The 70,855-nt window shown below is 36.0% G+C and overlaps 2 protein-coding genes across 2 annotated transcripts; one reads left to right on the plus strand and one right to left on the minus strand.

Annotated features, from left to right (window-relative positions):
* Positions 1-14,168: 14,168 nt before the first annotated feature.
* Positions 14,169-44,012, minus strand: in (protein inturned). The gene is made up of 21 exons (XM_071585502.1): positions 43,613-44,012; positions 43,383-43,528; positions 42,389-42,838; positions 40,517-40,602; positions 39,059-39,130; positions 36,322-36,599; positions 34,965-35,054; positions 34,805-34,882; positions 31,753-31,960; positions 30,085-30,138; positions 29,926-29,988; positions 27,966-28,196; positions 25,687-25,736; positions 24,185-24,286; positions 23,897-24,060; positions 20,264-20,359; positions 19,516-19,886; positions 19,170-19,255; positions 15,972-16,158; positions 15,218-15,369; positions 14,169-14,280 (listed from the first exon to the last, which is right to left on the minus strand). The coding sequence occupies exons 1-21, from the start codon at positions 43,807-43,809 to the stop codon at positions 14,169-14,171; spliced, it is 3,273 nt and encodes a 1,090-aa protein (XP_071441603.1). The 5' UTR covers positions 43,810-44,012.
* A 92-nt stretch (positions 44,013-44,104) lies between these two features.
* On the plus strand, positions 44,105-60,378 carry LOC139687828 (26S proteasome regulatory subunit 6B). The gene is made up of 8 exons (XM_071585141.1): positions 44,105-44,153; positions 44,323-44,415; positions 44,490-44,676; positions 47,390-47,536; positions 47,860-48,063; positions 52,036-52,280; positions 52,451-52,675; positions 59,953-60,378. The coding sequence occupies exons 1-8, from the start codon at positions 44,121-44,123 to the stop codon at positions 60,064-60,066; spliced, it is 1,248 nt and encodes a 415-aa protein (XP_071441242.1). The 5' UTR covers positions 44,105-44,120; the 3' UTR covers positions 60,067-60,378.
* Positions 60,379-70,855: the final 10,477 nt, after the last annotated feature.

Raw genomic sequence — 70,855 nt, forward strand, 5'->3', positions numbered from 1 at the left:
GAATCAGTTAATATGTGTGGATTCTCAAGTTTTAGTGTCCAGTCAGCCAAGGAGTTACAATTATTGCTGAGCGCATTAAATAATTAGTAGCAGTAATTTAGGGCAGGAGACCGACAGCTAAGGTCATTTGCGCATTAGAAAATCCGTGGGATAGGTATTGGATGAGAATTAATGGAAACAAGACAAAAGTTAATACGCTTTCGTGAAAGAGGAAACTTAAATTAAACATCAAAATCATCATTAGTATTTGAATTCTAAGATCGGTTTACTGTATCCCTCCATTCTTCTCCATTCAGTATTGAACATTAAAATAGGAGGGTAAATACTAGAGCAGGCGGAAGTTTATTAATCTTGGCAGTGTTTTGGACCAAGATGGTCAAAGTAATAGGGATATAAGATGAAGGATTGCGTTTGGCAAATAAGCTTTCAACAGGAGGAGGGAATTGACGACAGTGACGTTGAGTGAGGATGTTAAAGAAATACTCATTAAAACTTTGAGCTGGAGCGTGGTTTTGCACGGCGCGCAGGAGTGGTCATTGAAGCAAGATGATGGACATAGATAGAAGGATTTTGAGAGGAGGGTGTGACGAAGGATGGAAAAGATAAAAATGGATGGAAAGGAAAACAGACGTACTAAGTATGGAGGCGAACTGGGATGAGTTTTGGCAGAAATCCAAATGAGGCAGATAAGGTGGATGCAAAACATTTTGATTGACGATGGAAAATTGAAGACAGATAGAGAGGGGCGGTTAGGCAAACAAGTACAGGGTAAGAATAGGATTGACATGTTGGGCAGTAAAGGGACGTAGAATGTATGCACAATTGTAAAAAACAGTTTATTGCAGGTCTTGTCTTGTTCGGCAGAAAAATACCATTGTTGAATACCCATCCAAAACCTACCTTAAACGGTACACTACCAATAATTAATTTAAAACATATGCATTAAATACATTTTATAATTGTATAAGGATTCGATTTCGAGAACTTCGACTCGGGCAAATATGTTACAAAGCAATTTACCTACGATCTCCCGATATAGTAACAAATTTAAGAGAGCTGAATTCACCCACTCACACCGACTAATGTGAAAACGACACCGTTGACATGAGAAATTCTGGTTTCCGAAATAGCTGATACGTCAGTATATAGTATATAAGCTATACCATGTATTTCATATATTACTGTAGGACGCGCAAAATTCCGAGATATTTGTCTAGCTATTTAATAGAGTCCATAGGAGCTTCATTGACTTTTCATAAGCTCACTAGGGACATTTTTTCAAAATAATATTTGTAATCAGGTAATTGGGAATAAAATCATGGAACAGATAAATTTCCAAAAAATCAAAAAAATATATATATGCATGTTTGTGTATGTATATATGTATATATTGTATATATATATATATATATATATATATATATATATAATGTATAACACTTAGCACTAGTGGACACAGACAAAAACACAGAAACACACAAAAAAAGAGACTCACTATTTTTCGAATTTTCGGTGGTCGTTGCCACCTTTATCAAGGAGGAGAGGGACAGAACTCTGGGCCTCTCCTCCTTGATAAAGGTGGCAACGACCACCGAAAATTCGAAAAATAGTGAGTCTCTTTTTTTGTGTGTTTCTGTGTTTTTGTCTGTGTCCACTAGTGCTAAGTGTTATACATTATTATTCACGTCCGTGAGTCTTTCAAAAAGTGTTATATATATATATATATATATATATATATATATATATATATATATATATATATATATTGCATGCACATTTCCTTAGCGTTATCATGGAGATAAATTCGTAACCATAAACAGTCAATGCATGAGAATACTTGGAATTTTCTGATGTGTACACGACCACGCAACTAATAGACCATAAACCCACACGTAAATGGAAAGGATGGAAATTTCTCGTTGGCGACGAGGATTAGCGGTTGATTTGTATAATATTGCTTTCTCACAGAACTTGGATTACCTGTGTCTAATGCAACGCTATCAAATCGGAAGTAATTATGAAGGGGTGAGTCTCGAGGATTAGATTCAAGGGAGACTGAATGCTTTGCCCTGCGAATCCAATCACGGGTGTTAACTCCTTTAAACTTCTATGTGCTCTTTCTACGAAACTATCTCATTGGTTGCCCTTTTCAATAGTCGTAGATTATCTAAGCACAGGGACAAACGCCGTCATTTTCCTTCTCGAGTACACTACATCTCCGAAATTCGAGTTGTTAGTGTAACAACAATCATGTTTTTAATCAAATCATTGTACTGTAGATACCTACTATTCAACAGTAATAAATGTCGAGCCTTCTTATCCGCTTCATTTTCCATAAAATTCCACCTGAATAATATAACGATAAGAGGGTATGCAACTCAGAGTAGGTAATTCGGGGGAGAAGATTAATATGCACTACGGAGATTTGCCTCAGTAACTTGATCATCTTGAATTTACATTTGCACAAATCATGTGAATCATGATGACCCTCACTTTTTACAGGGGTTAATTACCACCCATAAGCTCCACAGGAATTTTACCTTTTGCTACTTCACGATGACGTAGTAAATACTGTCGGCTACAAAAGTCGATCATTGCTTTAGTCGTTTTCGATGGAATTTTCCCGTTCACGCGACCCTCAAATGATGACAAGCTCAGTTAACACATTGCCAGTATTTCTTGTAATTGGATAAAATATGTAGAATGTTAATTGCGCTTCCGAAAGTTCTCGAGGGTGAGTGATAGTGTATTGTGCATAAGTACATCCTTATATTTCCGCATTAATTCATTCCGGTGAATTACTAGAAAAGTTAAGTTGATGAGGTTGAGAATATTTACTTCTGAGGAATTAAACCAAAGACTGGATTCTTTTGGTTCATTTTATTGGCCTGCCAATTGCTAATGTCTCAAAATAAGCCTTTTTTGACTCATTAAGGTGAAACTGATATTTTAAAAGTTTAAGATTGGAAAAAACTTTTCGGGGCTTTCCAGAGAAATTGATAGAGTTCAAATAAATTCAAAGCATCAAACCAATTTTGAAGACCAGTTTCCAAACGCTCAACCATAAATTCAAGCAAGTATTGAGGAATTGAAACATCGGAAATATATTGATTTGTGCCTTTAAGTTCCGAGCACAGTTGTATGGCATTCAAATATTTTAATGAAGATTGCAGTAATTACCCCTCTGATTCGAATCAGGGGGGTTATTCCATCATTAAGTGTGCTTTGAATTGACATAGCAAATGAAATTTGCTGCCTCCTTCATGCGATGCCATCATTGCCTTTTGGCTTCCAACCAATTCGAGATAAATTGGTCAGGAACTGAGCAAGCATATTCAACAATGTTCACAATCTTCGTCTTATCATCTCAAAACTTAAAGAAAGAACAATATTTAAGATTAATTTGATTTCAGCTCACCTAGTACAATTTTCAAACACCAAAATTACCATTTGCACATTGAGGGAATTATATGTTTTAAAGTTGAAAAATTTTCCTGGCATAGGCCTCAAAATTACAATGTGGGTTCAGTCAATAGCCCCAATCATTCCATGACCGAACCTATTTTTTAGAGTTTATTACATCTTTTCATTTCTTAATAATTTCAACAATGTTTGACAAGAGAATGCAAAGACATAGGAAAGTCTTTCTGAAAATATTTACTTCTGATAGCATTAACATTTAAAAGAGTTAAAATGGTCATTATAATTTCAATCTATCACAAATAATAGATTGTATTTCATTTCCCCTGAAATACAGGCTGTAATTGTAAGTACAAGAGACAATTTGAGTGAGAATTGAATCCCTAAAGCCTACATCACTGCCTTTGAGGAATACTGGAGTATAAGTTCATTTTCATGGCAGGGAAAAGTAATAATTAAAATATTGGTGACTTAGGCACATAATAATAAAAAATCAGCAAATTGAAGCTTAAAATAATGGCATGATAGATAGATAGATAGATAGATAGTTTTATTCGCCATAGAACAATACATAATTGTATGGGCTTCGTCAAAAATTCAATTACATCAATTGTATACAGGTTCTTAGGAATAATAATGTACATGACATATATGAGTATTAAAGATTTAAAAAAGTTGAATTTCCTACATTGGCTCTTTCTGTGTACTCTTGGACGCTATAAAAAACATTATTTAAAAATAAATAAATGAAAGGACTAACTTTGTAGTTCCACACGAAAACGATTTATTCACACGACCCAGGTTTCGAAGTAAAACTTCATCATCAGGTGAGCTCTCTACATTTGCAGCCCTTCTTATATATACAGCCAGGGCGGGGGTGGGGTGGAGATAATCAGGAAGGTTTGGGAGGGGTAAAGTCAGGATTGGTTTGCGTGCCGGAGGGGAGGGCAGTTTGGCGTCCCCTCCGCGATGTTGGTGGAATGTGGAGCGGGAGGGAGAAGTCTACATTGTAGAGCTCTCGTGAGTCAGCGGATTAGAGAGGGTTAGATGAAGGGGAGGGGGGGTGTCATCGGCCACCGTGAGGATTGGGACCAAGTTTCAACAAGAGTGCAAAAATTCGTTAAAATCATGTTCAATATTATTTAAGTGGCATGATGTAGAAAAGCTAACCCAAATGAATCCTTCAGCACCCCGGTTCTTTGGGTTACCCAAGATTCACAAACCGGGATTTCCGATTAGACCCGTGATTTCTAACGTAACAGCCCCCAACCACCTGTTAGCGAGAAGAGTAAACGACATATTTAGAGAGCATTCAAAATTTGAAGCAAAATACGGTGTGCGTAATTACATTGACTTCATCAACCGTGTTTCCAAAGTGACTATCCCCAACAAGTGCTTCCTAGTGTCCTTCGATGTATCCAACCTCTTCACCAGTGTGCCGCCTAAAGAAGCTATAGACATTGCAGAAACCAAACTTATCCAGAATTCTGTGCCTTACCCAGTTATCTGTGAACTAATCCAACTGCTACAGACATGTGCTTCGCAAAATTATTTTAAATTCAACGGAAAATATTTCAACCAGCCCAATGGCCTAGCTATGGGTTGCCCTCTATCACCGATTCTGGCCGACATTTACATGAACCATTTCGAAAAGAACTTGTTCTCCTCGTGTAACGAACTAACAAATAATGTGTTGTGTTGGTATCGATATGTGGACGATGTGTTTTGTGTGTGGAGAGGCTCCAAAAGGCAAATTCAGCTATTTCTTACACATTTAAATTCTTTGAACGAAAACCTAAAATTCACCTGTGAAGTATAAGAAAATAATACACTGAATTTTCTTGATTTAAAAATTTCAAAATTAAACAACCGGCTTGATTTCTCTATCTTTCGGAAAAACTCATACACAGATCAAGTTATCCATTTCAAGTCAAGATATTGCTTCTCGCAAAAACTCTCCGCCTTCCATTCAATGATACACCGGTTGGTGAACGTCCCAATGTCGCAAAACAACGTCAAAAAAGAACTTAACACGATTAAATTGATTGCAAGAAACAACGGCTACGATGAGGAGCTAGTAGAGAAACTATACCGCAAAAAACTTAATAAAATGGCATTGAAAGATATTTACAGTACTGAACCGCCACAGGACCCCGCAGCCAAGTGGCGCAGAATCCTTTATTTAGACGATTTTTCACAAAAAGTATGTCAGAAACTTCCAAAATGTAGAATTAAGATAGCCCATTATAACAAATCAAGCCTCAGGGGCCTGCTCTCCCACACAAAGGACAGAATCCCATATAAGGAAAAGAGTGGAGTATATAAGCTAAAGTGCGATTGCGGGGCAATATACGAGGGTCATCCGGAAAGTAGTACCCGTTCGTGCCGCATGAAGTGCTGACGACGCGAGTAGCCGCTGGACGAGGTCAGATAGCTTCAGTGGCTTGTCTGCCTTCTCTGAGCCAAGTTGCGTGACGCTAGCATTGCCTGTGTTGTTTCTGTGATTGTTTACAATGTTTAAAAAAATTGAGAACGCCGCCAGTTGTGAAGTGAGGGCAGTGATTAAATTCCTCAATGCAAGAAACGTTCGCCCATGTGATATTCATCGCCAATTAAAGGAGGTGTATGGAGACAATGTAATGGACGAGTCGTCTGTTCGGCGGTGGTGTCGCAACTTCAACATGGGGAGGGGGAACACACACGACGATGAGCGTTCGGGGAGACCGTCTGTCATTACAGACCAACTGGTGAGCTCAGTTGACGAATTCGTGAGGAACGATCGGCCATCCACCGTATAGCCCGGACTTGGCCCCTTCAGATTTTCATCTCTTTACAAAGCTTAAAGACTTTTTGGCAGGAAAAAGATTTGACAGCGATGAAGAACTTAAAGAAGGAGTGACCCTGTATCTCAATGAGCTGGCGGCGAAGGACTATGCAGCAGGAATACAGAAACTTGTCACACGTTATGACAAATGCCTTAATTTGCTTGGAGATTATGTTGAGAAGTAGTTTAAAGTATCCTCTTTCAAATAAAATTTTTTATGTTTGTTAATATTTACTTTTGTGTCTTTATTTCACGAACGGGTACTACTTTCCGGATGACCCTCGTACATCGGACAGACAGGGAGGAAATTCCAAGAACGAGTGAAGGAGCATCAAGCATGTGCAAGAAATAAAAAGATGAACTCTCAATTCGCAAAGCATTTGATTGATAATAACCATAAAAGTGATTTTGATTTCGAAATTTTACATGTTGAAAGCAAAGGCTATAGATTAGACGCCTTAGAACATTTAGAAATTTTAAATAGTGTTTGTTTAAATGAAAATATTGTTAACGAATTTCTGTATGCCTCCCACTCTCCCCTCCTTAAAGTCCCAATCCTCACGGTGGCCGATGACACCCCCCCTCTCCTTCATCTAACCCTCTCTAATCCGCTGACTCACGAGAGCTCTACAATGTAGACTTCTCCCTCCCGCTCCACATTCCACCAACATCGTGGAGGGGACGCCAAACTGCCCTCCCCTCCGGCACGCAAACCAATCCTGACTTTACCCCTCCCAAACCTTCCTGATTATCTCCACCCCACCCCCGCCCTGGCTGTATATATAAGAAGGGCTGCAAATGTAGAGAGCTCACCTGATGATGAAGTTTTACTTCGAAACCTGGGTCGTGTGAATAAATCGTTTTCGTGTGGAACTACAAAGTTAGTCCTTTCATTTATTTATAATGAATCGGTTCCATAAAGTTACGCCAGAAACCATTAATTATTTAAAAAGAAATGTTTTAACATTTTTTTGAATTTATTTTCTTGGGGGAGTATTCGTTTTAACTCTTCAGGAAGCCGATTAAACAGTAGTCTTCCTGAAACTTCTGGGGTTTTTTTTAGTACTGCTACTCTGCAATGGCCATTATGAAGATTTTCCTTGCCCCTGGTGTCGTACTTGTGAACGTCCCTATTTCTGATCAGTGAAGGTGTTTTCGTGCAGGCATACAATATCACATTATACATATATATACTGGGAATGGTCATGATTTTGTGACATTTGAAATACTCCCTGCAGGATTTTCTTGCATTTAGTTTAAATATAACCCTTAACGCACGTTTTTGAAGTGTGAGTATTCTATTGATGTTTCCATGTGCTGAACTCCCCCAGCAGACAATGCCATATCGAGCTATGGACTCAAATATACCATGATATACTGGGATTAATACTTCTGTATTACAATAGTTGGCAAGATTTTTTAAAAGGAATAGGGCTGAACATAATTTTTTACTACATTTTTCCATTTGAAACCTCCAGCTTAACTTGTTGTCTATTTCTAAACCCAATAAAGTGGTATGTTCTAACTCAGAAATCAATTGGTTTTCTATTTCTACAGAAATATTTGACTGAAGGTCTCTATTACTAAATACCAAGTAAACTGTTTTTCTTGCATTTAGTTGTAAATTATTTACATGCAGCCATTGAGCGACTGAATTCGCCATAGCATACATGTCTATTTCTAATTGAGATGATTTAGTATGACCTGCTATTAGACTTATGTCATCTGCATAGAGCACCACGTTATTATTCTCTGGAGAGATTATAGCTTTTTCAATGTCGTTCACATACACCAGGAAAAGTAAAGGCCCTAATACAGAACCTTGTGGAACACCATATTTAATAGTTTTCATTTTTGATTTGTAGGTAGCACCATTTTTTCCGACAATTTCTACATACTGTTTCCTATTTTCCAAAAAAGATGTAAGCCAATGATGAGCTACTCCCCTGATACCATAATGTTCTAGTTTAGTTAAAAGAATGCTAGATTTTACAGAATCAAAGGCTTTTGATAGATCCATGTTAACCCCTATAACATGCTTTTTATCACTTAAAGCTTGGGCAATTTTAGTGACATAATCACTGCATGCAGTTTCTACACTTTTATTTTTTGTGAAGCCATGCTGTGACTGAGAAAGAACTTTATTTTTTATGAGGAATTTTAATAGTCTTTCTTCCATCAATTTTTCAAGTATTTTTGAAATACATGAAATTAGTGAGATTGGCCTGTAATTATTCAGTTGGTCTTTGGCTCCCTTTTTGTGTAGTGGAATAACTTTGGTTATTTTTAATTCTTCAGGAAATTGCCCAGTTAGAAACGATTCATTGGCTATATTGGTAATAGGTAAAGTGAAGGATTCTTGACAAAGTTTTATTAGATAATTTGATATGCCATCATGCCCACTGGATTTTTTGTTTTTTAGTTTCTTGATTACATTTCTGACTTCATTTTCTGTGGTGGGATTTAAGTAAATTGATTCACTAATGTACATTAATTTTTCTATGCTATCATTTAGAATGTTTTTCTGCGCTGTTGTTTCGCCAATGATATCTACGAAGAAATTATTGAATTCATTTGCCACATTTTGAGGATCTCTAATTTCTTTTCCATCAATTGTTATTGAGAAGCATTTATTTTTCGCGGGCTCTGATATTTTACTGGAATTTTCATTATTTACTACAGACCACAACGCTTTTGTTTGATTATGGCTAATACTCAAAGGGAGATTAGAGAGATATTTGCCATAGCTGAAATCTACAGTCTAAATTAAAAATGAAAAAATATGTTAGTACCAATACTGAGAAAATTAGTTTGGAAATAATTAAGAAAAAAATATCAATAGAAATATGCAATTCAGAAAGTATTGATAAGATGCCAGGCAATGATGCTCATATCATACAGTACTTTAAAAGAGCACCATGAAACAGGATTGTTAATTCCAACATTGTTAAATATCAATATAAAATGTCAAGCATGTATGAGAAGTATTTTTTTCAGATGTAAAAGTAGGTTTTATACATGTGTTCAAATTTAAATGAATGGAAATACAATTACAAATTTGAATCACATAATAATATTAACATTTGACATACAGAAATTAACCAGCATTGAGAGTTAATTAAGAAATAAAAATCCAATGGAAATATTGTAAACATTTTAATATAATGGTTAGGAATTCTATAACTAAATATATGTACATAAACACAGTCACTCAATCTTTAACAAAAATTTTAGAAAAAGTACGGAAAAAACCCTTTATAAAAAGTTGAACAGCAATAGACTGTCCTTAAGACAATGAATTTCTGATTTTAAGTTTATCTAGAAAACTGTTCATATAAAAATGAGGTAAAATATACATAAAAACTCCATTAAAGATCAATTCATATTTGAGATGGATTGCTCAAATATAAGAACTTTACACATTGAAATTCAGCTGGTATTCAGAAACCATGGTCGATAAATGGCACTTGTACTTACTTAATGACAATTTCATTAAACTGCCATTTTCCTAATTTTACAGAAGGCATACTGCTTGCTTTCACTACAAAATACAGTCTCAAATAGTTATTAAAGGCATCAAAATGTTAAAATAATTAACGAAAAGGGGGACATAGCATATACATTTCAGAAAATATGTAATATCAAATTCATTTCCATCGACAATAATCAAAAACAAAATAACAGGAATATAAAACCAATCCATACGTAAAGAAACATTTTTACACAATAAATATACAAAAATTTTGCATTTATAAGGAACATATTTTTACAAAAAACTCACTAACAGTTCATATTCATTGGAAATAAGTGAACCAGGACATACACCCCATAATAAAATAAGAAAATGTTTCAACTCAATTCAATAAATTGAACAAAATTCAACTCAAGGCAGTAATCCTCAACCAGGTAAGGCATAACAAAAATAGAATATGGCATTCTAACATAAAATTTATGTATAAAAATAAATAATATTAAGGTAATACCTCCAATAAAAATATTTATTAGTGGTGGTAAACCTTTTCTAGCTAGTATGCTTTGACATGGAACAAATGGTTCAGCATGCAACAATATTCTTCATCTTAGAGTAAAAACTTTTTTATGGGACTTGGGCATGGCAAATGTCACTTTGAAATAAATTTTAAGCTGTCTCATTAGCATATAAAAATATCACCCATACTTCAAAATGTCATGCAAGTATTTCATCCAAATTCTTTCATATAGTCATATTCCACATAAAAGCATTCTTATACTTTACTACTTCCAATGAAGAAATATAAATTTCACACTGCAGGAGTAGAACTGCAGAAAATAATTAAAAGATATGATCTGAATAAATAAATGCGACAAGAAAGAATTCAATGCCAATACATGAGACAGATAAAGAGAGACAAAAATCCAAAGAACTATACAGGTAAATATTAGCAGATATGAAACTGCATTAAAGATCTGCATTGCACTTCCTCCGATTTACAACTATCAAAGATGACAAAAAAAAATACATATAAATATTTGTCAACATGTTGTTGAACCTCTTCAAACAAGAGCCATAAAAGGTCACATTACTAATCTTTATATTAGATTCACTTTCTCCATTCTTTAAAATGATAATGCACCATCAAATATTGCTGTTAGTGGTATTTCACTGTTCTCACAACCGAATATCCCAGCACAGAGGATAATTAGAAACAAGACAAACTAGATAATTAAGAAGTACTTAGGCTTCAGCCACAGTTTGCTTATGCCTTACAAGCACCGAACACTTATGCACAGTCTTAATTTACATCAGCTAAAACATTAAAAGGAAGTAATAAATAACTTAATTCTTAATGGCATCCCTGAATAATAGGAAAATATATTTTACACACTGAAACTTTACAAAATCAATGATTCTATGATCCATTTTGCTGCGGATCAATAAAAACTTCTCCAATGGAAGTTACTTAAGAATGAAATGCATTCTCGTAGAATATTTTTTTGAAAAAAGTTAAGCCAATTGGAAGACAGAAATACACATGACACATTTAAAAATATTCAAGTAAACTCTATATCCAATTAAAATCTCAAATTAAATGCAGTTATTCTCATTACCTGTGGTAAGAGATGATATGGTTCAATTCCCATTGTAGCCAATGGAACCAATGGGAAACAAATGTTATAACTAGGGACATGCAAAATGTGGTTTTATTTTGTAGTAGAATGTTTTGCTTTTGCTAAAAGTGCCTTTTTTTAAAGTTAATTTTTCCGTAAACTGGCATTGCTTTTTCAACACCATATTTCATTTAAGTTAATAAAGTCTGATAGTGTGGGACCTTCTTTTGGCATTTCCAGGCATTCAAAGTCTTTCTCCCCAATCTTCCCCTTGCATTCCTTGGGATACCTTTGTTGCACCAGTCCTACTTCCCCATAATTATCTTTCATTTTCAAGCATAGCATTTATAAATTTTCCCAAAAACTTTATGAGATACAACTGAAGAAAGGATTTGAATGACAAAGACAAAATAATTATATTAACTACTAATAAATAGGTAATTATTATGAATGTCAACAAGCTCAGTTTAATGGATATTCCAAGCTGCTTCCAGGAATTTCCATCATGTTGAATGACTTGTTTCACCCCCAGTCCTGGAGGCATCTTTGGGTCAAAGTGATCTTCATTGCAATTAGGTTGTTATACGCATATAGAATTAGCTGGCTGGCCTGGAGCACTGTGATTTGCTGTGTCATGAGTTCAAAAAGCTCAAGAAATGGACTTCATTCACATAATTCAGAACACATAAAGTCAAGGAAGGAGACTTTGATGTAGCTTCTCTGTTCACAAATATACCCATTGATGACTCTATTTTATACTTTGATGAGTAGCATGATGACATGCTACTCATCAAAGAATGCACCTCGGAGGGAGGAACAGGTAAAGGAGCACCAAAGGGCTATGGAAAAGAAACAGTTCTGACTCTCGGCAATTGCTGAACATGTGTGGTCGGAACCACGACACAAAATGGAGCTTGGCCAAAAAAAAGTGCTAGTGAGGGAAAATCACTATTTCTCGAGACTCATAAGGGAAACGGTAGAAGTAATGATGAATCCAAAGAATTTTAACCATGAGGGTGGTAACACACATATTTTGACATGGAAAGGGTATTGCTACCTTACCAGCCAGCCAGCCAGCAATTCATATACATAGCAGCCAAATTGCAACAAAGATCACTTGACCTGAAGACACCTCCAGGACTAGGGACAAAACTGTTGTTCAATAAGCCATCCTATGCGATGGAAATCCCAGAAGCAGCATGGAACATCCATCAAACAGACATTGCAGAAGCCTTGAGATTAAACTCAGCTTAAATTAGGTGTGGAAAAATTCACAACTTAATGAAGTATTTCTTTAGGGATATACCCAGAAATGGAATGTCTTTTTTTTTTAACTTTGCACACATTGTGACCCAAGGATTTAGAAAAGATAAGAGTACACATCCAATCCTCCAGTATTACCAACAAAATCACTGGCATTTATATATTTTGCTAGTAGTTCAAAAAGCAATTTAAAAATGAATCATTACTCATTGTCTAACAAGTGACATCAATAAAAAGATCAAAAAGCAATTTGAAACTGAATTATTATATATGATTAAACAAACTACACGTATATTCAGAAGAAAACTAGAGCATTCTTAATGTATTACATGCTCCATGCAATAAATGCGCAAACTGGTGCTATCTGGTGGCCATGACATGGACTATAGACCCGCCCACTAGCAGCGCTAGTTACCTGAGACCCAATGAGCCATCTGTGCTTAGCAGATCATCGAGTGTATGGTGCCAGTTATGTTAGTTTCTGTTGTCCTTGTTTTCACTGTTTGTGGGAAATGGAAATGAACGAAATCACAGAGCAACAAATCAACATCAAGTTTTTTGGTGAAGTGCAGTAAAAGTTATCAAGAAATTACTGAAATGTTGACAGCTAATTAAGGTGATAATACTCTGAAGAAAACATCCATTTTCAAGTTAATTAAGCATTTTACAAATGGCCGACAAGACACCACAGATGATGCAAGGCCGGGACGACCTTCAACCACCTGTGTTGACGATAACATTGATCGTGTGCGGTCCCTTGTCCTTACCGATCGTCGAAAAATCATCTGAATGACAGCTGATGAACTGAATTTAGGAAAATCAACAGTTCACACCATTTTAACCGAATGCGATGGATGGATCCTTCAACATATTAATGCACCCGTACATTTGGTATTGATTGTTTGCCACTTTCTGGCAAAAAATTCAATCACTATCCTTGATCATCCTCCTTATTCACCAGATCTCACCCCCTGTAACTTTTTCTTATTCCCAAAATGGAAAAATGTGATGAGGGGACATCACTGAGAAGATGTGGACACAATAAAGCAAGAAACAACGAGAAAACTAAAAAGCCTAATTGCCGAGGACTTCCAAGGGTGCTTTAAACAGTGGAAAAGAAGATGGAATAAGTGCATAGCAACTAATGGAGAGTACTTTGAAGGGGACAAAATCGATGTAGACTAAATTTTGCAAAATTAAGTTTTTATGGCCTCAGTGTGCATATTTATTGGACAGAGTCGTATGTACACATATTTGCGAAATTTTTAAACACCTTCCCTACTTTGCAATGCCTGAAAATATTGAAATTTAAGCATTTTACCATCGAGTCAACAGAACTGCACAAGGAGCCTCCAAAAAAGGCTAAAACAGTACACATTGGGAGATTGTAGTTTTAAGACAAAAATGGCAAAAATTCACATTATTCAATACAAGAGTCATGAGACTTGTAAGAACTGTGCTACCACATTTACAAGTTTTGCATGTCCTTACTTATAATTTCCATAATAGACATTATTTTAAAAAAGGAGAAAAATTGTAATAATTGGCAGAAGAAAACCCATTCCTTTTTTCACTAACCAGTAACACTAAGCCCTAAGCGAAAGGCTATTTCCACCATATTCTGTGGAGCTGAATCAAAATAGCAGACATAGACTTCTTTTGGCTGAGGTGAAAAAAATAGACGCCTGCAAAGAAATAAATTAGATTTAAGCTTCAAAATACTGTATAACTGAAGAAGAATCATTATATGGCACTACATTTTTGGTGACAGTGCTGATCCAACTTTGGTTTTATGGTAATTTCAAGAGATGACTAACTGTTTATACTTTATGTTTATGTTACACTTGATTATAACTAATGTTATCACTAATAGCACATGAAAAATTTAGAATTTTCTCATGGAATCATTAATGAAATAGTCTGTCAACTCTCACCTATACACATTTCTCATCAAGCCTTAAAAATGTTTTCAATGGAAGAATAATTTTTAGGGTATGCATTTATTTCTCATATGGAAAAATCTTATTAAAAAACCTACATAGCTTCTTTTTAATTTCTGAACAATCATTCCTCTATCAAAAAGTCGAATTATCATCATTCCCTTGCCCATTTAAACACCTTTTAAGCCATACTTCCGACCAAAAACAACAGTTGACAATTTAAGTACTGTTGTCAGCTCCTTTAAAAAATTGTTTTACACTGTTAAGTTTGAATGTAACAATGAGGAAAGCCACTGACATTTAACCTTTGACTAAAGTTCGGTATGCATAAATGAGGTAGAAAATAATAAATTTTATCTTCAAAGATACTTTTTATTGTCAACTATTTAAAATGGTAGCATTAGCATTTAATATATTAATGCAAAGTTATCATTATATCAACTAATGTTGGTAAATAAAATTCTTCCATTATTTCTGGTGTGCATCTCCTAGTAATAATATTTGACTTAATAGAACAACTTTGCTTGGCATTACTAGAATGTCCATTATTCTACAGGCAATACACAGTTTGTTGCAAATCCCAGTGGAATTACTACAATTGTTTTTACTTGGCTGGCATCATTCAAATAAAAAGGAATACAGAATGATTCATAGGCAATATTAATCACATAGTTTCACTCACCCAACCACCCAGTATGCAAGGGAATTCGATGACTTCTTGAAGCTGTCGGATGAAGAAGGCACATCAGGGCACTCAAAAAGAACACCATGTTCTTTAACAGCAACTAAAGATTTATTAATCCAGGATGCTGAAGCATCTGGGCCCTTAACATCCTATACATAAATTTCACAGAAATTAAGCCACAAAATTTAATGTTAACACTTAAGAACACAAAAAGTATAACCAAAACAATGTTTATCATCATTTTAACTTCCCAAACTTGCCTATTCAAGAAATAGCTGAAAGAGGCAATGACACAGACTGTATTTTTTATTAAGTATATCTAGATATTTACTGTTACAGAGTGTTATTCGTTCATTACTTTAGATTCACACTAATTTATAAATTTGCGCAAAAATATTATGAATCAATTATAAATAATAATACCAGAAAAGTTCTGAAATATAATTACATTTTATGTTCATGTTAGAAAGTATATTAATCTTTCTCAATTGGCTGTACTTTTCAAATTTGATAATTAAGAGATAAGAATATAGAAATCACAATTGGTACCATAATTTTCGCTACTTTAAAAATATAAGATCCAATTCTTATCACATTTCTTAAATTAATTAAAGCAATATATGAGATTATCCTCATGTAACATTTCAACCTTGAGTTCTAACCATTAGTATATACAAGTACAAGGTCTCTTCCAAGGATACTTCAAAAAGACATAGTTTAAGTCACACAAATTAGTAAATTATACGAGTACCTTAAAGGCAATAGAATGCTGAAGAAGGTTGTGTATGTGCATGCAGCTACGACGGAAGTTTTCAATCACATACTGCATAGATGATGAGCAGTCACCAGTTGGAAAGTTAGGTGGACATACAAAAACTCCTTCTGATTCATCTACACTTAAGTAGAAAAGCAAAACATTCTTCTCTCCTGAAGTCAACCTTAAAGAGTACGGAAAACAACTTAGATTTCTACTTAAATAAAGTTCTAATATCGCACTCTATAATGTGCATGAACATTTACAATTCATGTTTTGGATACATCTTGCAATGCATGATGCATGCAAAAGGTGAATGCATCATGCATTTTAGGTAGTACTTTTGAGAAAATATTAAATGTCTGTATTGCTTACTACTCGCTAAAATCAGTGATATCATTGAAATTTGCAAAAAAGGCAACTATTATCTATATCTCGTGTGGGAAAAAATACTTCAGCATTTATTACTGCGAATTGGCTTGAATAGGTCAAAGTTATACCAGTATACCATATAGTTATAGTTATTGTCTATACCGTTAGACAATAAGATGAAGGCAAATTTTAGAGCATATTTTGGAGCGGCACCGCCCTAAAGAAACTCGGCTTCAAATAAACAGGAGGTGGAAAAACGTAATGCGATATTTACAGAGAGGTGTCATTTTCTTTTGGTGGCCCGATTTTGAATAGACCGCAAGTATTTGGGATCGTTGGGAGAAAGCATTCATAAAATAATTAGATCAATTTAAGAAAAAATGCGCCATACTACCTTGATCAAAAAGTTCCCGGAATAACCACCGTGTGCCGCTCCCATCGTTCCGATTTGAGTTCTGTTTTTTTTTGTTAAATTGGTACATCTGTTGTTGATATTCCCTTTAAATCTTAGTGTCATAACTTGACATTTGCAAAAGTTACGTAGCCAAGAGTACATCTATCTCTGTGTGTTGGCGATTTTTTACAATTTCAGAAATGGATTTAAATTTGCAACAACGAACTTGTATTAAATTTTGCGTAAAAAACGGATTTAGTGGCGCACGGACGTTGGAAATGTTGGAAAAGTGTTTCGGCAACGATTCTCTAAAAAAAACGGTCGTTTACCAGTGGCACGAGCGGTTCAGAAGCGGTCGTGAGTCAATCGAAGATGATGAACGCAGTGGCAGACCATCGACATCGAAAGTCGGTGAAAAAATTGATAAAGTAAAAGAAATGTTGGTCAATAACCGCAAATTAACCATCAGAGAAATAGCGGAGGACTTGAACATTGCCTATGGATCCGCCCAAGACATTGTGGTTAATGATTTGGGTTTCCGTCGTGTAGCATGCCAAAAGACCTCAATTTCATGCAAAAAAGAGACCGTGTTGACGTCGCAAAAGACATGATTTGCGAGGCTGAATCCGATCCCACATTCATCAAAAGGATCATTACTGGAGACGAGACGTGGGTTTATGAGTACGACACGCAATCCAGACATCAGGCAAGTGAATGGCGTTCACCAAATGAGCCGAGACCAAAAAAACCACGTCGTTTTCAGTCAAAAAAGAAGGCAATGCTGACGGTTTTCATGGATTACAACGGTGTAGTGCATCATGAATTTTTGCCAGAAGGCCAGACAGTAAACAAAGAGTATTATTTGGGCGTTATGAGACGTTTGCGTGAAGCAATTCGCCGAAAGAGACCAGAAATGTGGGCAGAAAACTCGTGGATTTTGCACCATGATAACGCACCGTCGCACAGTGCTATCATTATTCGTAATTTTTTGACGAAAAATGCAACAAATACCATCCAACAGTCACCGAATTCACCTGATTTGGCTCCTTTCTGTTCAATCGAGTTAAAAAACCATTACGGGGAACGCGTTTTAGCAGCCGAGAGGAAGTCATGGAAAAATCGCAGGAAGCACTGATGGACATACCGAAAACCGACCGTAACTTTTGCAAATGTCAAGTTATGACACTAAGATTTAAAGGGAATATCAACAACAGATGTACCAATTTAACAAAAAAAACAGAACTCAAATCGGAACGATGGGAGCGCCACACGGTGGTTATTCCGGGAACTTTTTGATCAAGGTAGTATTCATCAAAATTTGTTACAATAAGATGAGTGTGACAAGCCTTTTACAGGAATTAGGCTGGGAGCCACTTGAGATGCGAAGAGAACTTTTGAGACAGAATTTTACAAGGCGGTTCAATAGGTGCCCATGTTTGATGACAAAGGGTGTTCCTGAGGGAAGTTTATGTTATCATCGTGTACTGCCATCCATCGAACGACGGTGAAACAAATTTCAGACTGATTTAAAGGTTAGTTTGGATTTGGCAGTCATTCGAGTAAGACGTGTTTTGTGATTTTTGCTAAGATGGAAAAAGAGCAGTATCGTTCGGCAATTCGCTTTTTGTTTCTGGATGGGAAGAAATGCAAGGAGATAAAAGCAAAGTTGGATGCTGTTTATGGGGACACTTCGCCATATATGACCACAGTTAGATATTGGTTCAATGAATTTAAACGTGGGCAAACATCTGTTTTTGATGAGGAGTGACCAGGACGCCCGGCAGACGTGGTTTCCGAGGAAATCATTAAAAAAGTCCACACCATGATTCTTGCTGATCGACGAACGAAAGTGCGCGAAGTAGCAGAGACTGTGGGTGTGTCAATCAGAACGGCAATTAATGTTTTACATGATAAGTTGGCGATGAAAAAATTGTCGGCCCGATGGGTTCCGCAATTGTGATAACGCACCAGCACATTCATCCGGAGTTGTCGCCACGAAACTGCATGAACTACGTTATGAATTGCTGCCGCACCCCCTGTATTCACCCGATCTGGCTCCCTGCAACTTTTTCTTATTCCCTTACACGAAGAAATGGCTCCCGGGAAAAAATTTAGTTCAAACGAGGAAGTTATCGCCGAGACAAGTGTATTTTGGAGTTTGACAAATCCTATTCTTTGGACGGGTTAAAAAAATGGCTGGAACGTTGGGAAAAGTGTATCTTTCTTAAAGGGGACTATGTTGAAAAATAAAAAAAAATATTTTTGAAAAATGGTTTCTTCATTTCTAACACAGGTACTTATTGAACCGCCCTCTTACATACATCCCCTACATACCTCACTGTAATAAGTAGTTCCAGAAGAAAAAATTAAATTTTAGCAAACTCTTTCACTATACAATAATCCAAAACAATAAACTTTAAGATACTCACTTGACTGGATTCAAATCAGTGACACCATTCAACATACTGTTCTTTAAATCATCCAGATCAAATGATTGCCTACTCCTACTATGGCCCTAAATTAAGAATGAAATGTATGATATAGAACACATAAATAAACAAACAAATGCTACACATACATTAAACCTAAGTAATACTCTTTGTTTTATATCATTCAACGTTATGAGCAAATGTGTGGTATTATAATCACTATTCAACATTAAGTGCAACAATAAAAGTTCATAATAATTTGATGAGTTCAGAGATTAAGAGGGATTGTGAGTAATTCAGTTGCAAAAAAATCTCCTCACAAAATGATAATGCATAATATGCTCACCCTGTAAAGTTCCCAGTCAGAACATCCTGAGCTTTCATCATCATCTTCGCAATCTGACACCGAGGATCTTGAAGAAATTGATATTCCGAGTGGGGACGAAGCTGAAGGAAATACAGCAAGGGATGCACCAAGTGAAGCACCAAGGGATGAAGTGGAAGAGCTTTGCCGCATGCTGCCAACGCTCTCCCGTTGAGCCCTCCGTCCAACCACACTACTCGAAGGCATCCCACCAATCGAGGATGAGTCATCACTGCCAAAACCATAAGATATGGATCCCTCCTTACCAGTGCCTCCTGCACTGGTACCACCAATGCTGACCGAATCTTCTGAAGCTGTGGTGTCTCCACCAACACCACCAGAATTTCCACCACCTTCCAGGGATGCAAGAAATAATCCACTTGAAGACCTTGGACTTTATGACAGCGTTATATTCCAAATTTTGGAAATAACACTATTGCATTTTTAAGTACTCATTAGGGAGAGCAAATGGCACTTCACAGTACTATCATTTTAATAAGTCACTACTGAAATGTAAATGAGGCTCAGGAGTATTCATATGCTACAGGATGCACAACCAGTTTAGAACAATCAACCAGTACCTAGCTCAATATAAACATGTCTTCTTTTTTAGTGAACTGATGAAATAGCATTCAAAATTATTGATAACAAAATAAAAAGATAAATAGTCATGGGACACAAACTTAGCACGTATTTACAAGGATTATAACTTTGAAAAAATAGTTCATACTTTGAGGTGAAAGAAGTGCAGGACTGTCCCTCCTCTTCAAAATAGAAGTAACTTCTGCTCTTCTATTAGATGAGTGAGGTGAAGTGGTTGAATTACCTGAATGGACATATGGAATAAAAATAAGAGGGTTAGGAAAAACAAAGCAATGAGAAAATAAAAGATTGCATATCATACAGCATGAAATATTACTCTGCCCGCTCCATGGCAAACGGATCAAATTCAAATACGATTAAGCTAAAGGAATAAGTTACCCATTCTCTGAAGAAGTTCTCAATACATTAACAACAAGTAAAAGATATGAAATATATGCTAATATTTAAGCAAATTTAAACAAAAAGCCACTAACTATAAAGAATTAGTGTCAGTAAATGTTTTATATGAGGGTAGTTTCAAAGGTTTTCGGAATCACCGCCAGATGTCAGTGCTAGTGCAAGGAGTTTCCTGAGTAATGATAGGTAATCCTTTATTAGTACAGACATAACGCTTCAGTGCTCTAAGGAGGATCGGGATTGGTGTGGTGGCTATTGTATTGGCTTCCCACCCAGAGGGTGCGGGTTCAAATCCCGGCGGTGTTGAATATTTTTCAGAGGTATCTCGATCCTTACTTGAGGTGCTTTGTCTAGGGCACTTTGAGCGAGTACGCTGTCCGTCAGATGGGACGTTAACCTGGAGACCCCTTGATGCCTTTCGTAAAGAGAAGGCTAATGCCAACGCTGGGTTTCTCTCCACCCTTCATCCTTTCCTGTCCATCCCCTATGGCGCAAATGACCTCAGCTGACGGTCGCCTCCCCTAAATACTACTACTACTTCAGTGCTCTAAGAAGAGATCTGTGATGGGGACACCTCTCTGTTGTTGTTCCCATACAGTGATTTGTGAAGATGGAAAAAATTAATATTTGAGCAGTGATGAAATACTTCGTATAGAAAGGTACATATGAAAGCAGAGGAAATTCATGCAGGCTTCATGAACCTTATGGGGGACTCTGCTCCTTCAGGTTCAACTACTGCCTAGTTAACAAAGGTTTGTTCGAGACAGCTTAGATGACCATCTGCATAGTGGTTGGCCAAAATGTGCCACTACCCCAGAAATTATTGCAAATGTACATAAAATGGTCATGGAGGATCACCAACTGAAAGTGCGAGCAATCACTGGAGCTGTAGGGATGTCATCTGGTTGAGCTTATCAGATTTTAACAGCGGAATTAGATATAAGAGAATTATCTGCTAGATGGGTGATGGGACTCTTGATGCAGGATCACAAACACATCAGAATGGAAATTAACAAACAAGGTTTGATCCATTTAAAGAGCAACCAACAACATTTTCTGTACTGGTTTGTGACCAGAGATGAAACTTGGGTCTACTACTATACCCCAGAGACATTACAGCTCTCCAAGCAGTGGAAACATGCTGATTCGCCTCCACCAAAGAAAGCAAAGGCAATTTGGTCGGCCGGAAAGATGATGCTTCAGTTTTCTGGGATGCTTAAGGGATTTTGCTGACAGATTATCTTCCCACTGGTCAAACATTTACTGGACAATACTATGTTAACCTCCGGGACCAACTACAGGAAAAGATACATGAATAAAGGCCAGGTTTGGCAAGGAAGGAAGTCATCTTTCATCAAGACAATGCACGCTCACACACAAGTGTTGTTGCCATGGCAAAAATACGTGAACTAAGATATGAATTTTTGCCCGTTTTATTCACCTGATTTGGCTCCATCAGATTTCCATCTCTTCCCTAAGCTCAAAATTTTCTTTGGTCGATGGAGATTCCCTTCAAACAAAGAACTAACAGCCAAAGTAGACTGGTATTTTGCAGGCTTGAAGGAGTCTAATTTTCAAGATGGCATCAAGATATTGGAACATCGCTGGACCAAGTGTATTAGTGTACAGGGAGACTATACTGAAAAATAAAAAAGTTTCACCGAGCTAAATTTTATTTCTATTCCATTTCTGAGAACTTTTAAAATTACCCTCGTACTTTGATACACGACCAAGTGCTTTAGTAGCTAGCTAAGCTAACGAGGTGTCTTCCTACACTGTGATCTTCTAGAGGCTTAAAGTATTTTTGAATGAAACTGAATGAACTGAATGGATGGATGAATTTTAAGGGATTTTAAGGGATTTTAATGGATCCCAGTCAAGGCAAATGATATTTACACTGAGGAATTCCTGAACTTTTATGCACATCGGTTGATGACTCTGTTAAAGTAACAATAATGGCATTTTCCACAGTTCTTTAAAGTTTTGTACTTTACAAAATAGACCCAAATATAAAGAAACCTATCAACTGTTCAATGTATTCATAGAATTAATTAATTTAGTTCTGAATTAGTCACATTCAACCAAAAATTGGGCATATTTTAACAAAACGTTCTCCATTGGTCACAGCTTTATATTACAGGGCAAACATCACTATTATGAAGCTTAAATTATCAACTGTAAATTATCAGTGATTAAGTTACAAATTCAAACAAAATTATTGTTACTGCCATGTGAACATAATTTTATTTAAAACATTTCCACTTAATTGAAAATATTAACCCATCAAACCATCAAAGGTAAGAAGGAAAAAGACTAAATAAAAATAGCAAAGGTCAAGGACTTGAAAAAGAACTATACAGAAGAAATTTGAAAAGAATGAGAAAGAAAATCAAAACAAAAATGTCATTACTATGTCATTATTATCAGAGCATAAAAGATACAAGATATAAAATGATGAATATGAAAGAAGAATAGTAGAAGAATCCACAAAGGAATTAATACTAAAGTACAGCAAAAGAAAATTAAACAACTCAGTAAGAATAACATTTAATATGACCCAGGAGATGATCAATGGTTAAGAAAACTGGACGAAGAATGTGAATACTTTGTATCATTGTTTCGCAACAAAAAATTACCTTATAAATACTGTAAGAATGAGAATTACTTTTCAATTACATTAACTTTTTAAATTTTAAATAGGTAAAGAGTGATAACAGAATTTCTATGATTAGAAATAGTACAATATATTACTTGAGTATAACTTAAACTAATAAGCTACAATAGGTGTCCAATGTAAAATAAGCATAAAAGTTAACAGCACAATCAGTAGAAAAACATATTAAAATAGTAAGCAACAGTCTTGAAATTCTTCAGTTTGAGCATAATATAAAAAGGTTGGAACATAAGAATTTATTTTTAAATAGAATCAGCCAATTTCCCCAAGTAGCTTGGGCACATATTTATGCCAACATTTGAAATCCACCCTGTTAGAGAAGTAATTTCCATTCTTGAAGGAGTTGGTTTAACGTAATTAAGACTATAAATGTAATGCAATTCTCACATATAAGAGAAACGATTAAAAAACATTGCCAATAATTATTTTTTCCAGCCACAATCCATATAATTAATATACAAAATGCACAATAGGCAAAAGTACAAGCAAATTCCATTTGACGTCTCCTCATCTCTTCCTCATTCAAGGGAAGACATATGATTTCCTCACTGTGTAGCTATATTCCTGGTAGCATTTTGATTTCAAATCTCCTAAGTAAATTTAAAAAACAGGTTCCATATGCAAAAAGTTTAATGCCCTATGTTTATGATTTTGGCATAATAACTATGGCATAGCCCACCATTATCTTACCTGAATTACAAGACTTGGGAGAAGTGGGCTCTGATGACCTACGAAAACTAAGGAATGATGCATCACCTTTACTTTTATTTCTCCCTCTAAAGCCTTTTCTCACCGAGAGATTTCTTAAGAGGGATTCAAGGCTGTCCACTCTTGGCAAGCCACCTGACATCAACCTATCAAAAGAATATAATGAGCTTAAGCATAAAAATTACCATGAGGGTAGAACATATTTGTTTTCCAAAATAATCACTCTTCAGATTATTTTTTAATCTTAATAGATCCTAAAATGCAACTCACCAACTATCACACACAGCTGGAATACCTATTTCATGAATGTGATTCAATGTAGTTTTTGCATGATCAACATAGTCTGGTTCAGGTGGAATGTTACCTTCTTCACTGTAAGATACAAATGAGAAATTTTGATTCAATAAAAGCTTAGGCTATTAACATGTCTAATCGTAACTTGTGGATTTGTGGATTATGGTTGATTCATTTTTTGATAACCAAGAATTGAAATTACGTCAACTCATGAAAAAATTTGCATTTAATACATGGAAAACCTTGAAATTAACAGCATCACTCACCTTCCTCTTTGCAGCTTCTACAGTCCATATCTCATATACCCAGGAGATTCTCACTGTGTTTACAGCTATGCAAGAACTCACGTCTAAAAGGCTATATTTTTCCAACAAATGTACGCCCAAAATCACTACATATAGCTTGGTTTAATCAGTTACATTTTTAACTTATCCCAAAATCTACCCAATAAAAAAATTATTTTTTTAAATAGTGCACTAATGGACCAGCACAGTTTAATAGTGACTGTGACTGTTTCATGGGACCATTATGATTTCTTTTAACAACAGCCTAATTAACCCACAAAATTAGCCATTGAACAACATGCACTTGAGTTAACATGTGTTCAGTACCCTAGTAATTTTCAGTAAGTTAAACAACTCAGAATCTTAAAAAGTGAGGCGTTTGAAGCATGCAATTCTGACCCAAATTGAGAAAAACATACAGATTTTTTCAGATGCCGCAACAGGTTTGTGGAGGGGGCTGTTCAAGTTTTAACAGTATTTCAAATTTATCTAAACAGAAATCTGTACAAGTTGATTCCACCATGCCAGCAGAAGTCATACATGTCTATGGAAAACTTCCATGCTGGGAGAGTAAAGGATTAAATACTTGAAAATTTTCACCTAACCAACCATGAAATTTCTAAAGAAGTACCCTAAGACACCTAAAAACGTTCGTGCTACATAATGCTGAGTAGGAATCTCCTGGTTCATCATATTTTTTTTAATTTTACACTGCATCTGTTTTAGTTGCATAGCTAGAGTTTGCTTGTCTCACCCAGAGAGGTCCCTAAGTTTTGCACCCTCCTCTCCCATGGAATGAATGGGCTAAGTCCATACTGATTTTATCAACCAATGTTTTCCAATCCAAACTCCTTCATTTTCACTGTATTCCCATAGTGCCCAGGGTAAAACAAGGATCTTTTATACTGGAACCATTACATAATTTCTCCTTATCACATTCATTCCTCTATCTTCTTAGGTTTGCCATTTATTACTTTTTCATGAAATACTTAGGTTTATCCTCTTTGCATAACCAGCTGATCCATATTATCTCTTGTACATCTCCAACTACACATCTGTGCAAATGGAGAATTGTTTAACCTCCCATTATGAGTTAATCCAAGGAATATTTTTATTGTGTACTAAGATTATTCTTTGCTTTGCATAGCTACATTACTTTTAATTAAATCTTAGTTTTTAATCACTTCCTCTCACCTTATAGAGCAGCCTCCCATTTCCAAGACCACAGCTAGCATTCCTTGATCCTGAGGATGATATTCAAGAAATGATACCATGAAACTAATTTAAATTTCCTACCCAATATGCATCTAATTATTACCACATAATTTCTTTAAGTGGGTCGCGGTAGTCCAGGAGGTAGAGCGTTGGGTCCCAAGTTCGATTCCCGGGCAAGTCTCTGGGCACCTGCAGCTTCACCCAAGCTATGTGATTTTTCGGGTACCGGGTCTTCCTGGGAAACCATAACCGGCACAGGGAAAGGAACTGGCCTCTCTACTCTGATGTGTGAATTTCACATGCCGTTGGGCTTAGTACGGGGAGAACTCTACCATGACCTACCAAACCGAACTTCAGGTTGATTACTGTGTTTGTGGTTTTTTTAATTTTTTTTAATTGGTATTGAAACAACAAGTTACATCATTTAAACTATAATTTTAAGACTTTCCTGAGGGAAGAGTAGAGTAAAATTGTTTATGAACTTAGATAATTAATGGCAGGTTTTTCAGATCCCATAGAACCTGCAGTTAATGGATTCTGAGTAATGATGTGGAACTATGTACACCCATGTATCAATATGGAAGAGAACAGATAGAAATATTTATTCCAATTTCAATATTTCCAGCCAGAACTGAGTTTTAAAAAATTTTACAGCCTGCAGTAACAAAGAAATATTTTAGAGAATATAAACATACATAAAACTGATGAAAAACAGTGATCAACCCGAAGGTTGGTTTGGTAGGTGATGTTCACCCAATACTAAGCCTGATGGCATGTGAAATTCACACATCAGAGTAGGGAGGCCAATTTTTTTCCCTGTGCCCATTATGGTTTCCCAGGAAGATCTGGTTCCTAAAAAATGACATAACTTGGGTAGAGCTGAGGGTGCCCAGAGGGGCATGCCTGGGAATTGAACCCAGGCCCTCTGGTCAGTACTCCAACACTCAACCCCAAGGCTACCACATCATTAAACATACATATACATAGTTACTCAAGAGAAAGATCTCAACTACCTAGATATATAAGACCCAAATATAATACTTTGATGATGAAGATCGGTTTCAGTTTTTTCAAAAAAGAGATTATATGAATTTGGCTGCACTCTATGCTTGATTGTGTTTTCAATGATTTATATTTCTCAAGTAAGGAGAGAATGTGAATTAAAAAATGAACGAAAAGAATTGCGAATGTAAGATAAATGAATTGAAAACAAAATGAAAATATAAAACTAACTGAAAAAGGAAAACAATATACAATCCATTGAGATTCCACACAGATGTTGGGCAGATTTTTAAAAAGATATTAAGTGCAGATTGATCAGTTTAATCCAATCACAAAATTCCCTCATTTTCCCAGATGCCGCTGTAAAAATTTCCTGCTTCAAAAACCATCACCAAACACATACAGGCAAAGTCAATCCATTTTACCAGATTAATTTTGCATTATATATGTTATAGCAGCAAAATTAGAGGATTTTTTTATGTTCCTTTTGTATTGTTTCATGATAATGACACACCTCACTCAAAGGTTATCCAAAAGGATTTTAACCAAAATATCACCTAAACCTGGAGCAGGCATCTCTCAGAAAGTTTAAACTACTTCCAAAGGTAGCTTCCATTCATCCACTATTGAAATAAACTAAAAAATAATGTTAAAATTAATATTTGCAACAAAAAACTGAAAATTTTAATGAAGATACAAATGTGTATCTCTATTAGATGTGATAATTACAAAGCACAATTATGCTTACAGATCACTCATGACCATTCTCTCTTAAAACTCATTATTTTTTTAAGCCATTGCTGCTCAAATCAAATAACAATTTTTTAAGGTCCTAATATCCCTTTTAAAGTTCTTGGCTTTCAAATTACATGATTTTTTTTTGTCACTGCAATTACACTGACCTTGTCCAAATTTTCTGTTTTTACTGTCACTAGACACACACTTTTAATGTTGTATCATCAAGAAAGCCAGAGATTCTTTGATAATCAGTGATCTCAACATTATATGTCTTTATATGACTGATTCACCCTACATGTATTCTTGGAAGGGTGTAGCAGAAAAGTTGAGGCAAGGGCAACATTAGGGTGATCTCTGATATGGCAACAATTAAGAAGAGGTGTCAAAGTCACCTAGTTAGCAGATCAGAAATCAGGAATTAGAACTAAACAGTAGAATCTTATACACTACCACCGTTTGTACCCTTCATTAATGTAAAATTGTATTCCTAACCAAAAAAATGAACATTATGTACTTACTTTTCCAACGACTAATAGGAACCATCTTCCCTCGGGCATGGGGTATGCACCTTGCTCTCCTTCCATGCTTGCCCTTAGCCCTCTGTTGCAGGAAGTTAAGTATATTTCTTTCCAAAAGACCAATGAACGAACCGGCTCTGTACGACAAAGATGTATAATACCAAGTTGGTTGAGGAAAGAATGTACACATGGGAGATCCTCAGTAGGAAGATGAGAAGCTATCAGAAAGCCCTGCAAGAAAAAAACAGGTTAATCACTTAAGACTCAAAATAAATTAACGGAACTTATTCAAAAAATAGATTCTTTTAATGGCCACAAGCCATCATTGTCACAAGAGTGAACCCTTAAAAAAGGTAGTTTTCTGATGATTCCTTATATCTACAACATATTAACTTTGCATGGACTTCTTTCTTGCTCTGTATTATTTGGTTCTTTAATTTTTCATACTTTATTAGCCGGTATGCAATCCCAAGAAAGGTTCTCAAAAAATGTGTGTGGATAAGCATTAACTTGAGGAACTTCAACTAGAACAAGTAGAATTGTTCACTTATTTCAAAGCATTTCTGAAAGGGGAAAAGTAGTCAGGATACTAAAAGAAGAATTTCATTATGTAAAGAGGGTTCAACAAAGAAACAGAAGCTGATAATGGATAACTTTAAGTGACGATGTAAAAAAAGACTAGTGAAAACTTTAATATACATCATAGTTTTGTATGCCTCAGAAACCTATAAGCATAGATTGGAGACCTTTGAAATTCGGGTATGGAGAAGAATGAAGAAAATTAAATTGACAGAATGGAAAGCAAATGGGATTCTAGGGATTAGAGAAGGGCGATGGCAGAAATTCAAAGAAGGTAGGACAAGTATATATAATAGCATATTAAGTATCAACTGAGGTGCTGAAAACTGTAATAGAAAAGAGATTACTGGGAAACAAGATAGGAGGAGGAAAATAATAGGCATTTGGGATGGAATAAAGGTAAGTAGAAAGTATGCAGAGCTAAAGAATGAGTTGTTGCAGTATGGGCTTTCGGGATATTTTATGTTGTTTTAGTCAGGGGTTATCAATACAGTAATGATTAATGCATGGATTAGTCAAATACCAATCCTAAGGCAGTAGACTGCGGCATATAATAAAAATGATAATTCCATCCAAAATTCTATTCTCTTCCTTCATCTCCTCTTCTTGGCCAGAATTCTCTGTTCTGTTACAGCTGCCAGCATCTCATTACCTCTAAGGATTTCCTCCTCCCACTTTTTCTTTATTTAAACTTCACCCAGCTGTTGCAGGATGGTGGCAGGTAGGATATCGGGTTGTGTTTTGTTAGAAGAGACAAGGGAATTAGTATTTGGTAGATTATCCATCTAAAACCATACCTGGTAGATTACCTATAATAAACCTCTTCACTTCTACTTCCATTTCTAAAGCCATATCATTTGTCCTCCTCCTTATCTAACTAATTTTCTTCCATTCTTTCCTGGGCCCATATCTCGAAAATCTTCAATCTATGTTCATTCCCATCTCTTAATGACCATTTTTTGAATTCACACAGCACTATGAACCATATTTAAGGTTTGACTATCTTTTATTGAAATTTTAACAAGGCTTCTTCCCTTAATTCCCACTTTGCAATAGCTTCTTTCACAATCACAATTCTTAAAGAATTGTAATAGAAGCCTAAATGGCCTCACTGATATAGAGATCTTTATAGACTACCTTTTGCCTGGTTCCTCCTACTTGATCTGCAGGCATGTGTGACCCTACCAAGCACAATTATCATTGATCCCACCATTAAAACTCTAGAGATCATTGGACTCCAGCCATTCCATTATGTCAAGGCTGCATTCCATAGGGATAGGACAATTACTACATTCATTATTACTGTACTAGATGAATTTGCAATATATTGGTAATATATCAATGCTTTATTTTACGATCTTGCATTAATTAAATGTCATACCTTATAATATAAGCAACTTCCAACAATATTAAAAAGCCTTTGGCATAGATGGTGCTCTTCATTCTGTAAAATAAATTTTAAGGTGAGATAGAATATTATTTTTGTCAACTTGTGAGTGATGGTGCATGTATATTAGTCACAACAGCTAATATCACTTACCAAGCATTGAAAATCAGCTGCCTCTAACTGATTTAAGGCATCATCGATTTGATTCTGTAAAACAAAATACAGACGAGCACTATTAAATTCTGCTTCAGAAATATCAGTGCACATGCAAGTATCACCTCATTTTCTGATGAAAAATCACCTTTATATTAAAACAAATATATTAAATTACATAACTTAATGGCTCCCTAACAATTTACAATAAATAATTTTTTAGTACATAGGATAGAAGAACAAAGCCAAAGCACATGACATCACCATAATAGATTAGGTTCATTTTGGCATTTGTTTTGGAGGAAAGTTTAAAACTTTTTACCTGGCCAACATGGTAGTTGGTGAGTACATATCTCTTTCTGGAAAACAGATAATCTCTGGGCAACTTAAAATGTTACTGTAGTTAATGGGGAAATGACCAGAGGTAGTTTATGTAAGGAGTGAGAAACTCCAACATATGGAGTACAAGGCCTTCAGGCTCCAAAAAGATACTTTTACTGTGATGTAAGGTTTTCCCTGGTTGAACCAGGGAAAACCTTTCTCTGAAAACCAATCTCTTTTCTAATCCTTTCATGATCCACATCTTCTCCATCCTCTTCCTCTACAACTTTACCCACCATCCACTGATGAAGTTCATTGTCACTACCTTTGGTTTTGTCCGTAACTTAAGCCTCCACAAATACTGCTAATTTTGAGTCAAAACTTTTGTTGCCATCATAAACAGAAGTACGAATAATTACAAAAAATGAAAACCCAAATGCCCCAAAACTTCAAACGGTAGCCTTAATTCCTGGGATGTGGCTTGGACCATTACCAACTGGACAAGAATTTGCATTCAAAGTATGAAGCAAAGTAAAATGACTTGAACAGGTTTTGGCCCTACTTCATATGCATTTATTTTTCTTTTACGTGAAAACAGAAAAGTGTAAAAAGACATCTGTTGTAATTTCATCTGGCTATATAGCTACTATGGAGATTCATTTCATCTCACAGTCACATTTCTTCAAAAAATCAAACTTTGATGATTATTATTATCTGAAGGAGTACAATATTAGTCTGAATATAAGGCAATGTTTTTTCTCCAATATTCACCTTTGAAAGTCATATTCACAATATAGTTGAGTATTTGTAAATTTAAAAACCTAAGTGTGTATAGTGAGGCTCTGCAAATGTTTCAGCATATCTATTAATAATTGCTACATAGTAATTGAAATGGGTAATCAGAATTTGAGGCTACATGGTGAAAATATTATGTAAAAACATCACGAGGAGAAATATGAAAATATATCAAGGTTAAACTGTAGAAACCTCATACAGAAAAGTCTTTAACATGTGTTATAGAACTGTCCTGTGGTCTTGGTAGCTCTTAGGACAGTGTTTTTGTGTTCATAATTTTGAAGCCTCAATCCTTTATTGACACAATATTGAATAAAAAGGCCAAAACAATACCAATATTTAAATAACTTAAGATAAATTTCACTTTTATAAGGCTTAAATATGCATTTTTAAATTAACATCAAATTTTGCATTTACACGTACGAGCATGTACACACACTTCCAGGCCAAATTATCAACACCATAAAAGTATTTACAATACAAAATAGGCATGCTTCTTGATGATTAAATATAACATTTACTTACATATTTAAACCAATAAGTATGAGTTACCTGAACATCATGTGGCAAGGAAAGCAAGTGGCTGGCTGACAGAATGTCTTCAAAAAGATGAGGTGAAGATAATTTAGCTTTTGATGCTAACTCTGTGCAAACATTGGATACTTTTGTATTGCTCCAAAATCCTCCAATGAGAACTCTTGTGAAAAACATGTCAAGAAGATGGTCCAGCCCAGGTTTGAGGCTTGAATCAGAAAATGCCCTGAAACAAATATTGAAAAAAAATTGAAATTCTGTTGCAACAGTCGCATTCATGAATAAAATAAATAATGTAGATAAGTTAATGAATATTACAAAAAGTGTCTATAAACTGAAGCATGTTTATTAATTGCTCTATCAACTTGAACCTTTTGATCCCTTTTCATAGTTGTTGTCTTATTGCTTTTTGAAGTAAATGTTGAATGGTCTTACTTAAATAATTTTCTTTTGTTTCAATCGCAAGAGCTATATAATCAATAGTTACGATTAACCTTGAACACTAATACTTCATATAGAAATATTGCATTGCTTATACAGTATAATGTTTGGAGATTCTGTTAAAAGATATTCATGCATAAAATTAGTGCCATAAAGCTCACTAAAATAATCATTTCATTTGTGAAAAAAATTATGAAAATGGATATTTACAATGTTTAAAATATGAGAAAAACAATGACGATGCTATTCAAAATAGATGAGATAGATATGGAGCCTTCATAAAATAAAAAAATAGGATGCATTTATGTCAGTTAAGAGCTGTTTTTTTACTTTAAATGACAAATATTTTTTTACGTGGTTTGATGCTTAAGTATAACTCCATTTGTAAATTCTTTAGGGTAACTTTTCCAGATCATTAATGTGATTAGGGAGGTTAAAATTCTCAAATTCATGTTCAGTTTCATAATCAGAGACAATATTAAGGGATTGAGATGGTGCGGGGACTAACATCCTGGCTTCCCACCCAGAGGGCCCAGGTTCAAATCCCGGTGGTATTGAATATTTTTCAGAGGTTTCTCGATCCCTACTTGAGGTGCTTTGTGGAGGGCACTTTGAGTGCGTACGCCGTCCTTCGGATGGGATGCTAAGCTGCAGACCCCTTGGTGCCTTTTGTAAAGAGTAGGCTAATGCTGATGCCGGGTTTCTCTCCACCCTTCATCCTTTAATGTCCATCCCCTATGGTGCAAATGACCTCGGCTGTCAGTCACCTCCCCTAAATACTACTACTACTCTACAATATCAATTTCTGAAGATACTTTAGGTAGCAAAAAAACATATTGTCAAGATGGATTTATTTTAAAAACATTAGTGGGGGGGTGAACAGAATTGAAGTACAGAATCGAACCCAGGCCTTTCAGTCAATGCCAGGCACCCCTTGTTGTTCCTACTGGACTACCACATCCCTGGATGAATGTATACCTCAGCTTAGCTTGTACTAAGCCCTATAGCATGTGAGATTTACATATTAAAAGTCACGGTGTCTACTGTTGCCTGTGTTACCTGCATCTCCAAGAGAATCCTGATAGCCAGAAAGTTATAGCTTGGACTGTTTAGAGGTATCACCTAGATTTGAATCTAGGATCCTCTCAAAAGGAACTGAACACTCACCCCACTGGATTCTTTGTTCACTTAACAAAAGGAAGAACAAAATATCAAACAAGCTGCCTACACCACCCATCACTAAGGGGGGACCCATAAATAACTGGGCACAATTTTTTTAAAATACAGAATTTATTTTTTCGAGTAATAAATGTTAGTCACCTTTGAAGTACTCTCCATCGATACTAATGCAGTAGTTCAAACATTTTTTCCACAGCATGAAACACATTTTGTACTCATCCTTTCCAATGCCTTGCAATGCCACCTTCAAATCTCTTTTAACCTCCGAAATGTCCGCAAAACATTTCCCTTTCAGCTCCCTTTCATCCAGGAGAACAAAAGGAAGTCTCAAGGTGCAAGATCCAATGAATACGGTCAGTGAGGGAACAGTATCATGTGGTTTTTCACCAAATAATTGAGCACAGAAATGGCTGAGTTGCAGCATTGTCAAGGTGGAAGAAGCAGTTCCCACTCTACCACAACTCGGGCCATTTCAACCAAACACTCCTGTGCGACTGCCTATAAACACTCAGGTACAAAACTTGGTTCACTATTTGATGCTCAGGGATGTACTCGAGGTGAACAATGCTACAAACATCAAAAAAACTGACCAACATTGTCTTCATGGCCAATTTAACTTGCCAGGCCTATTTCAGGCTAGGGGAGTTTCCTGCCTTCCACTGTGGCAACTGTTGCTTCATCTTGGTGTCATACCCATTACACCACGATTCGTCCCTGGGGATAATTTTGTTGAACAAGTTCTTGTCCACTTCCAAGTAGCAAGTCATGGCAAGCAGCAACACAAGCCACTTTTTCATAAGGAGTCAGGGGGGAGGGGGATGAACTTCACCGTGATTCCTCCCATTTGCAAATCTTCAGCTAAAATACATTGCACTGAGCTCCAAGAAAGACCAGATAGTTCAGCAAGTTCATCAATAGCATGCCTTCTATCCTCGCACATTTTTTCCATGTTTTCATCAGTTCTGGATATGGAAGGCCAGCCCAGGCATTGAATCTCTTTGATCGATATTTTGCCACGTTTGAATTATGAATAGCATTCATACACTTGAGTTCTTTTCAAGGCATGTTCCTTATTAGCTGTAGACAACATATTAACACATCCAATGCACTTCAACAGAAGAGAAAACAAAATTTCAACACCGCATGCTGTTCTCGAATATCAGCCACTTCAAAACATCAAAGAGGTAGAAGAACTGGTCACATAAAAACTGTCTCAGGGATTTGTTACACTCATCTTAAGCAATTGGCATACTGACTCAGGAGGGATTACTTAAAATCAATCTAGTGGAAGAGCCCAAACTATAAGAGCGACATGCACAGCGAATTCCAAGCAGTTATTTTTGGGTCCCCCTTCATATATACCTGTATACCAACATATAATTTATATATTAAGTCTATCATGAGTATTTGTACATTGCAATCAATACATTTTATTAAATGACAAGCATACCTGTTAAGGGTTTGGCAACTAAAACGTAAGGCACGTATCAGTTCTTCTGTCAGCAAGACAGTCTCAGGAATGGAACAACTGCAATTAACAGAATCAGCTACAGTCTCATTTTTTGCCACTTTTGTTGGTCATTAAAGTAAAATTAAAATCTTATACCTACCAATTATCGGGAGCAGCAACTAAAAGGACCTCCGGCCCATCTGAAGCATACACAACATGAGTTTTTTGCCCTTTAAGCAATATAGTTGAACTGCACAAATGAAAAAGAGATTTTGCTCATTAAATTAAAGAGAAAAAATATGCATCTTTATTAGTGACATGTAAAATGGAAAGAGCCCAAACCAGACTTTCTAGAGTGATGTCTCAATCAGTGCATAAACACTTTATTTCTGGGAAGCATCCAACATTTTTTATATCTTTTTTTCCCACAAAAACCTGTAATTCATTACCAGTTCCAAAATCCTAGTGAAAATCATGCTCCCATATGTCGCTCAGGTAACATGAATATGATAAAATGTTTCCAGAAACAAACAGAAGGGAATGATTAGCATGGATAGAAAATATACTGATTATTTTTAGTATTAGGCATAAATGAGGGAAGATTAACTTAGCAGATTCCATTAGAATTTTTATTTAGCACGACCATGGTTCAATGGCAAGGCATCATCACCCAATGCAGATCAAGACAGTGCGGTGGCTAGCGTACTGGCTTCCCACCCTGAGGGCCTGGGTTGCCAAGCAACAAAACCAAGGCCGTACAAAATAAAAATTATAGTGGAATCTGCAAAATTAGTCTTCCCTCGTTTACACCTACCATGAAAGACTTCCCCAAGTAACACCTGAGTCAGTGTCTTATATTTTTAGTATGCTTCTTTAAATAACACATTCTGAACTACCAACCCTAATGCTGATCTGATTAACATTGTTTGCTTTTAGCCATTCTAGTATAGAATTTAAAAAATTCCTACCAATGTACAAGAAATATTCCCCACTGAAATAGTGCCATCACAAGAACTAAATAATGTTGCAATAAGCAAATCTGTTAGTGCCTCACAATCTGTAAGAGGTAAAAGACAGTGTGCCCTTATAAAAAATACCATACTATCCATAACCTGAATAGAAAAAAAATGGCAATACCAAGTGAAGCCAATCACGTGTTACCTTACACAATATTGTAAAAAAGTTAAGGAAGCATTCTCAGTCTTGTAAGCAGGAGAATTTTCATCATATTCCAGTCACTTTCATGTGACACTGGTTACTCAATGCACATATTACTGGGATATTTTTCCTGACTGTATATCACCACACACTTCACATAACTACAACCAAAGTCTTGAACCTTACTGACATTACACAGCTTGCTAGTCAACCCACCAGCCATAAAAGAACTGCATATTTTTGGTACATTTTCTATTGCATAAACTTTGAATAATACAATTATGTGCCATTTTTATACATCTGAGAGCCTTTTACTCTTTTCTCAACTTAATTCAAAGCTTAGAAGAAAAAATACCCACCTGACAGGAGAAGACTGTGCTACTTGAGGAACCAGTTGGTTTAGAGTAAGAAAGGTGCCCCGCAAGGCAGCAAGAGCATTCGTTTGAGGATCTGGAGGGTAGCAATATATGACATCACTGAATTCATCTTCTTCGCCGCTTGTATTTATCTCTTGCCCTCTCTCCCTTGTGGGGAAGGTCAGGTACAGAAGGCCAACTGGTAGAGTCATCATAATGGACCGGATATCATCTGCTCCAGATCCAATAAGAGTTCGCACCAGCTTGGACTGCTCCAAAGGCTTGAGGCAAAGATAATTTTTTACTTATGAACTGGCATTCCACTAGTTAAGGTAGGTTTTGGATGGAACCTGCTTATATAAAGGTCAATGATACATTTACTTGTCTCCCCAAACAAAAGACAACCTGACATCCATCACTACAATAAGACCCTCCTCAATTCTACATGCTTCTTTCCTCCCTTCATTCCATCCACATGCCTATCTTATTTCTGTCCCTTCCTCACTTGTCTAACATTCTCCCCTTTATCACAGTCTTCAACATCCCATTGTCAATCAGAATACTCTCCATCCATCTTTCTTGCCTCCTTTGGATTTCTCCTAAAACTCCCCTCTCCTGCCCTACCATGTCTAGAACTCCCTCATTTGTGTTCCTTTCTGTTCATTTCATCTTTTCCATCCTTTCTCACACCCACATTTCAAAAGCCTACCATTGACACCTATCATCTTATGTCAATGAACATATTCCCCTATCGTTCAAAACCATCCTGCATATCAGAGCTTAGACAAGCTGTTTGTAAAGGCAACATGCATTCAATAAAAAATTTACAATACCAAGTATAACAATGAAGAATAATAAAACTCAAAGAAAGCAATAAAATATTTCACACTATTAAAACATATACTTGGTAATATACTCATATGTAATGATGAAGTCATAGCTTATGGCACCAACACAGGAGGACCATCTTGGAAGGTTGACTACAAGTGCTTGAATGGGTGAAGGGAGCTAGTTTGGGAAAATCCATAGTTGGACAAGGATTCTTCAATGGCTAACATGAGAATGCAGCATGGTCTCAAGTGGGTTAGGGGAACTGACGATCAGGAATATACAGCAGGGGCAAGAAAGCTCGACAAGATGAGTGAATTTCCACATGGTCCAGCAAGGGTTCCTTGAGTTGGCATTTGTGCCCATCACTTCCTCTTAACTACCCCACATCCCCTTCTAATACTTCCATGCCAACTTTCTTCACTCTCTCGTGAATTGAATCGCCTTAAACTATGAATTCATCCATACACTTAATTTATTTCTTCTAAGTTTTATTTTAATCACCAAGATTATATTTTGATACATACATTAATGCCTGATACCTTTATCTGACTTAAATACTCATGTAGTCGTATTTTAAAAATTATTATATTATGATTAAGAGTTGATGACTGCTTATTGATACAGAAAAACAATTTAAGATCCAAGGTCTTAATATATTCTTCTCCTTGAATGGATTACAATGTGCCCAAGGTTTTGGAAGCCAGTTGTAATATTAAATATGCTTCCATTTACCTTTTATGGCATAAATCTTTCTTTTGATCAAGAATGATTCAAGATCATATGAATGGAAGGCCATAAGTACTACTATTGACTCCATTCAAAATATTAAAAATTGTCTCAAGTGTGTCAAGATGAAAATGCAAGCTTTCCTTGATAACTGGTAGGATAACAATTTTTTCTGAAAACCCCTGCATTGGCTTCTATACTGGTGAAGTAGAAAATATGAATATTTTGATTATATATGTACTAGAGTGATGAGACAATAAATTTGGCTTTAAAACAGCCAATTTCACAGAACGATTAAACTTTTTATATTTTCATAATAATTTATTTTGGCACCACCAGTTTCTACACACAGGTACAAATCATCAGGTACATCATCAACTGGTACAAAATTTCATCATATGGCCAGGAAATATATACCAAATACCATTTGGATAATGAAAAAAGTTTTGTAATATACGCAGCTTTTTTCGATATTCCCTTGTCCTTGGCAAAATTACAAGCACAACTGTAGCCCCCTATGGCTTTCCCCTCTCCTTTTGTAGCTTCACCCATCCCGCATCAATCACTCCATTATCTACTATACTCCCAGAGCAATAAAAATTGTTATATATATATATATATATATATATATATATATATATATATATATATATATATATATATATATATATATATATATATATATATATATATATATATTATGAACCCTCTCACTTATCTCTCTCCCCTTTTCTTCTACACAATCCACACCTCCTCCCAACCCCTCCTCTTCTACACTTCTCGTCTTCTCCCTTCCCCCATCCCATTTCATCCTCTGTAACCCACCTCCCCCTCTAAGAAATAGTAAACATATTTCCCACCCATGATGTGAATTTTTTTCCCTCATGATGTTGCCTATGCTTTGAAACTTGGAGTATCAAAATAAATTTATTGTGAAAATATGAATTTTCACTTTCAGTTACCATGATTTTTCATAAAGTTGAGCCTGAGACCATTGAATTTAATAGCCAATTACTTTTTTACTAAGATTAAGATATTGGGGTAATTTGCTGTCAAAGAGGTAAATCAATGAGTAATTAATGTGAAGTGATCATTAAACGAGAGCCAAATAACAGTTTTTATCATGAAAAGATCAACAATCATTGATTCCACAAAGCAACAAATTAATTAATGTCCTATTTACCTTTGACTTCATCCCACGAGGTAAATCTGCTGTAACATCACAACCAGCAACCCTTTGCAGAGTGAGCTTTAACTAGTAAAAAAAAAAAAGATTTTCAAAGTTAAATTATATTGACAATAATTGTATATTCTATGAAAATATAGACTTGATAAGATGGATCTAAATTCAATCTGAGAATCTTAGAAAATATATGTATACCAATGTCCCACAAGTCAACAAAAACCAAGAACTTTTTGCAGTAAGTAAACTGAGTCTGAAGTGGACATTTTTATCACTGAAATACCAAGAATAATCTCTTAAACAAACTCCTTGATGAAAATGTGCTTGTGCACATTCTTCAAAGAGAACGAGAGAGGAAGATAGAACAAGAAGGGAAGAGTGAAGCCATGCTGTGATAGTTTATTCTCCTTTGCCCCAGAGCACCCATTCGGAGGGTAACAGTATTGTGATGATGGTCCATCAGATGTAAGTTTATCGCTGGATCTTCAGGAATACTTTAATAAAGGGGGCAGCCCTGTACACGTATTTATTCAAAGAAAGCTAGCTTATTTTGTTGAGTATTATTATTCTTGGAAAGCATTTTTAAATGAAAAGCAGTGGTAAAGTTGTTTAGTACATACTTTAATGTACGTGCTTTTTTCTAAGCATATTTACAAAATTGAAATGTACCTGTATTTTACCCTTTTCTTTGTGTTTGACAACTTCTACACCTATATGATATGTATGGTCAGTGGACAACAAAAATATTATTATTAATAGGCTGCAGCAGACCATTGAGTCCCAAGGTAAAAATTTCATCATCATGCTAGATGGTGATAACCCTAATTGGGAGGAGTACAATGGTTCCAACATAGTGAATACAGCTAAAAGAGCTCTATCACACTCAGTGATAACAAATATGGGTCAAACACAAACTAGCATGAGAAAAATTTTAAAGTAGAGTAAGACGTTTGTAGAAAAAGTAGTTCCGATTAAATTCGGATATTTCTTAAAACATAGAGTGAGTTTTCAAACAGTAGGAATCCTTAACTTTGATACATCTTAATAAGGCTGGTGTATATGTATCGGAGCTAAGGTATGGAATATCTATCACAGCCGAGGATTATTTTGCTGTCTTCTACCTTTGGTGAATAAATTTTGTTATTTTTATTCACAAGCAATAAGATGTTTTTTGTGTTATGTTTTTACCTTTTTATTTTCTCTTCCTTAGCTTTTACTTAATCACATTTCATTTTCTTGATTCTAATAAAAATCTACATCTCATTTTAAATAAATTATAACTTAACCTTTCATTATTTTAAAAGAAGATTTATGTGAATTAATTTGTGACAACTTTTCATTAAAAAAGCATGGTAGTTACCAATTTTGCGAATGAAATTAGTGGCTCTACACATATCTAGCCTTTTATGCACCTATGGTTGCATACATACGCTCCTAATTAATAATTATTTTCCTCACCGTGCATGAAGAAATTATACTGGAAAGGAAGCGATCAATGGTTTTGAACGTAACCTCAGTTCCATCAATTTTTCGCAGCCAATCCCCTGAAATACAAATATAACCTTTAATATACATGGAATTTTATTTATTATACATTTATATTATTATAAATTATTTATTATTATATGCATATTTATAATATATTTAAAACCCAGTTGTAACTTTGTTACTATTCTTTTGGTGAATTGTATAATTTATTTTTAAGTTTAGCTTTTGGGACTCTCAGCAATGCTTAAAGCTAACAACTGCATCTACCAAGTTAAAGATGGAGATTTATCCTCTACTGACATATTTATTGATATCCAAAGGCTGGAAATGTGGATACAGAGCATTTTGATTAGCAATGGACTACTGAAGACTGTGATACAGGGGAGGATATTAGGCAGTGAGGTAAGGATAGGAAACGGACATGCCAGTTGGGCGGAATGATAGGAGATAGGATGTATGCAGAATTAAAGAAGTATTATTTTAGGGTAGGGTGTCTGTATATCTTGCTACAGGAGGCTAAGAAGTATATGTGTCTTCAGTCTTTGTCCATCCAAAACCAACCTAAAATGGTTAGCTAGCACTCGTGAATACAAAAATGTGTAGTGTTAGGGTCCATCCAAAACTTACTCTAAAAAGGTACATTAATAATAATCAAGTCCCCTAAAATCATGTATTGAAAACAAACACTCACTGAGGGATAACCAAAAACCATTTATGGTAAATTAAGGTTATTTCAGGTTTTGGTGCAATATTTTATAGAGATTGGTGACTAAGAACAGCATTATTAAAAATTAATTTACTAAAGTGTGAAGTGGATCATGCCTCAACAATATAACAAGAAGTTAGGGCCTGATGACAAAATGCTGAAGAAATGCTACGATAAAGATGAGGATAGATTGGTTATCAATGGGGAAACTTGATGAGGTTCTCTTAGGTTTCCAGCGGGGAATAGTGATCAGCAGCCAACATTTTGATGGCTTACCTTGCCATCGTTCTCAGGGCTTCAATGGCAGAGTTAGCCAGTGGAACATAGGCAGTTGATTACTTTACTCTGCTGGAAAGCCGAGAGAACTTGATCCATACCATTGGCCAAAAAGCACCAGATATTTCAATAAGGAAATAATCGAGTTCAATGTGCCCTTTATTACCAAGAACAGATGGATAAGGACAGAAGAAGTGCTAAAGATTATGGCCAACATAAAATGCTTTCAGATGAGTCTTGGATTGGGATTATTTCTTCTTGCAGAATGGGGATTTCCCAACCAAGAAAGGATACATGGAAAATGGTCAATCCTTATTTAATAAATAAAGGAGAGTTGTAAAGAAGTTTCAGAACAGCGATAATCACACTGAAAAGAGCTGATTTAAATCAATTGATAAGAGACATTTTAGAGGCAACAGTCTGGTTTTCTATAAATACCAATGGGCATAGAACAGGAATATCTTACGACACTAACGATGAATACTTTTAAAATCTTGAAAGAAACATTTTTGATATCCCTGCCAGCAACATGATAAATTATGATGAAATTAAGGTGACAGATGATCCAGGTATGTCTTCAAAAACAAAAGTTTTCTCCACAGCAAGACATGTCTGCATTATGAACTTTATTCGAAAAACATTGCAATGCCAAAATTTTCAAAAAAATACTATACACCTCATCCACTTCAGTCCGGCTGATGGTAAGCCAACAACATGAGTTTTGGGCTATGACTACAGGGAGAAAGACATTTTCTTAAATACTTAAAACATATATTTTTTAGAAAAAATTAAGCAAAGCTTATATTACATTAGAATGTGTTGCAAACTGGTATATTAGAGAAAATTAACTTCATAATCACCTATTTTTATGCTCCTGTTTTTTATAGCTTCCCCATCAGGTACAAAACCAGCAACCATGATGCGTTCATCCACAAACACTGGCAGCTCGCCTTCAGTCTCACCAGTTGTAGTAGATGATGAGGAAAACACACCTGGTACAATACCTAACAATGTCTCACACAAAGTAGCCCGTCTGCCCAAGTTCCTTCTTCCAGGATCCACAAGTAAACCAACTTCTCTTGCTTCCCCCTCTTGTGAGTCACGAAATGTAACCTTGTTTCCACCTCCACTACTCTGAGCAGATCCCCTATTTGGCCACACATTACTGTTATGGCTACTACCCCTAGTACTAGCATTTCTAGCTGAATTTTCAGACCTAGAATTGGAAGCAGAATGCCATCCTTCCCTGAACCAGCCTTTCAACTTCTTATTCGCTCTTCTCTTGTATGAAATAAGTCCAACCAGCCTCCCTGTCCACGAATAATAAAGGAATTGGTAGAGCAATTTTGAAACGCTTACGAGATAAATAGCCAACAAATATAAATATGAAAATAACAAATAAAGTATGAATGATGAAAACACACTAAGACAGTAAAAATCAGGGGTATTACATTGAAAAATTAACCGCAAGCAATTTGGATGCAATGAAATTACATGCTGTCAAGAATTTGATTTTAAATTGACAAATCACCTCTGATTTTGCAAACAGCTCTAAAGGCGGGACGTAATAATGGAGGGGACTTTAGTAGCCGTTCCTCTCCATATACACTTGCATTGAGTTGATCGTGCCTTTAAAGAGTTTGGCGCTCCTATTGTTGTTTCCGGACTTTCTTTACAAAACTTTACACAGCCCTTTCATTTCAAAGGACTTAATGATGTGTCACTAACGGGACCACTATAGTAGGAGTGGAAAATAATGAGGTACATTTGTCTCGTCAACCGAGATGATTTTCTGTCAACTTATTGCGATAAACCTTTGCTTGAGGAAAACATGTCAGAACGTTCTGTAAATACCTGCAGGCGTTTTAGTTTTTGAAGAGGAGTGGCCTTTTTTAGTGATGTCTTCTGAAACCTTTAAGTTAGGGACCAATGGTACATTAGATTCCACGTAAAAAACATCACCTCTTGAGTCCACAGCCGTTTCCCACTCAATGTCTGACCTAATGAAAAGTTGATGGTGATTATAGTTAGACATTACATTCAATTAAATAATTAATATTTAACTAGATTTTGCCAATAGTTACTTATGCTCATCGTAGTCTGAATCTGTGCAAGAATACGAACTGCAACTCGATCCAGAACTGGAGTCATCCCACCAGTCATGATTACGTCCAGAAGAGTCTTCTTCGTCAGTTGTTGAGCCACCATCTCCACGGCATGGCTTATTACGAGAACCCAAATTTCGAGGCAAAAGAGCCTCGCTCTCACACAAGTCATCCATGACTCTACATACGAGATCTCACAAATTACAACTCAAAACTTAAAATACAGAATGTTTACATTTTATTTCACTACTGAAATGCTGCTTTATTTTTAAATTACACAAAGGTTCCATATTCAGACGGCCTAATCAATAAAAGTATTTTAATACAAAAAAATTCACATTTTGGTCTACGTGAAAGAACAACAAAATACCAAACACAAAACAAACTCTTGAAAACGAACGCGGTAACGCCTTCTATTTATTTTCACGATTTTGCATTCTACAGAAAGTTGATGCTCTTCTGTTCATGACATACAAGAAAAGGTAAAATGGAAGAAGTTGTGGTTGCTATCCCGGAAAAAGTAAGTTACTGTTAAAGGTGTTAAACTCGTCATTTCTTGCTAGAATTCATGTGAAAGTAAAGAGCTTTTTTTTAGAAATGTACATCATATTTAATATTTCCTCATGTGAGTGATGACTTGTTCCTTCTGTAACCTCAAAGCCTGACAATTTGAAATATTGAATTTTCAGGAAGAAAATAGCCCCGAAAGTCGTCCAAACGTTGGTTCGACTACAACCTCGAATGAAGAACTAGATTTAGAAGATTTGTACACCAAGTACAAAGTAAGTATAACATAATAAATTTATATGGTCGTACGCGTAGTTATGTACTAGTCATGGTTTGTTTTCATTTTTAGAAATTGCAGCGTCAATTGGAATTCTTGGCTGTTCAGGAAGAGTATATCAAAGATGAACAGAGGAACTTGAAAAAAGAGTATTTGCATGCCCAGGAAGAAGTTAAGCGTATTCAGAGTGTGCCACTAGTAATTGGTCAGTTCTTGGAAGCAGTAGACCAGAATACAGGAATAGTTGGAAGTACAACAGGTGAGAAATATCTTTTGCTATGAATTGGTTGGTGCTCACGGACGCAGTTTAGAGAAATAATAATTGTTATAATAGCTGAATCGAACCCAAGTTCATGGCATTGAATGCAAATAGTCACGCTTGTGTAAGAATGCCGCAGTTATAATCATCACTAAACGATACATGTAATTGAAATAGAAAACACTGGAACTTTTTGTACTGGCGGTTTAATGGGTGAGAATACTTCGTAAGAATATGACTCCGATGCCTGATCCTTATAAATTTGGGATAGGGCAAATTTAACCAAATGATTGACGAGGTAGAGGGCCACTTCTTTGATTTTTATGCCGTTCGCTATTGTTCGCCAATTCAGTTTTTTGTACTGAATTAACAATAAAATGCCTTGTTTTTTATTTCCCAACACTTCTCATTGCTTCCTTCCAAGAAGAGTAGTTTTATTGCTAACATTGTAGCTGTTCAAGCTACTTGTGAGTGCTTTATGTTGTATGCCTCTAGTTCAGTCGTGCTCGATTATTTGACTCGTAAATAATCATCATTGAACATATATCATTGGCCATGCTTTACTACAGCAATTGTGGAAAAATATTGCCGAGTTGCCGACAGTGAAACAAAAGTATTTTTTTGAAAATATTAAATATAGCCTCTTAGTTTCATTGCTGTAATGGCATAACGATGTCCTTCATATTATTTTTTGTCAAAAATGTGATCTGGGTAATATTTATCCAAAGTTAATATTACCTGTACATATTAGGTGTTAAAAAAAATGTTTTTTGCCTCTGGTCACCCCTATATTTATTTGGGAATAAGAGATGACATGACAGTCTTCATTAAGTAAACGACAAGGTATCACATAAGCCCTGTATCTCTCTGCAAATAAATACTAACCCATGTTAAATATAACATGGGTTATCTATCACTGCATTTTTTAGTTGTTTTTCAGTTTAAAATAATCAAAACCTGTAAATACTTCATTTTTCATTATAAATTTACTCCTAATTGCAATGACCAAAGAATTCACAACAGCTCTCAGTTGAATATGAAAGAGAAACAAATTAACATATTATTCTAATGAATCTGCATGTTACATTGAAATGTACTTACTAGTGTTTTAAATTTTAGTGAATACTGTTCAGATAATTGGGTGAGAAGTAAAGTTGCAGATCAAAATAGTAACAGAAACATCTCATATGAAGAAAGAATTGACATTGAGGGCGTCAGTCATGTTACAGTAAACTCCTGATTATCCGTGAGCAGTTGATCCATTTTTCAAATTATCTATGCTATTCTTTTCCTAGTACTTGGCGATCCTTAGTCAATATTCAGCCTTCGCTGGTCATTTGTTTTTTCCTGGCTATTTAATTGGTTTAACTCAGTAGGCTCAGTAGAATCCTCAGCTTTAGACAAGCTGTTTAAATTTTGGAGTGCTAAACCACCACTTCTTCCTTGGAGTTATCAAGGTAAGGGATTGCCCCTACCCCACCTTGTGTGAATTTTACATGCGATTGGGCTTCGTACACAGTGAGCTCTACCCTCACCTATCAAATTAACCATCAGATTGATTACTGTAGTTTTACATGATACACTTAGATTTAGAAGATATGGTTCTATACTTAATGTGGAGAATATCAGATTTTCTTCATCTGATGCATGTTGGGATCATCCCCAATTAGACACAATCATGTGCCGCATATGGTAACACACAGAGCGTGCATTTCTGTGGAGAGTATTCACATTTTGTTACTTAGGTGTTATTTCACAGTTTTTTGGGAAAAATAATTCAAGATGAAAGATTTAATATCAATGAAAGTTATTCATAAAATTAAATCCCATCCAATGTAAGTTTATTTTTCTAAGACAAATAAATACTCCAAATGTGGATTAACTTTCTATTCATATTATAGTCAACCTTTATGTCCTGGACAAGGCACCCTTTATCCTTTGTGTCATTACTCCAATGAAGTTATTTTTTTCTTTAAAAATAAGATAATTGGTTCTGGGAATCAGTTCAATCTCTCCATTCACCCTCCATTTCTCAACATCCACTCATTCCACCTCACTGAAATCATTTTACTTTCTCTCCATCCTTTCCACTTGTAGCACATCCTAAACAAATTGTTCCATCATGTGCTACACTGGAGATGTCACATCCAATTTTGCAAGTGTATGTACAGGGTTTATATTGACAGAAGGGCTGAACACAAATCAGTGTTATTTCAATCCATATATTGCTAGTATGCTCTACGGCACTATACCTCTAATGTATCTGATGGGGTTAGCGTTTTGCCATGGTGATTCAATTAAATTGCATATGCAGGTACTATTCTGCCTACCATATTTTTCTCTTAAATGGTACTATTACTTAGTGAGGTACTGGTGTTGTACCTTGCCAAATATCCCATCTCATGGCAATATTTTAATAATTAACCATTAGAAGATAATTTAACATTATTTTTTGTTTTTATGTAATTAGTTGTAGTAAACTTAGTTTTTTTTACCCTTGGAATTACTTTTTTATATCCCTGTATGCTCTTTTTAATTACAAGCTATTGTATTCAAATTTGTGGTAGCATTGTTTCTAATATTCTGTATAACCTTTTGAAAATGTTTTTAAAATGTAATGGAAATGTAAATCATCTTCCATTGATAAAAATGTGTCGATTATATGTTGCAAAGTTTCACCCTTCAAGATGATTTCCAATGTTATGTTTTTCAGGCTCCAATTACTATGTCAGGATTTTGTCAACAATTGATCGTGAACTTCTTAAAACCTCTGCAAGTGTTGCTCTTCACAAGCACAGTAATGCATTGGTGGATGTTCTTCCTCCAGAAGCTGACTCCTCAATTTCAATGCTGCAAGCAGGCAAGTTTTCTTACTGGACTTAAACATTATTTTATTTGTATACACTCTCAGGTGAGGTTATTCAGTCAGATAAAACATAAGCCCAAAACTGATCTTTGAATTCGACTTTTGGCATGATTTTTGTTTTCTCATGGAATAGAATTTCTTATGCCTGTGGTTCCATATGTTTTCAAACATTAGAATACAATTAACCCAACAGCTACTGTTAATTTTATAAATTGCTTACCTGTCCATAAGTTGCTCGACTTTCGCATTAGTATGTAATTCAGTGGCACATTATTCTTTGTTTTTGTATTTCATGAAATTTGTCTTATTTTATACAGATGAGAAGCCTGATGTGCAATACTCAGACATAGGAGGGATGGATATGCAAAAGCAAGAAATCAGGGAGGCAGTGGAGTTGCCACTAACTCATTTTGAGCTATATAAGCAAATTGGTATAGATCCCCCCCGTGGTGTGCTCATGTATGGTCCACCAGGCTGTGGGAAAACTATGTTGGCCAAAGCTGTGGCTCATCACACTACAGGTTGGTACAGTTCCACTCATATCCTTTTGTATGTGTTGTGTTGATTGTGTATTTAAGCCAACCGTTTAGAGAAAATTAAGGAAGGTGCATATAAGGGCTGTATTAAAGTGTGGGGAAGTGTACAGACTTCTCATTTTCGAACCTTCGTCTACATCCTGGAGACGGTTAATACTGATTTTATATTTTAATCCCTTGAGTAGCTTCAGGCATGATGTGGTGGAAGTCGAACATAATGAATAACAGATCGAAGCACTTTTCCACTTGATATTCACTGCCACTATCAAGTGGAAAAGTGCTTCAATCAGTTATTCATTTTAATCCCTTGTTAGATGTCGGGGGGTCGCGGTAGTCCAGGGGGTGGTACGTTGGACTGCTGACCAGAGGGCCCCAGGGTCGATTCCCGGGCAAGGCACTCTGGGCACCTGCAGCTCCACCCAAGCTAAAGTGATTTTTCGGGTACCAGGTCTTCCTGGGAAACCATAACCGGCACAGGGAAAGAAACTGGCCCTACCCTGATGTGTGAATTTTCACACGCCGTATAGGGCTTAGTACTGGGTGAACTCTGCCGTCACCTACCAAACCGACCTCTGGGTTGATTACTGTGTTTATGGTTTTATGGTTAGATGTCATGTGGAAGTTAAACTAATGTCCATTGGATATAACATTGCTTCATATTTGTCTCTTATCTACAGGTTAAATTACTGCAGTAAGGGAGGCTTATGGCAATCATATGGTCAGAATCTTAAATAAAAATATTTAGAAAATTTATTTGTTCAAACATTGCAGTGATGCCTGCCTATCCCCATGGCCTTTTTTTGCTTTCAATTCCCTTGATACCCTTTCTATCTCACAATCAACTATGCCTGGTCCTAAACTATCCGAATTTATATTTTATTCTATTTCTATGTTCAAACTTGCTAAAAGTCTAAATATCTAAATGTATGTCCCATGTGTATTCATTCCGTCTCACTCAAATCTTACCGGCTTCAATTAATAATTTTCCTGCCATACCTTAAATAGCGTGAGCAAATATATACTACTCTTGTATATAGTTCACTTCTTTCTTTGCCTTTGAGGCCTGAAGTGTAAGTTTATGGCTAATATTTATTTTGTCGTCTGTTTTTAAAAATGGTGTTTGTGTGTGTATACATTTATTGACACACCCATACATATATAGTTCCTGGAAGATGAAGTTTTAATTATTAAATGGGCTGACTATTAAATTTATTCTTCATTAAAAATTGTATGTTGTTCTTTCTAAATAGCATAGTAATAAGTTAAAATCTTTTAGTTTAAGAATATAAGACTAATTGAAAATTGGCAATGCAAGACAGTTGAATTATCAGTTTTATTTTATTTGTATCGGAGTAAGATCATTTGAAACTAAATTTTATTTCAACCGAATAATTGAAAAAACCCTAAAGGACCAAATAGAAAAATAATTCCTATTATTTTTGTTAAGATTTGTAACTTACCTCAGCTTCTTGTTCCAGGGCCTAAGGATGAAATTCAACTATTCACTTACTAAACAAAAACAATTAAAGATTCTCTATGTGATTTTCTTGCATTTTCCCTTAGTATGTTTCCCAAACATCCAGACCCTACTAACTTACTTTCTCTCCACGGAAAATGATAGATTCATTGCAAATCATTAAAATATTTTCACCAAAAACATTTTGAGCGACTTACACTTTCTTAACAATATTAATTTCTAATTTTCCCTGTACCTCTGAGCACAGTAACTAGCAATGATATTTCTCTTTATATATCTGGCATGACAACAATCCTTTTCATAAATTTATTGCATCCTCAATGTGTTTTCTAAAGGTCAAGATATAGCTATGTTATAAGGGCAGTCCAGTGAAAACTGAACACCCAGCAAAACACTACGTCCATGTGTAAGGTGGCAACACTGTTATTACATATCACTACTGACATTGCTGTGGTAGGAGAATTACGTGGTAACAACTCACAGGTGCACGCAGTTGTTGGGTTGGGTCCTTGTTGGTGTGCGGACTAGTCTAGTTTGTTCATCCGTTAGGTTTTCATTTGACTGCCCCTTATATTTTCTCACTAAAGAAATGGTAAATTAACTCCAAGCCTATGATATCCTTGGGGACCAGATAGTTCAGCATAGTCTCTTTTGTGTAGATTATTATTTTTAACTGCTACAATAATTCTTGGTACAGTATTCCAGCATATTATCATGAATAGCATCACTAAAAAGGAAATTAAATTCGCTAAAAAAATTGTTGAGAATATGTATTTTGAGTCTGTGATATTTCAAAACTTATTGCTAAAAGTAGCTATCTGTTAGGTGTACAAGTATGAAATGCAGATTTCAGGTAACCAATGGTGTGAAAATACAGTTTGTGGTATTAAGATTTGGTACTTATGCCATTTTTTTTAACCATCAACGAGTTTCAGATGCACACAATTAATAAATTGAAGAAGTGTTTGCATAGTGTTGTGTTGCTATGTCCAATATGTTGAAATTAATACCAAAGAAAGAGCATTTGCGGATAGCATTAATTTTTTGTTTTCATTTAAAGAAAACTGCTGCAAAATCATACTGATTACTTTGAGAAGATTATGGTGAACATGCTTTATCACAAGATGAGTGTAAACGATGTTTTCAACATTTCAAAAGTAGTGATTTCAATGTTGCAGACAAGGAGCAGGGAAAATTGCCAAAAAGGTACAATGAGGTGGAATTGCCAGCATTGTTGGATGAAGATGATTCATGAACACAAAAGCAACTCGCAGAGCAATTAAGTTGTGGTCAACAAGTTGTTTCCAATCACCTACAAGAGATGGGAAAGATTTAGAAGACCAGCAGATGGGTACCACATGAGTTGAACGATAGGCAGATGGAGTGGCACAAAAACAAATTTTTGCTCGTACGATTCAAAAGGAAGTCCTTTTTGCATTGTATCGTTACTAGGGATGAAAAGTGGATTTATTTTGAAAATCCCAAGTTCAAAAAATCATGGGTAAACCCAGCCGCACCATCCTTATCAACTGCAAGACCAAATCTCTTTTACAGAAAGATGATGCTCTGTTTAGTGGGACCAGAAGCATGTGATCTATTATGAGCTATTGAAACCAGGTGAAACAGTTAATACTGAATGCTACCAACAACAATTGTTGGATTTGAGCCGCTTGCTGCTTGAAAAAAACCAGAATACCAAAAGAGGCAACACACGGTAATTTTTCTTTATGGCAATTCTCCATCACATATGGCAAAACTGGTTCACTACACGTTGGATGCACTCAGCTAGGAAGTTCTACCCCAAGCATCTTTTTTACTAGACTTTGCTTCTTCCGATTACAACTTGTTTGCATCGATGGGTCGCACAGATCTTGAGAAGCGCTTTAGTTCGTATGAAGATGTGAAAAAAATGGCTTCATGAATGGTTGGTAGCAAAATAGAAAGATTTATACAGGCTTAGTACGCACAAATAAGCCAAAAATTGGGAAAATGTCTAACTAGCAATGGAGCATACTTTGAGTTAAGCTCTTTTTATCATTCTTCTGAAAAAAAAATTTTGGAAAAAATCTGCATTTCATACTTCTACACCTGGTATTAGAAATCATGATTTCAAGGTGCCATCTAAAAATAGTGAATGGTAGATTAAAAAGAGCCCACACTTTATAGCAGTCACCAAAGTGTATGCATACAAACAGCATAATGATAGTGGCAAAATTTTCATCATGAAATGTTTGCATTAACATCGCTCTATAACTAATGCTTTATGAGAGAATGGTCTTCAGAGAAAATATAGTGTAAATAATATTCCCTATCACTTCCAGTGTTATCGCACCTTCAACCTAAAATACTCTGTATGCCCACACATTCATACTAAAAGTTGCAATGTTAGGAAGAGTAAATATTCAGTAAAGTATTGTTTCATGTGTAAGCATCTTAATTGGTCTATTGAAACTTCATTACTCAATGTCTTCTTGTTACAGCGGCATTCATCAGAGTTGTAGGATCTGAATTTGTGCAAAAATATCTTGGTGAAGGCCCAAGAATGGTCCGTGATGTATTCCGATTGGCAAAAGAGAATGCTCCTGCAATTATATTTATTGATGAAATTGATGCTATTGCTACAAAAAGATTTGATGCTCAGACTGGTGCTGACAGGGAAGTTCAGCGGATCCTTTTGGAGTTGTTAAATCAGATGGATGGCTTTGATCAAACCACTAATGTCAAGGTTAGTGTTTAATGTGGTCAATAATATTTTGGCATCATGTAATTGATATAATTTCATATAAATGTGGCACCTATAATTATTGGAAAAATTATGTTTTGGTAATTTTGCTACATCACGCACTCATTTTGAGTACGATCATTAAAGTATTTTTGTGTTTTTGTGGTATTTAGGTTATTATGGCTACAAACCGTGCTGATACTTTGGACCCAGCTCTCCTTCGACCTGGTCGACTTGATAGGAAGATTGAATTCCCACTTCCTGACAGAAGACAGAAACGTCTCATTTTCTCTACCATTACCACGAAAATGAATTTGAGTGATGAAGTGGACCTTGAAGACTATGTGGCACGTCCAGACCGCATTTCAGGGGCTGATATCAATGCCATCTGTCAAGAGGTAAAAAGTGATCATCTTTCTTTTCGGTGTACAACCATAAACCTCCTGAATGATTTTGGGCTGCTTATTTTTAGTTTTGTTTTGAAAACTTGGAATATCCCATTGAATTTAATGGTCTTGGGCTCAACTTTGAGAAAATTCATGATCACTGAATGAGTAAACCTTGTATATTTTTACAATAAATTTATTTGTGTCATGTTAGTGTTCCAATTAATGTATTGTGAAAATGTGCATTGGTTACTCATTCAGTGAAATCTTCCACTGTTGTAAATGATTTCCTCTGATCACAAAAGTATTGCAATGCCTATATGTAATATTGCCTAGTCTTTGAAATGCAGGAATTTGGTGAGAATGATTAAATGCTCTTGATAGTGTAACAAATAACCAGGATTTGTGTACACTTTCTAGAAAATTGTTCATGAGCTCAATTGCATACATTACTAGTGACTTTGCATGCCTGCAGTTCAATTTCTAAGTGGGGACTGCAGGTGGGCTTAACTGTTAATTTCCCAGGCAGTTATTTTGAATAAAACTCCAATGAAGTTAGTCAATTCCTATCTAAAATTGGGTCAAGTGACATAGAAAGAACATTTTGAAAGATGGTGCGGTCTAAAATCTGTGCATCTTTTATCTAAATATTTCATAATCTGCTAATTGTTGGCAAAATGAAGAGGAGGCATATACTAGCTCCATTCCCTAGCATTGATTTTATTAGTTTTTCCCAATTAACTCAATGAAACACCTTTTCAAAATCTACAAAGCAGACAAATACATCCTCATTGTGTTCTATGTTACTCTCTGTTAGTGACCTCGTTACTGAAATGGTATGCATGCCTCTCCCCTTCCTGAACCAAAACTGACCATCCCATAATACCATTTATCCTGAGAACCACTTTAGCAAAACCAAACTTACTGTTCCAACGAAATCTTCCAGCCAAGTTGCCCCTCATGAATGCTATGAATTAGTCCAAAAAAGTCTTCTGCCCATGTTTCCTCCCTTCCTAAACCTTTATGTAGTTCTGCAGGAATGAGGTGTACCCCAATACCTGGTATGATTTCAATTCCCTTAATGCAATTCTATTGCCATGAAATATGCCTGGATCTAAGCTATCCTCATATAAGGCCAATTTTCTAGGTCTAAGATTGCTTGCCAAATGTTTTTGCTGTATAGCTCCTCAGTATAGTCTTTCCATTTCTCTTGGATCTTCTTTGGTTCAATTGATGATTTTCCTGACATCTTTGATCGTTTTCACAAATTTCTCCTGTTTCTTCCCGGCAGTGCTTTTGTCTTCCTGCCTAGTGCCCCAATTTCCTTGCTCCGAGTCTTCCGCCACATATCTTTTGCTTTCTTTGTTATGCTCCTCAGTTTATTATCCAGTTCTTTTTACTTCCTTTTATCTTATTATTATGTTACATTCTTCCATTCCATTTTCACATCTATCTCTTTAATCATCTCACCTGTAATCAATGGTTTGGTTGTCCTTTTATAATCTTTTCCTGTAGTTTCGTTTGTGGCCTTCAATATCCCTTTTTTGATATATTCTTATTTTTCTTCGATCAATGGATAAATTTTGGAAATAAATGAATTTTTCTTCTGCTAGGTGTATGCCTATCAAAATCATTGGAGGGTCAAATGAAATTTTTGGGCTTCTCAACATAGTTGTAATGCTTCATTATGAAAGTATTGCCCCATTGATCTGATAAATTTCAAAGGTCCTTTGGTCAGCAAGCCAGTTTAATGATTTTATCCATGGTTTATACAATGACCCCACTAAAATCAAGATCTAGTGTCAATTCAATATATTTCAGAGAAGTTTTATTTTTTGAAATCTAACTTTTTCTAAGGTTTCAATGGGTAACATGTCTGTGGTCTTATGTAAATCTACCATGATCAGATAATACCCATGTCCTCATGCACCTCTGGGGTGTAAGAAGAATTGGCTTAAAGGTCTCATTTTGGAAATAGAAGTACAAGTTGATGCCCAGACATGAGAGTTTGGAAAATGAAGGATGACGTCATAAAAATGAGATATTATCAAATTAATTTAATCTAAATGTCATTCCAGTGACTTTTGGATGTCAAATTTGCAACTTTGGTTTGTGAAGCCAAAATCGTTTGATAATACAGTGGTGAGTTTATCACACTCGACTAGAGAGACACCTGAAAATAGTAAATTTAATGCAAATACTTTTCAATATTTATATTTTTCATGAAATATGATGAATTCTAGCAATGTAAATTAGAAATTTTTATCCCGACGGGATTCACTGGAAAACTTTTAATCTTGACAGGGAAACTATTTTCACCTACTGTTCACTGCAATTAGCCCACTCGCTGGTTTAATTTTGCTCTTAAATTAATTCGCGATGTGATGCGGTAGGTGTCCACTTTGTTCTTGAAGATGCCCTCAATGTCAGATTCATAGTATCAAGGTTTATTAGCATTCTCTTTACTAGAGGAGTTTTTTATGTTACAATACCAGGTTCCAGATAGTTCCTAAATGTTGGATCACTAAATCCCAGAACTCTCTAATAATAATTATCTAGCATGCTAGGGGACTCTCTCATCTCCTAGTGTAGGCAATTTTCGTAAACATGTTTTATTGTCTGCCTGTGAACTTAAGCAGTTGTAGTCCCACAGGGTTGAATTAGCGAGTGTTTTCTGGGTGAAATTTTTGGCAATGGTTTATAAGTTTTGGTATCCATAAAACACAAATTATTGTTCATACCAGTTACATAATATTTTCCTTATGCTGATAAAATAAACTGCACAATGATAGAAATTAAAATTTTGTTAGTTTATCATTATTCAAATTTACATGTGCAGATAGAATATATCAGGTGGCACTCAAGTCCGAAGTATTCACAAAAGATAATAAATAAAATCAGTCAGTGAAAAAAGTACATTTAAATGAAACTTCCAAACACAAATCTCTAGCACAAAGCAAGAAAATCCCCATCTCATTAACATCAATCAATCAGCAAGAAAAAAATAAAAAATTAAGCTATTACATATAATTTTACACAATACATCAATCAAATAATTACATAAATTGATTACATCTTTTCTTATAAGTATTCACTCTGTTAGGAAAGGGCTCCAATAGTTTTGCAGGTAAGGTGTTCCAATCAACAATTGTTTTATTTAGAAAAGAAAATTTTTTTATTCGTTCTTTGTGCCTGGCATTTTACCTTGAATTTGTGATCATTTCTCCCTATAAAATTTGGATATCCTGCCTCTTTCCCTAGATCTGCCCAAGCGCTCTCCCCCTTTCCCCCTTCAGAGCGTGGAACATTCCACAAAATCGGCTTATTTTTCTTCTACTTTGTAAAGATTCTCAGCCCAGCATTTTTAACATTTCAGACACACTCTTCATCCTCCTATGCTTCCCCATTACATATCGGGCAGCCTTTCTTTGTACCTCTTCCAGTTTTTTGATATGTCCTCCTTCGTGTGGGTCCCATACAAGTGATGAGTATTCTAAAATTGGTCTTACCAGGGTCTTATGTGCCTTTTCCATCCTCCCCTCTCTTACAGTCTTCAGTATTCTATCACCAATCAAAATGCTCTGCATCCACCTTCCATTTTGAATCATTTATTAGAACAACGGTGGTTAAATGGGACTTGAATGTCTTTCCTGTTAATTATAACCGTACCAATATGAAAGGTTTGGGCAAACAAAATATTATTTTGACCTAACTGGCAGATAAAAATCTTAGCTAACTGCATTGAGCAGTTTTGAAAGCAAGAAATGGATGAATACGTTAGAGGGAAGGACGATTGGGAAATATACGAATATGATCCTTCCTTCCACTGAAGAAGGTGATTGTAACAACAAAAGTTATAATTAATCCATATGAGTGAGTGTGAGTTTGCTTTTTTGTACTAAATGTTTTTGTTATACTTCCATATGTATTTGGTGGCCTTCTGTGGAAAGTAAGGTTTTGGATAGGCACAAACTGCACACATACCTGCATTTTTAGCCTTGCATAACTGTGCAAAGCATGACACCTCACACTACAATCAACTGTTCTTTAATTTCATATGCATTTTATCGCCCTTCATTCCATCCGACATTCCACCTCTCGCCTGCCACACACAGGTTGCGGGTTCGATTCCTGCCTAAGTGGGCTTCCATCTACCTAGGGCAATGATGTTTGTGATTGTCTGCAATTTATGTGTAATTTTTAGGGGTCAGGTGCAAGAAGGGACTATATAATCCCAATCTCACAGAATAAAGACATTAAATATTTAAATATCCATATACTTTTCCTACCCTTACATAAATTGCAAAGCATCCTCCCCTCTCTCACAGTCTTCAGCATTCCATCACTTATCAAAATGCTCTGCCTTTTGACTGGTGATTCACTTTTCTTTTTCCATTCTCGCATTTGTAAAGTTTCGAAATTTACTCCCATCATCGTCTACTACCAATTTTCTGAACAATACACAACCATGCTCCATATCAAAGTTTTCACTAGTCTCATATAAAACTCCTAACTAAATGCCTCTTTCATTAATCTCCTCCTTATGAAGATTCCATGCTTAATACGTTTCTTTTTTTTTTATATGCCTCCTACTTTAGCAATCTTGGTCATAGATACTACCAAGTCATGTAAAATGTTCAGTGTGTCGTCGGGTTGTCATAATGTTTTAAATTGGCAGACGTAATCAAGGTGGCTTTAATAGTATGTGATGACAATGCAAGTATTGTGCAACCCTTTACAATTCATAGATGTTTGTTAACAAAAGATAACACATCTATATGTAGAAGATTATTAAATTACATCTTTACAACAAGATTCTCATCAGTTGTCTTACCCGTCTTGTAAATATTAATGTAAACAAAAGGCAAACAATGAAGAAAATAACTGAAGAATGTAGAGATATTGCTGCTGGAGAAGTGAAAGTTAAGTACCTGTGAGAATACTAACACAGGCAAAAACTTTAATTTATTTTTCAAAAAGCTGTTTTTAATGGTGTGGAATTCTTATGGCTCTTATTGTAATTCTAGGCAAAAGTATTTCTATTGGGTAAGAATTGCACACTATATATCAAAATTAATGCATTGTCAATACAAAAGCATTTAAAGCTTCAAGCTTTTAAAAGCTTCCTAATTAAAAGCTTTTAAAGCTTTAAAATTTCAAAAGCTTCCTAATTATAAAACTATGTAATTTAAAATTAACTTCAGCTTTGGTTGTAGTCATTTGTTATTGATTCGAGTATCCTGTGGTAGTTTTTAAAGTAATTTGATCTACTTTCTCTTTTTTCAACGGCCTGGGTTACTTCTAGGTCATTAGGCATTTTTTCAGCCAGGAAGCATTCTATATTGCTTTAACGCTGTGTAAGATATGATAAAATATGTCCTGAAAATAGTTGATGGATGATTTGGGACTATTTTCCCCAATGTCTGCAAGCTTATACAGTAGTAATAGTCATAATAAATTCATAGGTTTAATTATATCCTGCAATCATTGGTTTAAAATGAGGCACCATTCTTACATGAAATTTTATTGCTGCATTTGTTCAATGCTCAAGGTAGATCGTGAGTAATTTTAAAGAATCTATTCTTTTTCTATAAACTTCAAGAAATAGCAATGTCAATTCATTCATGCATTCATTACATGATGGGTTTTTGAGTGTGAAACAAAAGTATTAAGGTCACAATGCTGTTGCTATTAATATAAGCACGGTATATTTGTATACCATCTTTCTGAGGAAGAAAATTTATTAGGAAGTTAGAAAAAATTTACTGTTGAAAAATTGCATAGTTTTTGGGAATTACAACTTGTGACTGATGCTGGAGTCATTTTAATTCAAAGTTTTAATTACTTCCATTCCTTTCCAATTATGGAAGGTTCAAAATGGTTCATCTGGTACATCAGAAGAAGTCCCTGACAATACTTTTGCATGTAAAACAACAGGAAAAATACCATAAAGGATTGTTTACTTGAAAAATCAAACAGGAAAACCTAAACATTTATATTTAAGATGGTGGTGCAAGTGTGGTGTATATGTTGTTGTGTAAGGAAGAGGCATAATCAGAAAACATAATACATGATATTTTAATGTCAGCATTGAGGCATAGAAAAAATTTTGGACAAGCTGGAAAATCCACCAACCTACCTCGTACAAGATAAATAAAATGCCAACTTGAATGCCACTTAATAATCATAAGAAATGAGTTTGTGAGTGCAGCTGTCTTTATGTGAGATTGTTTTGGATTATTTTTTCTGAATTAAGGTTTATATTCTGTTAAAAGTGACTACAATTATGAGAAATGAGCGTGTTATGCTGGATGTCATTCCTCTCTGACTGATAAGTAAGACAACTTCAGAGTAAAAATTGCCACCACCTCATACGTGGGCAGGTATTAAGCCCTGGTTTTATAATGTCTGGTTAAATCCAATGTTTAGATAATGTGAACGTTAACTCTAAAATTACAGGCATCAAATTTTATGAAAAAATAAGATTACTCTTTAGAGAATTTGATGAACACTATCTATCAGTAATTCAGCAGTTAAACGGTTGGTTTTTAATTTAACCGGCAGCCGTAGAACTGAGTTTTGGCCTTAACAGGAGGCTAAAATTAACCTTTATTAACCTTTTAGTGCCATGGTCACCGTGAGCTATATTGATGAATTTTCCCAAAAATGTCTGTATTGCTCTAGGTAACTCATTTCCTGATGGTTATAAATGTAAATATAAATTGAATAATACTAATGTTATGATTTTTTGTTTGCCATTAATTAAGATTTATTAAATTTCTGCAGTTCATTACAAATAATCTTTTTACTGATATTTTTCATTAATTCTTCGTGTCTACTTAAGATAGTCTGGCAATTTTTGCACAGAATTAAGCAATTGCACATGGCATTCATTGGGTTAACAAGATATCAAAACCTGGCCTAGGTGTTTTGCATGTATGAACATTTTTTGGGATTTCCCTATGTCACAGAATGTCATGTTCAGGCACTCTGTGACCCAGGGTCAGAGTGCAGTTTTGTAAATCCAAGTACGCTTAGGCTTACACATAAATGAAAATTTGTGGAAAATGTTGCCGTTCATCTAGAAATGCCTGGTTAGATGATATATATGCCTATACAGTTAAGGATGTTGTAGTATGTGGATTTTCATTGTGACCTGGCACATAATAATAGAATAAAAAAATATGAAGTGTAAGACCTTAATTTGGTGAGTTGCTGTATTGTAAGTTGATTTTAAAACTCTATGTTCGTGATAAATTTTGAGTAACGTAGGTTATTTTCATTTTCAGGCTGGGATGCATGCTGTCAGGGAGAACCGCTACATAGTTCTTGCAAAAGACTTTGAAAAGGGTTATAAGAATAACATAAAGAAGGATGAATCTGAACATGAATTTTATAAGTAAGGGATATGAAAGATTAAAATTTTGTTTATTTTGATTCTGTTTGAACACCCCATGTAATACATACAGAATTGCTAATTAAATTGGTGAACTTGTAATAAGTATCTAATTTTTCCAGATCTTGTATGCTCATCTGGCATATTTACAGATGAACCATTTTCCATGTGATAAAAGTTATCATGTTCATGGTAAGAACATTCAGGACTTCTGTCAAAAACCACATCTAAAACATACTACGTTAAGCTGCTTGATTTAAGCCAAGCTTTTTTCCTTCTATGAACCGAATAAGTTTTCAATGGCTCCAATATGAATTTTATATCTTTAAACAAATCATTCAAAAATGTTTCTAAGTTTAATATTAGATTCATTTAATAATTAATATTCTCCATAAAATCCCTGTTTAAAGCAGTATTAAAATATTACAAAAACTCATATTTTCCAAGTATCTATTTGAATTTGTTGCGGCTATACTTTATCTCGGTTCTATTGCATTTTTAATAAAGGTAGATAATGATAGCATTGCCCTGGGATCGTGAAATCATTTCTGTGAAATTTTTAAAAAGATATTGTCAAATCAGCTTTTTATGAAAAAATAACTAATGATTTCAGGGTGCTATCTGGAAATTAGTGAATATTAGACCAGGAAAACCACATTTATGTAGCCATTCTTATCTCCTGAATTGCACAAAAGTGTATTAGTTTTTCTCAAAGGATTTTTGTTAAAATTGCAAGATGTTGTCAAAATGATCATCACCTGCATCTATGTTATTCATCATGATATTTTCTTATCCCATTTCTTCCCTTCCTCATATTGCAAATTTTATCTTTTCATCAACCTTAAGTGTATTGAGACCATCATTAAAAAGTTTGTCTTTTTCTACTTTGTTATCCTATTTTGCTAAATTCAAATTTTTGATTGTTCTAATTTCTTTAATCCCCTTGAATTTGATTTTTAAAAGTTCGTCTGTTAATTCTTTGACTCTTAATGAATTTTGACAATTCTAGGCTTTGATCCTGAATGTTTTGATTTCTTGGATAGCAGTGATAAGAGCTGTTTCATTTATTTGGAATATTTTGTCATTAATTTTTTTTTCTTTTTATTTTTTGCTGCCAAAGTTATCATAAATGCTTTTGCAGTGTAAAGATGTAGGAATTGCTTGTTAGATATTAAAACCGTAGACACATTAATCAACCCGAAGGTCGGTTTGGTAAGCGATGATAGAGTTCACCCAGTATTAAGCCCAACGGCGTGTGAAATTCACACATTAGGGTAGGGGGGCCAGTTCCTTTCCCTGTGCCGGTTATGGTTTCCCAGGAAGATCTGGTACCCAAAAAATCACATGGCTTGGGTGAAGCTGTTGGTGCCCAGAGAGGCTTGCCCAGGAATTGAACCCAGTCCAGTCTGGTCACTTGAACTCCGGTCAATAGTCTAATGCTCTACCCCTGGACTACTACGACCCACTGATAGATGTTGTTAGTTTTTTATTCTATTTTCAATCCTGGATGCCCAGCATTTAAACTACCTTTTAATGGAACCTTCTTGGCTTTCTTGTCGTAAATGTATATAAGCGTGTTGTTAAATGTCTGTAGTTAGTGAGTAAAAGTTGATTTAGTCAAATTTATACTAAGAAAATGAAATTACTTGTTAGCCCAAATCAGTCCCTGCAATTTCTCCACGTCCCTGTACCCTATAATCAAATCATACCCTGTAATTTCATAACTTTCATGCATGTCACTTCAAGAAGCCAACCCAGTTAAAAGGGCTTTCATTGAATAACCTCATCTTATTCACAAAGTAGTGCAAAAATCATTGTTCATTCTTAATTCAAGAAGGTTTACATTACATGCTGTTATTGTCAAAAATGTTCAAAATAGCATTGAATCACAATCCTTTAACTAGACATATTACTTGGATTTTTTGGCTTATGATGTTGGGGTGGTATCCACAAAAAGGGTGATGAGAAATAATTTTTCTTTTGTCTAGTATTTATTTTTAAGCGTGGAAGTTCACCCTGGTTTTTACCAAATTAAACATCATAAATCAGTACAATGGCTCTTCATACTCTGAAATGATCGAGGTAATTATATTTTCTGAACGAAGGCTGCATAATCAATGGTAATCAACACATTCACCATTATAATATTCACAAATTATTCCCTTTGGTAACTTGAATCAGTAATGGGGATTTTAAAAGGGTACTATTTGTAATTTGATGATGGCATTTCTTGAGCGGCTGTTGTGTGAAACTTTTACTGACAAAAAATGTCACTCAAATGTAATTTACTCCTCTTTTGTTGGGCATATTTTCACCATCATCCTTTTATTTGTAATTAACGCATTGATGCATCCCATACCTTGACTCTAAGAGCTAGATTCACGTATGTGGTCAATTTTCAATTGTGCGCTAGTCTATGTCAATGTAATGTGAAATGTGGTTCAAGTATGTGCAATCATCCATATAGAGGAGGAGTAAAACGTTTACTTCTCGATGCCCTGTGAAAGAGAGTACCAAGAGCAATAGGTGTATTGCCGGCTGTCATTCGGTCTTACCTTCCTCAATCACCCTTCTCAGCCGAAAATTACCTCGCCATTCATGTATCTTCCATATCATAATGAATCAGTTCATTTTTGTATCTGTTACGAATCCGAATCGATACTACAATGGTACGTACTGGCACTGAACCGGCCGGCTCTCTGGCGGTCGTTTCTCCACGGGCAACGAACATCTCGCCTCCCGTTCCTATAAGCCCCTTACCGCCCCGCTACCCCACCCCCCCAAATCCTTCCCCTCTCAGCCCACTCACCCCATACTCTCGCACCCTCAAATGCGATCGACAATGACGTCAATTCACCTACGTATTGGCGCGGCGCTCCACGGAGCTAACTGGCGGTCTCGCATCATCTTTCGAATAACACGGGTATTACGTGAGGGCAAATGCTTTTAAGTATGCCTATCTGGGGCTTCGTAGCTCTTTAAGGGAAACCCAACTTTCACACTTTATGACGCGTACGTGTATTACATCACGTTACTTGAGCGTTTGCTCCTCGAGGTAAACATACAGGCTCAAAATGCCTCTGATGCAACATCTGTATTTGTTGCAAGACCCTTACCTGAACAGTATCCCTGGCTCGGGTTATTCAGTAGTTCGACCTGTATCCGAGGGATAATTCAAGTTTTCAGAGGCGTCGACGTATTTTGGAAAATGGTGGCTCAATGTTTCGACTTTACTGGGATCCTTAAAAATGTGCATACGGATATTTTGAGGAATCCTGAAAAGCGAAAATGTAAGGGTCGTTCTATCTTTACCGGATATGTGTAGGACTATTTCACTTAACCTCGTAGTCCCATCACTAATGCTGAGCCTTGGAGATTCTAATTTCCTGCTGCAACTAATTATTGGTGAATTTATTTAGTTTCATTGACAAAAAAATATCTAGTCTATGTGTTTCAGAGATGAAATACGAAATTCGGCTGAAATTCATAAAAATATTCTTTTGTTGGACGAGACCATTCGGTACGGGTCCGAACGAATGTCTTAATTGAATCATATTTCAATTGAAACAGTCACGTCCCTTAGTTTTTTTTTCAACTTGATAAAACTTCAACGTAAGCAGCAGCCTTGGTGAGTGGAGTTCTAGAAATATTTTAAGCTAATAGGGAGAAATTATTTCTTCTTCACTTAACCAACAGAATACAACCTAATAGGTAATCCAAGTCTCGACCAAGCTAGTACGGCTTCACCTAATAATGTAATTGCCGTCGTCTCCTCGTGTTGTGGCCGGCGTGTGTGTCATTTCGTACTGGAAACGTTGGATGCTAGTTCTAAGAGCGCGGATATGTATGAGCCATCGAATAATAAGAAAAGAACTTAAGTCTCTACAGCTTTTCGCGCGAATTTCTCTGCAAGTGTTATTGGAATGAATCTCGAACATGAACTGGCATTATTATTGAGCGATAAGCAATGCAGCGAGCAGCCTATCGTGGGATAGTCTGTAAATAAGGATCGAATCGTGCGGAATAGGAAATGCTTTTGCAAATTAATTGACTGCTCTTTCATAAAGTACCTTTCCATAACGTTTGCAAATTATTTGGTTTGTACGTAACATTTTTTTCGGAATCGACGCATTCCTTCAGATGAGAAAACCGTAATCCTTGAAATTCTCGTATTTTAGTGCGCATAATATTCGCAAAATATTTAATAGCTTGCAATGTTGCATAGCACCTCTTTCTATCACATGTCGTAAGTAAGACACCCTGTGGACATGATAAAGTAGCATCAAGAGCACTTATCCTGTACTGTAGACGACGAAGTCATTTTTTTCTGTGAAAAAAATTCATTTATCGAAAAAATTTGTTACAAAACGTATTTTCCCGATTTGAAACTGCTTAGAAATGTCGGCGTCCTGTGCTGCTGTAGAAACAAGTTACGTATCATGTCCATAGGACCGCTGTCATGCCGCGATATTGAAGTGATTGTTTAAACCAGGAGAGGAATATCGACTCATTATTCTTTTAAAATATTCTCAGTATTCGCTCTTTTTGCCTTTTGTGAAGTGTGGCACTATCTTATTCATCTCAATTCTATTTTTCAGATCATTTTTTACTCCACATGTATCACAGAAAAGTGCTCAGTTTCTCAGGTATTTAATTGTTAAACAAGAAATTTGTTTTACAAGTAGTTTTTTCGGCTCCAATCGATCCAAAACTGAGTGTAATGACAGTCTCAGAAATCTGGTGTGGCAGCAGGTTTACTAGCCAAGGCTCGAATTCCGTCGCAGCGGCAGCTTGGAGTGAAGGATACTTCTTATAATTACTATACCTAAGGCTTTTTCCAAGTCGAAAAAATATACGAGAAACTAGTCACAATTACTGACGTGAATACAACATAGTGATTTCGAAAATCATTCACAGAATATTTTTCATTTACTGTTCTAATCCTTCTTCGACTTATCATCTTAAGTCATCGTGTCTTCTGAAGATGGAATATAAAAATTTGGAGGCTATTTCATTTTTATAAAATTTTGTCCTTAGGTATGCACATATGCGCCATTTAAAGTGATTTATTAAGAAAACGATATTTTATCCCCACGAAGAAGCAAGGCCCAATTATGAAGTAATTTCTTTTTATTGACATTTCCGTTGGTCTCCTGTAAAAACCAAATCATTTCTTAGTTAGCTCGAGTCGGGGAACCTCTTGGTCATTAATTCCTTGTGGTAGATTTAAACGCATGCCCTTGGTGGATTAATTCAGAACCACTCGCTATTGACGGGATCGAAGGCTACACACAAGATTGTTTATCGTCATCGCTTTAATCGCTGAGCTAGTTCCTCTTTATGGCTTGTTTGCACAGGCACTTGATAGAATCAACTAATGATAAAGGTAACAAAAAAACCGATTCACGTTCCAATGTTAGAACGTCCTCAATTACCGCGACCTACATGACAAAAGTCTTAATTAAGTGCGTCATCTGATAACTGGTCGGACCGTTCTTAATTCATCTAATATCCGGCCTCGGTCTGCAGACGTCTTGCTTCTGTCAACTCCCGCCTTGGCAATAAAGGATTTGGTTAAAATGTACCTACACTTGTGATCTTATCGATGGAAATTAAGCGTTTCTTAAAACATAAACTTGACAATAGTATTCACTGATTAACTGTCGCTTCTTCCTTCTGAATAACAATAGTATTTTTCTCTACAGTTGCCGATTTGAAACCCTTCTGTGACTCCCATACTTCTTTACATGTACGCATATACGTTTTTGTGTATGTAAACACAGTAATCAACCCGAAGGTCGGTTTAGTAGGTGATGGTAGAGTTCACCCAGTACTAAGCCCGACGGCGTGTGAAATTCACACATCAGGGTAGGGGGGCCAGTTCCTTTCCCTGTTTTGTGTATGTATATATATAAAATATATGTATATATGTATGTATGTGTATATATATGTGCGTATGTGTATATGTATATATATGTGTGTGTGTGGTATGTATATATAAAACCCAACACAGTAATCAATCCGAAGGTCGGTTTGGTAGGTGATGGTAGAGTTCGCCCAGTACTAAGCCCGACGGCGTGTGAAATTCACACATCAGGGTAGGGGGGCCAGTTCCTTTCCCTGTTTTGTGTATGTATATGTATATATATAAAATATATGTATATATATATGTATGTATGTGTATATATATGTGCGTATGTGTATATATATATGTGCGTATGTGTATATGTATATATATATGTGTGTGTGTGTGTGTGGTATGTATATATAAAACCCAACACAGTAATCAATCCGAAGGTCGGTTTGGTAGGTGATGGTAGAGTTCGCCCAGTACTAAGCCCGACGGCGTGTGAAATTCACACATCAGGGTAGGGGGGGCAGTTCCTTTCCCTGTGCCGGTTATGGTTTCCCCGGAAGACCTGGTACCTGAAAAATCGTATAGCTTGGTTGGAGCTGCAGGTGCCCAGAGACTTGCCCGGGAATCGAACCCAAGACCCTCCGGTCAGTAGTCAAACGCCATCATCGTCCAAACCATATATATATATATATATACTATATATATATATATATATATATATATATATATATACACACACACACACGATATATATATAACACTTTTTGAAAGTCTCACCTACGTGAATAATAATGAATAACACTTAGCACAAGTGGACACAGACAAAAACACAGAAACACACATAAAAAAGACTCACTATTTTTCGAATTTTCGGTGGTCGTGACCACCTTTATCAAGGAAGAGAGGGACAGAACTCTGAGTTCTTCCCTCTCTTCCTTGATAAAGGTGGTCACGACCACCGAAAATTCGAAAAATAGTGAGTCTTTTTTATGTGTGTTTCTGTGTTTTTGTCTGTGTCCACTTTTGCTAAGTGTTTATCTATATATATATATATATATATATATATATATATATATATATATATATATATATATATATATAATATATATACTATATATATATATACTATATATATATATATATAGTTTTAATCTTCGGAATACTTTTATCCCAATACCTAAAATGAACCGACTTCAATAGACGTGATATGGAAGATTTCGAGTAGTAATTGAAAAATTATTATTATTATTTATTCGAAAAACATTTTCCTGTAATTTGTTTAGCGGAGAACTATTGCTTGGTGTTGTCTATAATTATATTATAGACAACACCAAGCATTATATATATTATATAAAGGCAATCTAAAATAAATTACATATCCAGGTGTGATGTGGTGGAACATTCCCATGGTATCAGAAACGAAGACTGTTACAAATTGCCAACTAATAAAGATTTATTTCCAACTAGTTTCGATGCACTTCATCATTTTCAAGAAACTAGTCGGGAATAAATCTTTATTAGTTTGAAAATTGTAGTACTTTTCGTCTTTGTTATCATTGGCGATCTCTTCTCTCAGGTATTGTTTTCTTTTCACCTTTTGGTGAAGTTCACAAATGCATCAAAGTAACTTCTAAGTTAGAGAGCATTAATAATAACTTCAGCAAAAAATTAATCATATCTTTTCGCAACCACTTCGCAATTTTATTTCAATTCTACGGTGGACTAAAGGGTCCCGGGGCGAAAGAAGTTGTACCGGGAAGGAAGAGAAAGTCAAAGTTATTTGGTTATTCAGCGTAGAAATCTCTCAATAGGCATTTGAAAAAGGACTTATTGACCGTCTTATTTCTCTTAAGTGTTTAAATTGGCTGAGATAGGTCACATTTCCATGATTCAGCGGTACTGTGAGGGCAGTATTATAATGTAGGAACTTTTTCTGGGAAGAGATTTGTGTTCGATACAATTAGTTATGAAAAGATCTTAGATTCCCTCGCGGGAAAATTTACAGCATCGTGAGACTCCCACCCGGATGTCCGTTGTGATCAATATGAGACTTGTAAAAACTCATCCACCGCCTGAGCCTGCCTTTTTTAAGACAGGACTCGCGAAATGGGACGCTGCGAGAGATGAAATTACGAAAATCTCCGTTACGCGCGAAATACTTAAATTTAGCCCGGCCTATCGGTAAACTGATGCGGATGTCTTTGGTTCCAATACGCTGCAGTGCTGACGCAAACTCTCCGTCATTGCGTCCTCAGTTAAAATTAATCCAAGTCAGAAGGTTTAATTTTACGCACAGGTAGTTCGTGTTCTTTTATTCAGTCGGCAACATAGGCCTATATTCCTCGGAGGGTGGTTACCTTAGCCGTCAAAAATGCTAACCCAAACCGTGAAAGACTAGAAATAGATAGCGTGGGTAGAGAAGAGAGAGAGCTAGCTAGCTTTCCCCCTCTCAGTGGAAAAAAATCTTTTTAAGGGCCATCGGTGTTGAGCGCTATCTCCCGTGGGACATGCTGTGGGAACTTCGCGAGGAATTTCGGAATGAAAGCCGACTCTGGAAAATGGCGCGCTCTCTCGTGCGCAGATAATATGGGCTGAGTCTTTCCGTGTTGCGTCAAGCGAGACGAAAATATCGTGTGGTGAAGGATGCGGGGCGGGGGAGATTGGCGAAGGTTGGCGGTGGTGGATGGACGAAGGGTGTGGACGGAGAGGAGGCGGGGGTGGGAGGAAAGGGGCATGGGAGTGTGCGGAGATACAGAAGATGGGGACTGATTGATCGACGGGTCATTCTCATTGGACGGGTCCCCAAGAACCGGCGACTCATAATCTATCTTTGTCCATTCGTCGAACCCCCTCGAAGTACATCACGCCCTGCCGCGGGGGAAACTGGATAGAGAGTCGACGATGCCACCCTTACACGACCCCGCGAAATTATTGGCATGGGCGCTCTTGGCAGGGGGGAGCGGTCGAGGAATCCACCGCGGCCTAGCCCAAGGGCTTCCCGCCACGCTTCATTCGGTTATCCTGTGGAAAATAACGAAGTGGCGCCTTTTCACAGGTGGCCTCCCCGTCCCCCGCCGCGTTTGCAGTCAGATGTGGGTGGCGGACATTACCCTCTGCGCCCCACGCTAACGAGTGAATGCGCCAAAATTTTAAAGGGGCATTTTTAGACCTAAACCTTAATTTAGGTCTCTGAGTCATGCAGGATTTATAAGGACATGGAAAATTTAAATGACAGGATCTACTAAAATTAAAAGCATCCGCACGTGGAGAAAGGAAGGGGGAAAAATGTATTAATATGAGGTTATAGTTTACCCTATGTCGTCACCCACACATCACTCTGCCGAATGATTTCATGAGATGCCACTACGTCATCTCAGAGAATAATTTAAATAAGCAACACTTAATATGTTACCAAGTCATCGGGTAATATCAACTGACAGCAGCCATATCGTGGGCCGTCTCCTCGAACCGACAAGCCAGAATTGAATTACGTATTAGGATGGTTATAAGAAAAAAATATATTTCAATATCTCCGTTGTTGACCATACAAATTTGATTCCTTTGCTTTTGAGTTTTCAGAAATTCGATCGGAACAATACGCCTTAGTTTTCCGCTAACGTTTCTATTTATTTGTCAATCTGTTTCGGTGCTGAAAACAACAAAATAACGTGCCAAATATGAAATATCATCAATTCAACTTAACTCAGCGCACGTATGCAATAATCACAGTTATACCAAATTTATGTTTAAATTGAATGATATATATATATATATATATATATACATATATTACTATATATATATAATTATTATTATTATTATTAGGTAATCTACCGGTTAAGGTAGGTTTTTGGATGGACATAATTACTAATTAAATATTTTGTGACTACTAACAAAACACAACCCTAAATTCTACTCTACACCAGGTCCCTCTTCATCTCTGAGTACTTTCTTCCGCCCTTCATCCCGTCCAACATCCCTATCCTGTTCCTTCCCTTTCCTCTTTTGCCCAACATTCTACCCTCTATCACAGTCTTCAACATCCCACTGCCGGTCAATACCCCCTTCATCCACTTTTCCTGCCTCCACAGGATTTCTCCCAACAAACCCCTCTCTTCTCCCACCATACCAAGTACTTCCTCATTTGTTTTCTTCTCTGTCCATTTCACCTTCTCCATTCTTCTCCACACCCACATTTCAAAAGCCTCCAGTCTACGTCTATCCTCCTGCTTCAATGACCACGTTTCCGCACCGTACATAGCTACGCTCCATATCAAAGTTTTTACGAGTCTTTTCTTAACATCCTTACTCAAAGTCCCCGTCATCAACTCCCTCCTCCTTGTGAAAGCCTCTTTGCCTAGCGCAATTCTTCTCCTTACGTCCCTACTACTTTGACCGTGTTGGTCCAAAACACTACCGAGATACGTAAACTGCTCTACCTGCTCTAGTTTTTGCCCTCCTATTTTAATGTTAAGCTTGGCCTTTTTCTTTCTAGAAAATCGCATAACCTTTGTTTTCTTAATTTTGATTCTCATCCCATACCTGTCGCACTGAATTTCCAATTCACTCAGCAATGCTTGCAGCCCCTTGGCTGACTGACAAACTAAAGCTTGGTCATCAGCAAACCTAACTGATTTTACGAATTCCCCGCCCACTTTCATTCCTACCTCTAGTTCTTCCCATGCCTCTTTGATCATTTCCTCTGCATACAGGTTGAACAGCAACGGTGATAATGGGCAACCCTGCCTTACACCCCTTCCTAACACTGCCCATCCTGACTCCCCGTTTCTCACCCGCACCTGAGCAGTCTGAGACATGTACAGGTTGCGGATTAGCCTCCTTTCCCTCCAATCTATTCCTATTTTCTGCAGAATACTCATTAGTTTTTCCCAATTCACCCTATCAAACGCTTTTTCGAAATCTACGAAACAGGCAAATA

This window comes from Hetaerina americana, unplaced genomic scaffold (assembly GCF_022747635.1).
Source record: "Hetaerina americana unplaced genomic scaffold, ioHetAmer1.1.p SCAF_2, whole genome shotgun sequence".
Lineage (NCBI taxonomy): Eukaryota > Metazoa > Arthropoda > Insecta > Odonata > Calopterygidae > Hetaerina > Hetaerina americana.

Coding starts and splice junctions, on each gene's coding strand:
- in (XM_071585502.1), bottom strand. CDS start 43,809: ATGGATGACTTGTGTGAGAGCGAGGCTCTTTTGCCTCGAAATTTGGGT. Junction 31,961..34,804: donor AGTTGCCAAACCCTTAACAG/GTATGCTTGTCA, acceptor TATTTGTTTCAG/GGCATTTTCTGATTCAAGCC. Junction 29,989..30,084: donor CAGCTGATTTTCAATGCTTG/GTAAGTGATATT, acceptor TTTATTTTACAG/AATGAAGAGCACCATCTATG.
- LOC139687828 (XM_071585141.1), top strand. CDS start 44,121: ATGGAAGAAGTTGTGGTTGCTATCCCGGAAAAA. Junction 47,537..47,859: donor AATTTCAATGCTGCAAGCAG/GCAAGTTTTCTT, acceptor TATTTTATACAG/ATGAGAAGCCTGATGTGCAA. Junction 52,676..59,952: donor TCAATGCCATCTGTCAAGAG/GTAAAAAGTGAT, acceptor TTTCATTTTCAG/GCTGGGATGCATGCTGTCAG.